This window comes from Hemiscyllium ocellatum, chromosome 13 (assembly GCF_020745735.1).
Source record: "Hemiscyllium ocellatum isolate sHemOce1 chromosome 13, sHemOce1.pat.X.cur, whole genome shotgun sequence".
NCBI lineage: Eukaryota > Metazoa > Chordata > Chondrichthyes > Orectolobiformes > Hemiscylliidae > Hemiscyllium > Hemiscyllium ocellatum.
Genome location: NC_083413.1, coordinates 73,366,254 through 73,438,342, shown reverse-complemented (window position 1 = coordinate 73,438,342; position 72,089 = coordinate 73,366,254). Strand labels below are relative to the sequence as shown.

General features: G+C 42.7%; 1 protein-coding gene across 2 annotated transcripts; it reads left to right on the top strand.

Moving 5' to 3' along the window:
• Nucleotides 1-12,905: 12,905 nt before the first annotated feature.
• On the top strand, nucleotides 12,906-64,350 carry LOC132821938 (nuclear body protein SP140-like protein). 2 transcript variants are annotated; one of them, XM_060834931.1, is made up of 17 exons: nucleotides 12,906-13,090; nucleotides 21,485-21,632; nucleotides 25,798-25,966; nucleotides 30,733-30,909; nucleotides 31,526-31,666; nucleotides 34,713-34,852; nucleotides 38,715-38,771; nucleotides 48,972-49,049; nucleotides 50,231-50,285; nucleotides 51,670-51,768; nucleotides 54,666-54,808; nucleotides 55,990-56,061; nucleotides 57,236-57,351; nucleotides 58,576-58,702; nucleotides 59,421-59,495; nucleotides 60,442-60,585; nucleotides 62,334-64,350. In XM_060834931.1, exons 2-17 carry the CDS (start codon nucleotides 21,486-21,488, stop codon nucleotides 62,433-62,435), a joined length of 1,842 nt encoding a protein of 613 aa, XP_060690914.1. In that variant the 5' UTR covers nucleotides 12,906-13,090; nucleotide 21,485; the 3' UTR covers nucleotides 62,436-64,350. The 2 variants fall into 2 exon arrangements, with proteins under 2 accessions (XP_060690914.1, XP_060690915.1); XM_060834932.1 differs by lacking the exon at nucleotides 21,485-21,632 and having other exon boundaries at nucleotides 12,914-13,090.
• The last annotated feature ends 7,739 nt before the right edge of the window (nucleotides 64,351-72,089 follow it).

The following is a 72,089-nucleotide window of genomic DNA, read 5'->3' as shown; positions in this document are numbered from 1 at the left end:
TGTTAGAATACAGTGATAGTTTCACTTCTTTCATGTGTAAATCACAAAACCTTTTTTTTAAAAGTTGCATTCTCGGGTTAGCTGTTAACAATGGTGATAGCTAGACAATATGTTGAAGGTGTTAGCTCCCTGTGTTCTCTGTCTATGATAACTGCATACATTCATGTAGAACTCTGAGCTCAAAAACTGCAAGAATCTATGTAAAACTCTGTTATCTCACTTTTTAGATTGGAATCAATCTAAACGTCAGGTCACAATCACCTGATGAAGGAGCGTCGCTCCGAAAGTTAGTGTGCTTCCAATTAAACCTGTTGGACTATAACCTGGTGTTGTGTGATTTTTAAGGAGAAAGTGAGGACTGCAGATGCTGGAGATCAGAGCTGAAAATGTGTTGCTGGAAAAGCGCAGCAGGTCAGGTAGCATCCAAGGAGCAGGAGAATCGACGTTTCCTGAAAACGGACTCATGCCCGAAACGTCAACTAGGGAATCACTAGTGTGTACAATCTATAAGATTCCCTGCAGTAACTCACCAAGGTGAGTACCTTTCAAACCTGGGACCTCTAGCTACCTAAAGGATCAGGCTAGCAGACATATGGAAACATCATCATAAGCAATTTCCCCTTAAAGCCACAGACCATCCTGATTTGGAACTATTGCCATTCCTCATCATAGGATCCCTACAGTGTGCAAACAGGCCATTTGGCTCAACAAGTCCACATCGACCCTCCAAAGAGTATCCCACCCAGACCTAGCCCTATTACTGTACATTTCCCCTGACTAATGCGCCTAGCCTAGCCATCCCTGAACACTGTGGGCGATTTAGCACGGCCAATTCACCTAACCTGCACATCTTTGGACTGTGGGAGGAAACCCACGCAGACACGGGGAGAACGTGCAAGCTCCACACAGGCAGTCGTCCAAAATGGGAGTCGGACCCAGGTTCCTGGTGCTGTGAGGAAGCAGTGCTAACCACTGAGCCATCATGCCACCATTCCTTCACCTCCTGTGTGTCAAAATCCTGCAACTCTATCCTTCGCACCACATGAATTTCAGTGGTTCAGAAGGTAATTCACCACAACCTTTAAATAAATTCATAGATTCATACAGCACAGAAAAAGCCCTTGGGCCCATAGAGTCTGCACTGACATAATCCCAATTTCCTGACAATCTCAAGATAATTGAGAAGGAGCAACATGTGTTGACTTTGCCAACATAGCTTATATACCAGAAACTGTCAGGATCATGAGGTATCTGGACCAAGATTGGGAGAAACAATCATTTCTGAAAGGATCAAGAATAAAGAGATGCAGATTTAAAGTAACAGACAAAATAAAAAAACATGCAATATGCAATTTTTCGTACAGCAAGTGGTTAGGGTCTGGAATGTACTGCCTGAAGGTGTAATGGAGGTGGTTTCAATTGAAGCATTTGAAAGAGCATCATCTTGTTATTTGAAAGGATGCAGGGTAACAGGGACAAGGCAGGTCAATTGCATAAAGTGAAATGCTCAGTCCGAGAGTCAGTGCAGATACGATGGGTTGAAGTCCTGGAGAAGGGTTATACCCAAAATATTGACTTCTCCACCTCCTATTTCTGCCTGGCTTGCTGTGTTCTTCCAGCCTTCTGCTTGTCTACTTTGAATTCCAGCATCTGCAGTTTTTTTTGCCTCTAAACAATGTGTTGAATGGCCTCCTTCTGCTTTGTAATAGATTTGTGATTTTGTGAAGCCCTACAAGCATAAAGGCAACCACGTCAATCTGTAACCTCCCCGATTCCTCAGCCACTCACACCCACCGTCAGACACACAGCCCCTCCCCATTGGTCAAAATTACCCTATCTCACAGCATCAAATCGCCTTTGCTGTTTGAATTCATGTATCGCTGGACATCGGAGTGCATCTGGGAAAATTAACAAACAGTGAAATTCACAACTAATCTTGGAGGAACTGTTGGGTGAAGTTCACAGCACAGAATCAGAGAAGTTAATTGTTGTTTTAAGTCTGTCCAAGAGAGAGGCTGTATTAGTGAGTACAGTGGGTTCTTTCCTGATGATATGTTTTTGGAGATAAGTCTCTTGATTAAGCTTAAAATATAAGCCATAGCTATGAATTTAACCTGGTGCAGTGTTTTGTAGAGGAATAAGACGGTGTTATTTTCTGGGTCTGTAGATTGTGAAGGAGCAAAAATGGCCTTTGCAGTGATATGTACTTCTTGTTAGATGTGGGAGTTTAAAGAGAGTTTAAGGGTTACTGTTGATTATATCTGCCATAAATGCTGTTGGATGCGAATCTTATCAGATCGAGTGGATCAGTTGGAGAGACAGGTAGAAGCGATGAGGAATTTGCAACAACAACATTATATGATGGATGGCAGTTATCGGAAGGGGGGAAGTCTCAGATACAGTCACATAGATGGGTTAACTCCAGGAAGGGTGAGAGAGGTCGGCAGCTAGGGCAGAAGTCTTTTGTGGATATACCCATTTCAAACAGGTATGCTGTTTTGGAAAATGTTGGGGTTGATGAATTCTCAGGGGAACGTAGCATGAACAGCCAAGTTTCTGGTATGGAGACTGGTTCTAATGCAACGAGGGGTATGTAGGCTTCCAAGAGATAAATTGTGTTCGGGGATTCTGTAGTCCGAGGTACAGACAGATGTTTCTGTGGCCAGCAGAGGAAAAAGCAGGTGTGTTGTTTCCCTGGTGCCAGGATCAAGGATGTCTCAGAGAGGGTGCCGAATGTTCTCACGTGGGAGAGGGGCCAGCAGGAGGTCATTGTCCACATTGGAACCAACAACATAAGAAGGGAAAAGGTTGAGATTCTGAAGGGAGATTACAGAGAGTTAGGCAGAAATTTAAAAAGGAGGTCCTCAAGAGTAGTAATATCTGGATTACTCGCAATGCTACAAGCTAGTGAGGGCAGGAATAGGAGGATAGAGCAGATGAATGCATGGCTGAGGAGCTGGTGTAAGGGGGAAGGATTCATATTTTGGATCATTGGAATCTCTTTTGGGGTAGAAGTGACCTGTACAAGAAGGACAGATTGCACCTAAATTGGAAGGGGACTAATATACTGGCAGGGAGATTTGCGAGAATTGCTTGGGAGGATTTAAACTAGTAAGGTGGGAGGGGGTGGGGACCCAGGGAGATAGTGAGGAAAGGGATCGATCTGAGACAGGTACAGCTGAGAACAGAGGTGAGTCAAGAAGTCAGGGCAGGCAGGGACAAGGTAGGACTAATAAATTAAATTGCATTTATTTCAATGTAAGGGGCCTAACAGGGAAGGCAGATGGACTCAGGGGATGGTTAGGAACATGGGACTGGGATATCATAGCAATTACAGAAACTTGGCTCGGGGATGGGCAGGACTGGCAGCAATGGAAAATATTTAAACAAGATACAGAACTGGCTCATAGGTAGAAGACAGAGGGTGGTGGCGGAGGGTTGTTTTTCAGACTGGAGGCCCGTAACCAGTGGAGTGCCACAAGGATCGGTGCTGGGTCCTCTACTTTTTGTCATTTACATAAACGATTTGGATGTAAGCATAAGAGATACAGTTAGTAAGTTTGCAGATGACACCAAAATTGGAAGCGTAGTGGACAGTGAAGAGGGTTTCCTCAGATTACAACAGGATCTGGATCAGATGGAACAATGGGCTGAGAAGTGGCAGATGGAGTTTAATTCAGATAAATGTGAGGTGCTACATTTTGGGAAATCAAATCTTAGCAGGATTTATACACTTAATGGTAATGTCCTAGGGAGTGTTGCTGAACAAAGAAATCTTGGAGTGCCAGTTCTTGGCTCCTTGAAAGTGGAGTCACAGGTAGATAGTGAAGAAGGCATGTGGTATGCTTTCCTTTATTGGTCAGAGTATTGAGTACAGGAGTTGGGAGGTCATGTAATGGCTGTATAGGACATTGGATAGGCCACTGTTGGAATATTGCATGCATTTCTGTTCTCCTTCCTATCAGAAAGATGTTGTGAAACTTGAAAGAGTTCAGAAAAGATTTACAAGAATGTTGCCAGGGTTGGAGGATTTGAGCTATGGGGAGAGGCTGAACAGGCTGGGACTGTTTTCTCTGGAGTTTTGGATGCTGAGGGGTGACCTTATCGAGGTTTACAAAATTATGAGGGACTCGGATAGGGTATATAGACAAAGTCTTTTCCCTGGGGTCGGGGAGTCCAGAACTAGAGAGCATAGGTTTAGGGTGAGAGGGGAAAGATATAAAAGAGACCTAAGGGACAACGTTTTCACACAGAGGGTGGTACGTGTATGGAATGAGCAGCCAGAGGATGTGGTGGAGACTGGTACAATTGCAACATTTAAGAGGCACTTGGATGGGTATATGAATAGGAAGGGTTTGGAGGGATATGGGCCAGGTGCTGGCAGGTGGGACTAGATTGGGTTGGGATATCTGGTCGGCATGGACAGGTTGGACTGAAGGGTCTGTTTCCATGCTGTACATCTCTATGACTCTATGACCCTATCACTGATATCTGTTTGAATTGGAACCTCACCAAATTACTGAGGTTTCCTTTCCCACATTGAGCACCCCATTTGAAAATGAAATTATTTTTGCCACAGCATCTATTAAATGGGTAAACTTATTTCTCCCCCAAATGATTTTTTGTATTGATTACAGATCAGTTTTTCACAACAGAGCTCAGAGAGACCAAGGTGCTCTGGGTTCTGAATATTGTCTGTTGCTAATATGTTAACTCATATCGTTAGGGGGAGAGGTAACCAATGTGGTACATACATCCGTAATACTCTCTCCTATCTCCAAATCAAATTAAACTCCTTTCCACACTGTTGGAAACTCCATCACTGAATCCTGACCCTGAGTCTGATTATCGAACCAAAATGTTTGCCATGTAGTCACAGCGACATCTGGTGGTAATGATGGTCTACAGCTTAAATTCAACCCAATAAAATTCATTTTACTTGTGTGCACTTAGGGGCAGACACAGCATGGATTAAATCCAAAGCAACGTTCTTTCCTTCTAACCTATCAAAGCCTCGTTGAAGTCAATTGTCCGCCAGGTGCCAATTTGTACTCTGGATGGTCCAATGTCATTTTTCGTTATCATCCTAAGTATCATGACATGATGACTGAAAACAAAAAATGCTGGAAATCAAAGCGGGTCAGGCCGTGGAGAGGAAGCAAGCTAACATTTCGAGTGTGGATGACTCTTCATCAGAGCTGGTGTGAAATGTGGAGGAGGCAGCATTTATGCTGTAGTTGGCAGGGGATAGAGTGCAGGGAGAGGAAGGATGTTGATAGTTCAGATTAAGTGATCAAACTATGACACTGGAAGAACAATGGTGTGTCTACCTGCCAGACTGGAAAGAACAGATAGTCCCCTGGAGTAGTTGGCAGGAGGGGGAGGAGAGAGAGGACATGGTGCCAGAGAATGTAACAAGTGAAGCTAAAAGAAAGGGAAGAAATGGGCATGAGTACACAATCTGAAGGGGGTTGAACTCCATGTTAAGTCCAGGAGGCTGTAAACTGCCTAATCTGAAGGTGAGATGTTGCTCCTCCAGTTCGCATTGTGATTCACTGGAAAACAGCAGAGTGCTGAGAACAGACAAGTGGGTATGCGAGCAGGACGCTGTTTTACAATGAGTGGCTCCATGGTGGTTGGGGTCATGCTGGAGAGTTCTGCAAAGTGGCCACCCAGGCTGTGTTTGGTTTCTTCAGTGTAGTGTATGCCACACTGGATGTAGTGAATTCAGTACACCGGATTGGAAAGGGGTGCAGGTGAAATGCTGCTTCACTTGGAAAGATGTTTAGGCACCTGGATGGGAGATGAAGGAGCAGGTATTGCACTTGTGCGGTTACATGGGAAGCCCCCATGGGATGGGGTGATGGCGTTGGTGGTTGAGGAATAGACTAGCATGTCCCAGAGGGAAGGAACACTGCGAAATGCAGACAGGGGGAGATGTGTTTGGTGGTGGCGCTCTGCTGAAATTGTCTGAAATAGTGGAGAATAATACTTTGAATACGGAAGCTGGGGGATGAAAAGTGAGGACAAGGGGAAGATGATCACGCTGTTGTGAATGATGCAATGGGGCAAGGGCAGAAGCATGGGTGATAGGTTGGATGGTTGAGGGCCCTGTCAACCACAATGAGTTGTATGGAAGAAGGAAGCAGTGCTGGTTTGGAAGATGGCATCATCTGACCAGATGCAATGTGGGTGAAGGAAGTGGGAGAATGGGATGGAGTTCTTGCAGGACATGGGGTATGAAGGTAGCTACGGGAGTCAGTGACTTTGTGGTGGATGGCAGTGGACAGTTTATTCCCTGAAATGGAGATGAAGAGGCCAAGGAAAGGAAGGGAAGTGTCAGAAATGGATGATGTGAAAGTTATAGAGGGGTGAAAATTGGAGGCAAGGTGAACAAATTTTGCAAGGTCCAGGCAGGAGCATGAAGTGGCACCAAAACAGTCATCGATGTACCAAGGAAAGAGTTGTGGGACTGGAATAAGGATTGTTCCGCATTCACCATAAAGAGGCAGGCATAACCGGGACCCAGGCAGATGCCAATCATCACTCCTTTGACTTGGCAGAAGTTAGATGAATTAAAGGAGAAATTGTTCAGTGAGAGAACAAGTTCAGCCAGGCAGAGGAGAGTGGTGTTGAGTGGGCACTGTTCAGGTCTCTGTTGAAGGAAGAAGCCGCGAGCTCTCAGACCATCCTGGTGGGGAATGTAATTATAGAGGGCTTGGGCATTCATGGCAGTTAGGGCTAGGGAACTGGAAATTGTCGATATGGTGGAGGGCATCAGAGGAATCGCAGATGTAGGTGGGCAGGGTCTGAACAAGTGGAGAGAGGATGGAGTCAAGGTAGGAGGAAATGCATTCTGGACAGGCTGATACGATGGGCCTACTAGGGCAATCTGGCTTGTGGATTTTGGGAAAGAGGTAGAAGCAGGCTGTGGAGGCTTGGGAGACTATAAGGTTGAAGGCAGTGGGAGGAGGATCTCTGGCGGGAATGTCATCAGTGGCAGTCCTGACAACAATGGGTTGATGCTCAGATATGGGGGAGATAGGAACAAGTGCCTGAGAGTTGACATTGTATTTTTGCAAGGTAAAGATCAGTGTGCCAGACTACAACAGCACCACCCTTGTCAGTGGGTTTGATGACACAATTAGAGTTGGACCTGAGACAGCAAAGTGTGGCAATTTCAGAAGGGGACAGATTAGAGTGGGTGAGAGGAGCAGGGAAATTTAGATGACCAATGTTACGCCAACAATGAAGAGATCTCAATTAAGAGATCGAAGAATGGTAAAAATGGCGGCGTGACATCTCAAATTCCCCGTTCCTCTCATCCACTCTAAACTGCCATTCTCATATTCCGATCATTTAATTTGCACTATCTACACCCTTTCTCCCCCAGCACTCCAACCCCCACCATTGCATTAATGCTGCCCTCTCCACACCACACCAGTGCTGATGAAGAGTCATCCAGACTCGAAACATTGGATGCTGCCTGATTCACTGTGATGTCCAGCATTTTTTGTTTTCAGTCCAGATTACAGCAGTAATTTGCTCCTACATCATGATATAAACATTCCCACATTATCACTCGATCCACTTGGCCTACCTCACTCCCTAAGAACCAGGTCTGGCAGTGCTGCTGTGGGAAATTCTCCTGTACACAAAATCTAGGAATGCTTGCCACTTGCTGCTCTTTACACTATTACTGTCCCAGTATATATTTGGGTAATTAAAGTCCCTTATAATAGCTATTCTATTCTATAATAGTTGCACCTATCTGTAATTTCCTTGTGGATTTGTACCTCTGTATCCTTCCACCAATGGGTGGCCTGTAGATTACACCAAGCAAACTAATTGCATATTTTTATTTGTTCTTTAACTGTAATCAAATCCATTCCATTTTTGAACCCTTTGAGACATCCTCCTTCTCCTTAACCAAAAATGTCCTATCCTCCATATGTCAAATGGCTCAATCTCTGCCTTCAAGGATGTTGGACATTTTGAGCTTGAAGATCTCAGGTTGAAGGCCGTGTACAATTGTAACAGAAATCCCAGTTCCTGTCATCATATCCTCTAGTCATGAAGGCCAACATACCCTTTGCCTTCTGCATCACTTGCTGCACCTCCAAGCTCACTTTCAGTGACTGGTGTACAATAACTCCCAGGTCTCATTACTCCGCTCCCTGTTCCAATCTATCAGCATTCAGCAAAAACAGCCTTCCTGTTTTTGCTACCAAAATGGATAACCTCATATTTGTTCACATTATACTTCATCTGCTATGCATTTATCCATTCAATCACATTGAAGCACCTTTGCTTCCGCCTCTCAGTTCACCCTTCCACCCAATTTTGTGTCATCTGCAAATCCGGAGATATTGTAGTTAGTTTCCTCAGCCAGATCATTGATGTATATTATGAATAGCTGGGGTTCAAGTATTGATCCCTGCAGTACCCTGCTGGTCTCTGGTTGCCAATCGGAAAACGACCCGTTTATTCCTAGTCTTTGTTTCCTGCCTGCCAACAGTTCTCCGTCCATGTTAGTATACTAACCCCAATCCCATATACTTTAATTTTACATTTTCTTCTGTACCTCACATTGCTTCCCATACTGAACAGTTAGTTCAAAACTTAAATGTTCTTAACTTAGGCTAGTGAAGGAGGCACTTGGTATTCTTTCTTTATTGCACAGAGCATTAAGTTTAGGAGTTGGGAGGTCATGGTGCAGCTGTACAGGACATTGGTTTGGCCACATTTGGAATATTGCATGTAAATCTGGTCTCCCTCCTATTGGAAGGATGGTGTGAAACTTGAAAGGGTTCAGAAAAGATCTATAAGGATATTGCCAGGATTGGAGGATTTGAGCTATTGGGAGAGGCTGGGGCTGTTTTCCCTGCAGCATTGGAGGCTGAGGAGTGACCGTATAGAGGTTAATAAAATCAAAGGTTCCCCATGGGAGACTGATTAGCAAGGTTAGATCTCATGGAATACAGGGAGAACTAGCCATTTGGATACAGAACTAGCTCAAAGGTAGAAGGTGGTGGTGGAGGGTTGTTTTTCAGACTGTAGGCCTGTGACTAGTGGAGTGCCACAGGGATCATTGCCAGGTCCACTACTTTTTGTCATATATATAATGAATTGGATGTAAGCATGAGAGGTACATTTAGTAAGTTTGCAGATTACACCAAAAGTGTAGGTGTAGTGGACAGCGAAGAGAGTTACCTCAGATTACAACAGGATCTGGACCAGATGGGCCAATGGGCTGAGAAGTGGCAGATGGAGTTTAATTCAGATAAATGCGAGGTGCTACATTTTGGGAAAGCAAATCTTAGCAGGACTTATACACTTAATGGTAAGGTCCTAGGGAGTGTTGCTGAACAAAGAGACCTTGGAATGCAGGTTCATAGCTCCTTGAAAGTGGAGTCGCAGGTAGATAGGATAGTGAAGAAGGCATTTGATATGCTTTCCTTTATCGGTCAGAGTATTGAGTACAGGAGTTGGGAGGTCATGTTGCGGCTGTACAGGACATTGGTTAGGCCACTGTTGGAATATTGCGTGCAATTCTGGTCTCCTTCCTATCGGAAAGATGTTGCGAAACTTAAAAGGGTTCAGAAAAGATTTACAAGGATGTTGCCAGGGTTGGAGGATCTGAGCTACAGGAAGAGTCTGAACAGTCTGGGGCTGTTTTCCCTGGAGCATCGGAGGCTGAGGGGTGACCTTATAGAGGTTTACAAAAATTATGAGGAGCATGGATAGGATAAATAGGCAAAGTCTTTTCCCAGGGATCGGGGATTCCAGAACTAGAGGGCATAGGTTTAGGGTGAAAGGGGAAAGATATAAAAAATACCTAAGGGGCAACTTTTTCAGGCAGGGGATGGTATGTGTATGGAATGAGCTGCCAGAGGATGTGGTGGAGACAGGTACAATTGCAACATTTAAGAGGCATTTGGATGGGTATATGAATAGGAAGGGTTTGGAGGGCTATGGGCCAGGTGCTGGCAAGTGGGACTAGATTGGGTTGGGATAGCTGGTCGGCACGGATGGGTTGGACCAAAGGGTCTGTTTCCATGCTGTACATCTCTATGACTCTATGAGGGCTTTGGATAGGATAAATCGTCAAGGTCTTTTTCCTGGGGTGGTGGAGTCCACAACTAGGGGGCATAGGTTTAGGGTGAGAGGGGAAAGATATAAAAGGGACATAAGGGGCAACTTTTTCAACCAGAGGGTGGTGTGCATGGAGGAAATGGTGGAGGCATTTAAAAAGCATCTGGATGGGTATATGAATAGGAAGGATTTAGAGGGATATGAGGGGGTGCTAGCAAATGGGACTAGATTAGGTTGAGACATCTGGTTGGCATGGACGAATTGGACTGAAGGGTCTGTTTCTATGCTGTACACCTCTATGACTCTATAACTTTAAGTTTTATATCACTTTATCAAGTAGCAACTCTTGAGAAGATTTGTAGCTCAGGTTGAGGTTCTAGATGTGCAAACTTACATCCAGAACTTTATCAAGTATGCCAACAATGACATTTTCACTAATTAATCCATTTTAAATCATTGGTAGCTGCACTGCTTGCAATAGTCTGTATAATGAGGAGGTGCAGGTGTTGGACTCAGGTGGACAAAGTTAAAAATCACACAACACCACGTTATAGTCTAACATGTTTATCTGGAAGTGCTAGCTTTTGGGGTGCTGTTCCTTCATTGGGTAGCTACTGAGGCAGGATCATAAGACATAGATTTTATAGCAGATCACAGTGGTATGCAACTGTTACAATATACTGAACAACCCTAGATTGCTTTCCTGATGAAGGGCTTATGCCCGAAACGTCGAATTTCCTATTCCTTGGATGCTGCCTGACCTGCTGTGCTTTAACCAGCAACACATTTTCAACCCTAGATTGCTGTTAAGTATTTCATCATTTAAAATGGGTTGCGTGTTTTGATTCATTAATATGTAAATCCCAGAACCTCTTTCTAGTCACATTCCTGAGATAACTTCCAGTTTTATAAAAAAAAAGGTGACATCTCAGCTCAGACAATGCATTAAAGGTCCAAGTGCCATTTTATAAATTCCTACTTTGGAAATAGAACCAGTCTGACTCAAGATTGAATGCCGACAGACTCTAACCTCACACCTTTAATGCATTGTCTGAGCTGAGATGTCACTTTGTTCAATATATCGTGTCAGTTGCATGACACTACGATCTCGTGCTATAAATTCTGTATCTTATAATCCTACCCTACTGGTTACCTGACCAAGGAGCAGTGCTCCGAAAACTAGTACTTCCAAATAAACCTGTTGGACTATAACCTGGTGTCGTGCAATTTTTAACTTAGTCTGTATAAGACTGCCTTCTGCCTTCTTTAATTGAAACTTGCCCATTCATTTTTATATTTTAAAGGCATCAAGGGTATGGAGACAAAGCAGGAATACGGGAATGAGATAAAGGATCAGGCATGATCACTTTGAATGGCAGAGCATCTCAGAGGGGCCAAATGGAGACTCCTTCCTCTCGCTTCACAGTCCAATTAACGTGAACATTAAAGCATTGCTCTACAGTTTCTCCATGGGGAAGGGGAACTGCAGACTCTGCTTAATTCATCCACGTTTCAGACAAACTGAGAGAGACTAACCATTATCCAAAAAAGGTCCCTGAGGGAAGGACAAAGTGAACCTAATCAGCGTACCTCCGCCTGGTGACAGAAGGTTTGCATGCAGCAACTTTATGCTCTCTTAGTTTACATTGGATCAAGTTTCCAATGACGCGATCATGATTTGTCTTGCTTCACTGAAGCAGTGTTCCATTTTGGATGTGGTAAAAACGGAATTTCCTTCAGCACTGATCAGTTTGAAGGGATTATTTAGAAATCATCAGGTTTAAATTTACAAATAAAAGCACTTTTCTGCGTGACTGAAGTGAAATATTTTTTAGCGGGCAATGTGCAGGAAAGCCCAATGTCGGGGATGTATCACACTCGGCACTCCGCCAATGCTTCAACTGTCCTTTCAGTCCAGGCTGTCATTAGGGATCACCACAAAAGCCTGCAATGATGTGAAGTGTAGAGGGCGCTGATTAAATTATACTTGTTCCTGAAGGTTGCACAGGGATGAGCCAGACTTTGGAAGAGCCATGTTCCTTCTGTCAGCTTCAAGTATCCCAGGCGAGGCATAGCTTTGAATAGTTTAATCCTACTGTATATTCCCAGGTCAGGATCAGGATCAGGTTCATGTAAAGGGGAGTGCTCCGACCAACACTATGCTGTCCTTCCACACAAACAACACTGCGAATGTCGAGTACATCACCCATATCTAAAAGCGTATAATGGAAAAAAAATCTAAATTTTAAAACTGTTTATTATATTTGAAAAATAAGAAACGATTTGATTGCAAATTTGAATGCACAGTCCTCATAAAGTAAAGCAGCTGGGTCATTGTGTCTTGCCCCAGTAAAGGATTCCCAATCTGAGTACATTTAGAGATAAATACCGAGTAAAGTGCCATCTACACTCACCCCTCATGCGTTTCAGATTGTATACAGTGTAGGTTAAATACAGATTAAAACATCCTCTCTACCCGCCCATCAAACAGTCTTAGAGCGAGCTTACCTCGATGTCGAAACGACACTGAAGCCCGTGAGGAAATGTTTGGGATAATACAGCTTATTCCCTGACTGATTCAGCACGGGTTGGGAAAACAAATGCTCTGTGAAACATTGCTAGCTTGGTTACAGTGCCCTGTCAAATACTCCCAATGCAGAGTGTTGGTAATGATATAAAAAAAAGTCCTGCTAAAAGGAATACTGGTTTGGGACGGGGCTGGGGGAGGTTTGCTAGGGTACTGTGATTTTTTTCTTTCAGGACAAGTAGAAAAAGGATGCCTTTGTGCTTTTGAGCCTGTGAAGCAACGGTCAGAACTTTAGCGACGCTCCCTTTGCAAATGACTGCTGCAACTGTGTACTGACTACGCCCCTTCAATCGAAACCAGGCAGTTCAAATACCAGAACCTTCTGATTTCACACAGCAAAGCTTCAGAGGTGGCTTCCGTCTTCAAATCCCATGTATCCACTGGTCCACCGAGACATTGATACACAAGGTAGGTGTCAAGGCTGTCTCAGTCTGTTCGCAGTTCTGAAGAGCAGACGGAGGTCTCATTTCTACAGCGTCCTTCCCGTTGTAATCTGATACTGGGTAACGCAAGGCTAAAGAAATAGTGGTCCAAAGTTACACCGAATACTGAAGCAAAGGACTGGATATGACTGGTTCTTGACAGGCAACTTGGTGGTGGTAGAGGGTTGCTTTTCAGACTGGAGGCCTATGACTAGTCGTGTGCCACAAGGATCGGTGCTGGGTCCACTGCTTTTTGCTTTTTATATACTGTAAATGATTTGGATGTGAACATAGGAGGTATAGTTAGTAAGTTTACATATGACACCAGAATTGGAGAATGTAACTTTTTAAAAACGTTTTGTAATTTACATATGCAAACTGAAACCAGCATGTTAATTCTAAACGTTGAGGAACTTAACAAACAATCCAGGTCTTTTTCAATATATAATTTCAGTTACATCACACTGTAAACTTTTGCTATAAATTCTGTGTCTTACAATCTTATTTTCCACAACCACCAATAAAGGAGCAACGCTCTGAAAGCTAGTACTTCCAATTACCCCCATAAGCCTGATGGCTAATAACCTGGTGTTGTATGATTTTTAACTTTGGAGATGGAGTGGACAACGAAGAAGATTACCTCAGAGTACAATAGGATCTTGATCAGATGGGCCAATAGGCTGAGGAGTGGCAGATGGAGTTTAATTTAGATAAATGTGAGGTGCTGCATTTTAGAAAGGCAAATCACTTAATGGTGAGGTCTGGGGAATGTTGCTGAACAAAGAGTCCTTGGAGTGCAGGTTCATAGTTCCTTGAAAGTAGAGTCACAGGTAGATAGGATAGTGAAGAAGGCATTTGGTATGCTTTCCTTTATTGGCCAGAGCATTGAGTACTTAGAATCCCTACAGTGTGGAAACAGGCCTTTCGGCCTAGCAAGTCCACAGCAACTCAATTGTGGGAGGAAACTGGAGCACCCGGAGGAAACCTGTGCAGACATGGGGAGAATGTGCAAACTCCACACAGACAGTTGCCCGAGGCTGAAATCGAACCGGGATCCCTAGCACTGTGAGGCAGCAGTGCTAACCACTGAGCCACCGTAATCGAGTTGGGTGATTGTGTTGTGGACTCATCCTTCAAGTACAGAGGGAAGATAGGGGCTGGAAACAACAGCAACATGTAAGTGACATGTCCAGTGTTACACTGCCTGATGGCATGGGCTTTTTTGGGGAGAGTGTTAAAACTGAGGGGAAGGAGTGTGTCACTGTCTACAGGTGGGTACCCATTGCCCAGCAGATGTTGGTAACCCTTTCCTTCCTGCCTGTACCGTAATATCCAACGGTCACCTCAAACCTCACCTTCAACATCCCATCCTGCCTAAAGTACCCCCCTCCTGATTCCTGAAGAAGGGCTCATGCCCGAAACGTCGACTCTCCTACTCCATTGGATGCTGCCTGACCTGCGCTTTTCCAGCAACACATTTTCAGCCCCCTCCAAATCAGCCCACTCCGGAATCCATTGAGCATCTTTTGTGAGCTGGTCTGCAGAGCTCAGGCATGGCCAGGATTGTAGAAGCCCCTGGAATGAGTGGCGGGTGTGCAAGACCACGAGCCTTTGAGCTAACCTGGCCACAGTGCGCTATGGGTATGGGATGGGTATCTTCCACATCTGTTTCTGGTTGATAACTTTTCTTTCAGTCGAATGAACCAACATTCAAGCCCTGCCTGTCCCCTCATAATATTTTGTCCAATGCTGTAATCGTTTGGTCACTCTGAGAGAATGGTGTGCTTTACACAGAGAACGTTTGTGACTGCACAGTGTTGAAGTAAAACATTTTTTAGCAGAGAAACTCTGACTCCTTCCTCTGGAGCAGAAAACATCAAGAAATAAAACGAGAGAAAATATCTCCGGGATACAGATTGCCCAAACCCAAGTGAACCACTGCTCTGAGATTGGAATGAAATTTGGTTATTTACACCCCACCGGTGAGCTGTGGGCACAGATCCTTGGTGGCAGCTTGCCAGTCTGGGAGGTTGGATGGGGGATTGGTGCAGCTGCGAATTCACTTGCTCCTACACAAAGCTGGATGGCAGCTTGCTGTTACGATGGGGGTGTGTGGTGGTCTGTCGTGGATGTTGAATGGGCCAGAATATTTATCAACTCGGGGGAAGCAGTCCCTTCCTTTCCTTATCTTCACATCAATCCATCTGCATATGATGATGGTACTGCAGCAAATCCATTGGGAATGGGACAGAGTATGCTGATGACTGAAGAGTCCAATCTGTAAGAGTCATTTGGAGATCCCAGTGTTGGACTGGGATGTACAGTTTTTTTTTGGAAATATTTTTATTGAAAAGAGAGGTTTTTGGGTTTGTTTTTACAAAATTACAAAACTAATACAAAATAGTGTAACCACTTTACAAAATAATACCAGCATTGATAAGAATTAAGAAGACTAGTTACTAATCTACTCTACAGACTACCAAAACTCAAAGTAAGATATAAAAAAGATTATATTTATATTTAAAAAAAACTACAACATAGTACGTAACTAACAATAAAAAAGAGAAACAAAGAAGGTAAATAAATAAATAATTAAGAGGTCAAAAGAAAAATTATTTGAAGTCATAACAAGACCCGTATTTATACGAATTCTTCCTCCCAGGGCCCCCGAACTGACAAACATCTTCCTCACGGCTAAACAAAGGCCCTAGACAGTATGGCCGATACAGCTGCATCGGTAGTTCAAGAAGGTCCGCCATGTTCTATAAACCAATTCTGTTTTTTGGTGCACCATATTGGTAAGGAAGTCCAGGGGAATATGTTCCATAACTATTTTATGCCTATTAGAATGTCCTGGGGGACTTTACAATACCCGGCTTGCTAAAGTATTTTTCCTCGCTCAAAAGGAGAGGATCATAAACAGTTTCTTCCCGTATGCATCTAGAGCAGGAAGATTTGGAAAGCTCAAGAGACACCGGGTCCAACCCGATCTCCGTTCCCAAATTCTTTTGCCAAGGCATTCACTACACTGTCCCAGTGTCTAAGAATCTTATGGCATGTTCACAAACAATGAGTGAGAGCACCACCTTCTATTTTACATTTAGGGCACATTGGGGACGCTCCTGCCTTAAACTTGGCAAGCTGCTCTGGTGCTACATGAGCCCAATGAAGTATCTTCAATTGAATAGCTTGAGTCTTCCTGGTATTTCCCCAGATATCCTCCCACATCTCTCTAAGGAGATTTCCATCCCTAATTCTTGAGTTGTTCTGTGCCCTTTGATACCTTATTACCTAGCAATTGGTAGAGAGTACTGAATGAGGGTGCACCCATTGGCCGAAGCACTCTCCTTTCCAAACCTGATTTGTCATCAATGTGGTCTTTTTTTGTATGAAGTCTTGAACTTGAAAATATCCAAAGAGGTCCTTGCTAGGCAACCCGAACTTCTGACGCAACTTTCGAAGGACATCATGACCTTCCCATTGAACAGATCTCCCAAGCAGGAGATGCCTCTGACTCCCAAATTTTAAATCCAGCATCTGTCAAGCCTGACTGAAATCCCAATGTTCCCACTATAGGGGTAAAAGGGAAGGTTTTTTGTAAATTACCCTCACCCTGTTGCATCATCCTCCAAACTTTGATTATGTTTAGTACAATCGGGTTTTTACAATGATCCATGATAATTCTCATCTTATCCATAAATAATAGATTGATACGAGGACATTTTGCTTGGGAAGCCTCAATGTCCAGCCAAATTGATTGTGGATCACAAGAGACCCAATCAATCAGCCACATATGATAGCAGGGTACTCAGTTGGTACTTCCTAAAATCCGGAAAATCTAGACCTTCCCTTACTTGTGGGAGCTGTAAGTTATCAAATTTAATAAGGCGCCGTGTATGTTTCCAAATAAAGGAGCCGAGCCAGCCATAAAGCTTACATAGCGCCTGTCTCAGCAACATCAAAGGAAGTATTCTCATGGGGTATAATCGGTGAGGGAGAATATTCACCTTGACCAAAGCTATTCTTCCTAATATCCAGGATATTAGGGGATATTTTCAATGTTGGAGGTCCTGCCTTATTTTCTCTAATAAATACATATAATTATTTTTTATATAACTGACCAAATGCAGGGGTAATAAAAACACTTCAATAGAGAAAACCTCCCAGGACCAACGAAAGGGGAAGCAGGATCCATCCGCAAAATTGGATATGCTAGTAAGACCTCCTAGCGGCATGGCTTCTGATTTCGTAAAATGAATTTTGTACACTGAGAACATACCAAATAAATTAACCACTTGAATTAAACGGGGCACAGATGTCGATGGATCATTAAGAAAAGAAGGACGTCACCCACAAAAAAGAGTAATTTTATGCTTGCCTGATCCTACCTCTGGGGGTGTTATATTAGGGTCAGTTCGGATAGCTCCTGCCAGCGGTTCACTAGTTTACCAGAGAGGCCATCGCCATCCTTGGTGACAACCTCTGCCAAAGCTAAAACTATCTGATTTTATATTGTTGGTAATCACCACTGCTTTCAGGTCGTTATGTAACACTGGGAACCATTTGGTAACAACTTCTCCAATGCCAGATTGCTCCATAGTATAAAAAAGGTACAGCCATTCCACCTGGTCAATGTTTTCTCTGCATCTAGGGAGACGACTAATCCCAGTATCACTCTTTGCTGGCAGACTTGTACCATATTTAACACTTCTCTGATATTATTAATAGATCTTGTTGTGGTTCTGTTCGCCGAGCTGGGAGTTTTTGTTGCAAACGTTTCGTCCCCTTTCTAGGTGACATCTTCAGTGCTTGGGAGCCTCCTGGGAAGCGCTTCTGTGCTGATTCCTCCGGCATTTATACTGGTTTGAATCTGCCGCTTCCGGTTGTCAGTTGCTGTCTGCTGCAGTGGCCGGTATATAGGGTCTAGTTCGATGTGTCTGTTGATAGAATTTGTGGATGAGTGCCATGCCTCTAGGAATTCCCTGGCTGTTCTTGGTTTGGCCTGTCCTATAATAGTGGTGTTGTTCCAATCGAATTCGTGTTGTTTGTCATCTGAGTGTATGGCTACTAGGAATAGCTGGTCATGTCATTTCGTGGCTAGTTGGTGTTCATGGATGCGGGTTGTTAGCTGTCTTCCTGTTTGTCCTATGTAGTGTTTTGTGCAGTCTTTGCATGGGATTTTGTACACTATTGTATGATCTCCATGATCCTTTACCTTTAGTCATTTTAGAATGTACCAAACTGCTCAAGTTTGGTGCAAAATGACTATAGCAGCTGGATAAAGCTTTTTTAATAGTTTTAAAAAGTGAGGGGAGTACAGAGCTCAGCAGACCCAGACCTACTGGGTCGCCGTCATCTTGAATCCCCTGGCTGGACAAATTTTAAAAATTACACACGGGCGGCACGGTGGCACAGTGGTTAGCACTGCTGTCTCACAGTGCCTGAGACCCGGGTTCAGTTCCCGACTCAGGCGAGTGACTGTGTGGAGTTTGCATGTTCTCCCCGTGACTGTGTGGGTTTCCTCTGGGTGCTCCGGTTTCCTCCCACAGTCCAAAGATGTGCGGGTCAGGTGAATTGGCCATGCTAAATTGCCTGTAGTGTTAGGCAAGGGGTAAATGTAGGGGTATGGGTGGGTTGCGCTTCAGCGGGTCGGTATGGGCTTGTTGGGCCGAAGGGCCTATTTCCACACCGTAAGTAATCTAATCTAACAATACCAGTTTATAGTCCAACAGGTTTATTTGGAAGCACTAGCTTTCAGAGTGCTGCTTCTTCATCAGGTGGTTCTGGAGTTTAAGATTGTAAGATAAAATATGATGTAACTGAAATTATATATTGGAAAAGACCTGGATAGTTTGTTAAGTCTCTTATCTTTTGAGAATGAACATGTTGGTTTCAGTTCTTTCATATGTAAATTGCAAACATTTTTAAAGTTACATTCTCAAGTGAACTTTAACAATTGATGTCATTCAGCCCAGATAACGCAGTTAAGGTGTGGGGTGCTCTGTGAGACTATCTGTGCCATGATGTTCAGACTGATTCTAATCTAAAAAACAGATTTGCAGAATCTTACGTGGATTTTTGAAGTTTTTGAGCAAAATAAAACATAATTCTGCAAATACAAATTCACCCCACAAATGTTTGTGTATTTGTGCATGGACTATGTGTGTATGTGGTGATGAGTGTGTGTGTGTGTGTGTGTGTGTGTGACGAAGTGGGATCTCCTGCAGTATGACATAGACCCAAGGTCCTGGTTGAGGCCATCCCCATAGGTACCGAACTTGGCTATCAGCCTCTGCTCGGCCTCTTTGCGTTGTTGCCTGTCCTGAAGATATCTTGGAGGACGGTCACCCTAAGGTCCGAGGTTGATGTCACAGACCGTTGAAGTGTTCGCCGACTGGGAGGGAACACTCCTGTCTGTTGATTGTTGTGATGTGTCCATTCATCTATTGCTGTAGCCTCTGCTCGGTCTCGCACTCCCACAGTCACACAGACACCCTCTCACAGACTTATACCCCTTTCCACTCACACACTCTCTCACAAACACTCATAACCCCTCCCCCAAACATAAACCCACATGCACAAACACACTTAAGCTTGTGGGTTGAAATTTTACTTGCAGAATTACATTTTATTTTGCTTAAAAACTGCATGAATCCATGTAAGATTCTGTAAATCCATTTGAATCAGTCTGAACATTGTGGCACAGATAGTCTCACACAGGGCACCTCACACCTTAAATGCATTAACTTGGCTGACAAGACACCAGTTGTTAAAGTCCACAACATCTGATGAAGGAGCAGTGCTCTGAAAGCTTGTGCTTCCAAAGAAACGAGTTGGACTATAACCTGGTGTTGTGTGATTTTTAAATCAGTAAGAGGCATGTTTTTGTTCTGAATGCAGCAGGCAACCTGATTGTCAAGTATTGTTTTCAGTGTTGACACCTGTTGCTAAGCAGCAGCAGCCACAGGCAATGTCAGCATTTCCCTCTGTAAGTGACTATTATCTCCCAGGATAAAACTTAATGATTATGACCTTCAATGACATGCTTCCAATCACTTGTGATGCAGGGATTTGGGCATCCTCCTTGTTCTCTACTTCTGGCTACACCATGATATGCACTATGGATGTAAATGGCATGGATGTGAATGCTAGCATACTCAAGAGATAGTGAGGACTGCCGATGCTGGAGAGTCAGAGTCGATAAAATGTGGAGCTGGAAGAAGCATAACAGGTCAAGCAGCACCAGAGGAGCAGGAGAGTCAATATTTTGGACAGGACCCTTCATTAGAACTGGGGAGGGGGAAGAGGGCTGATAAATAGAGGGAAGGGTAAAGGCTGTGTGAAGGGTAGAGATGGCAATAGGTAGATGCAGATAGGAGGTGATTGATATTGATCAGTGGGAAGGATGAAGCAGATAGGTGGGAAGGCCGATGGATAGGTTAAGTCAAGTCAAGGGAGCAGGGCAGAAGCAATTTGCTTATGGGAGGGCTGTTGAGTTCACGCTCTTGCCCTTCCTGGAGATGCTGAGAATGCACCACAAGCATTGGAGATGGAAATTGTTGAGTTGCCCATCTTAATCGCGACAAGTCATCCATTCCAAACCAAGCAACAAGATGCGCAGAACACAGGACCAGAAGCCAGGATCTTGTTCCTTTAAAGTCAACCCCTTCTCTTTGCCTTCCTTGGAGATAGGTTAGGCATCTACCTCCATCAGATTCAAGCTCTACAATCTGACCAGACTGCAAGTAAAGACAGAAATACAGTATGTCTTAATCAGGGAGCACCCCCCTCTTACTTAATTGCCTTCCTTCTCCTGGGTACATGAACATAACTCAGCCTTTATCTTAAGGCGGCCAGTCCTTGTTCTTTCAATGGTGACAGGTTTGATGTCTTTATGCCGAGTTATCACTAGGTAGAGTGTGCTGCTTACTCTTCTTATTTGTTGTTGGATTTCACATTTGTGGTCCTACAAGCAGTTCTGGACCTTGATTTGTTTATTTAATCACCATTCATTAAATGGTGATATTTACTCAGTCACTTTGGATAACAAAGGTTTGCCTGGATCTAGTGTTGCTTTTGCTTTACTTCTGATGCATGGCGGATCGGGATGCAAACTTTGGGAATCAAATGTTGAATTTTCAGCTGTGATTTACATCTGTAATCGCAATCCGGTTCTGAGGACTTCCCAGACAAAGCCTAAAATCATTGCCAATAAGTCTGTCTTTTTTATTTAAAAGTTAAACTCCTCTATCTTTTTCTCCCTTGATACACATTTGAATGATTTATAATTACAATTATATTGCCCAATTCAAAGAATTTGGCTGGTATGATATATACTGTGATGCCAATTGAGGAATATGTTCATTATCTTCTCCTACAGTATGTCTTTCCTTGGTTTTTTTACTGATGAAGAACTCAGGCAGAAGCTTTGCACCTATAAAGCAGACATTTCCTCTGCGATCGATAATTTATTCCCATTCGTCCATGGTCTTCGGGACAAGCTGGTAATCACCAATGAAAAATTCCAAGTGAGTAACGTCTCGGTGGGAAAACTTAGAGAAATGTTTGACCTTACTTAAAAGACTGAATGGAGCACCATGTTGTAGCAAGTGTACTAAATTTGCACTGTGGATTCATCAGCATGATTCCAGGCATGACAAAATACTGAGGAGTTGTGATGAAAACTAATAATATTCCCATTTGAGTTGTGGAAGATAAAAGGTTTATCATTAACATGGGAGATTGTATCCTTTCCTTGGGGAATTGGTGACTAAAGCTCATCAGAGATTTCAAAATAAGAGCAAGGGGGACGATGAGGAGAAATTGCCAGACAGTGGTTTGTTGGAAGTCATGGAATGTTGTCAGTGGGAGTAGATGAGGGAAAAGAAAGTTGTACTTTTTTTTAGGGGAGATTTGACAGATATTTGTAACCAAGGTAGAGATAAGGCTAGAAAAACAAACTCATTAGGCTGGGGTTTGAAATCTCCTGCTCCTTCGTCATGCTTCTTCCAGCTCCACATTTTATCGACTCTGACTTTCCAGCATCTGCAGTCCTCACTATCTTTTGAATATGCTAGCACTCACATACAGGCCATTTGCAACTTGGGGAGGCTAGAGGGACAAATTCATCAGGCTGGGCTGAATTGGTCCTCACCCTTGATAATTTGAATCCTCCCACTTCCTCCAGACCAAAGGGGGAGCCATGGACACCCACATGGGCTCCAGCTATGCCTGCCTCTTTGTCGATTACATGGAACAGTCCATCGTCTGGAGTTACACCAGCACCACTCCCCACCATTTCCTCTGCTACATTGATGACTATTGGCGCCATCTCATGCTCCCATGAGGTTGTGTCACCTGGACCATCACGGATACCTCCCTCCCCTTCCTGGACCTCTCTGTCTCCAACAACGGTGACCGACTCAACATGGACATCTTCTACAAACCCACTAACTCCCACAGCTACCTGGACTACACCTCCTGCAACCTGCCTCCTGTAAAAACCTTATTCCTAATTCCTCCACCTCCACTGCATCTGCTCCCAGGAGGACAAGTTCCACCACTGAACACACCAGATGGCCTTCTTCTTCAAAGACAACAATTTCCCCATCCATGTGATCGATGATGCCCTCCAGTGCGGCTCATCCACTTCCCACAACTCTACTCTCGAACCCCAACGCTACAGCCGCAACAAGGACAGAACACCCCTGGTCCTCACCTTCTACCCCACCAACCTCCGTATACATTGCATCATCCTCTGCCATTTCTGCCGCCTACAAACAGTTTTCCCTCCCCACCACATCCGCTTTCCATAAAGACCATTCCCTCCGCGACACTCATGCTATCCCCTCCCAGCACCTTCCCTTGCCACCACAGGAATTGCAAAACCTCCCCCCATCTCCATCCAAGGCCCCAAAGGAACCTTCCACATCAATCAGAATCTTACCTGCACTTCTACACATGTCATTTACTGTATCCGTTGCTCCCGATGCAGTCTTCTCTATATTGGGAAAACAGGACAACTACTTGCAGAATACTTCAGAGAACATCTCCAGGACATCCACACCAAACAACTCCACTGCCCCGTGGCCAAACACTTCAACTCTGCCAAGGCCATACAGGTCCTGGGCTGCCTCTGTCGCCAAACCCTAACCACCCGACACCTGGAGGAAGAATGCCTCATCTTCCACCCATGATCCCGTGTGGTTGGAGGGCCCCATGTGGATTTCACCAGTTTCCTCAATTCCCCTCCCCCCACCTTATCCCAGATCCCACCTTCCAACTCAACACCACCCTCATGATCTGTCCTACCTGTCCATCTTCCTTCCCACGGATCCACTCCACCCTCCTCTCCGGTCTATCACCATTACCCCCACCTTCATCTACCTATCACATTCCCAGCTACCTTTCCACCAGCCCAACCCCTCTCCCATTTATCTCTCCACCCCGTTGGCTCATAAGCGTCATTCTTGATGTAGTGCTTTTGCCCGAAACATCGATTCTCCTGCTCCTCAGATGCTTCCTGACCTGCTGTGTTTTTCTACCACCACATTCTTGATCTGATCTCCAGCATCTGCAGTCCTCATTTTCTCCTGAGGTTGGAAATTGTTTTAACAAAACTTTGGAACACATTCAGTAGGCCAAATGGCCTCCTTCTAGGTTCTAACCTTCTATGGATTTCCTGAAGCTTTCTCGATGTGCCAGATTTCTACACCATTGTTTTAGTAAATGCCATTCAACTTTGTCACAGTGGGTTTGTGTGATTCTTATTATTTTTAGAACCAAGTACTTAGACTTTCTTGAACTGGACCCACCAAAATACACTTGCTGCCTCACACCTGAATTAGACATTCCACTCCAGACAGTTTAGTTTTCACCTCACACCTTTCCTTTTCCATACACCTTCTTTCTCCTGTATTTGCATTCCTGGCTTTCTGCCGGGAAGATTTTCTTTTCCACACCCAAGGGTTACGCTGTAAATGAACAGTAGAGGCTGAAGGTTCACATTGGAGTTAAACTTTTGGAAAATGACCTGTTAGATATGAGAGGATAGAGCAATGAACACTAGTATGTTACTGAGGCAGCATGCCTGCTGGGGCATTCAGTTGAACATGAGGAATGGGAAGAGTGGCGCAATTCCGTTTGCAGTTTAACAAGCTCCAGCTAACTAACCAAGCAGTTAGAAGATTGGATATTCATTTTTAAAGGGGTGGGCAATGAACAGGAATGTCGTATGGTTTGCTCTTTACCAGTGATAGGATTATGGATTAGAAAGTCAAATTAACAGTAGAACAGGATATCGTTGAGCCCAGGATCCTTTGAAGAAGCATTGCCTTTTACTTCTGTCCTCCAATTAAAAAGACAACCACAAACTGACTCACATAGTGGCTCAATGGTTAGTTTACTGCTGCCTCAAAGCGCCAGGGATCTGGGTTCAATTCTAGCCTAGGGTGCCTGCATCGGTGAAGTTTGCACATTCTCTACATCCCCGTGTAGGTTTCTACTGGTTGCTCCAGCTTCCTCTGACAGACCAAAGATGTGCAAATTAAATGGATTGGCTTCACTAAATCTGGAGTTATGGAATAAGGTGGAGAGCAGGTTCTGGACACGATGCTGTTTGGAGACAATAGGAATTCTATTCGATGAAAAACCATTCCGTTGCTCTCAGTCTGAGGCTGAACCTGACTATAACCTTAGTTGCATATTTGACACAGATGCTAGCTTCTGACCATGTATCATTTCCTTCATCAGCGCTTCCGTTCACTTCTGTGATTGGCAGACTTGGGCTATTCCAGCAACTGATCAAAAACTTTGTCATTAACTTAGGTTTTAAGAAGCGTCTTAAGGATAATACAGAAAGGTTTATGGAGCAAACTGTGAGCTAATGACAACAAACATTTTTTTTTCTGGATGGATACATAAATGCAAAGGGTTTAGAGGGATTTGGGCCAAATGGTGGCAAATGGTACATCTGGTCAGCATGGATGAGTTGGACCAAAGGGTCTTTTTCCTTGTATACTAATCTATGACTTTAAAAGAGGGAACGTAGAAAGATAACCCATTGCTGTTGCAGGCATAACTTGTGTGATAAGTTGCATGTTAATGAAGCAACACTGTCATGATGTGTGCTATAGGTCAGAAGTAGTGCTTTTACCTCTTGGTCAGAATTCCTAGGTTTAAGTCCCAGAAATTGCTTCGCAAATATTGATTGGGTTGATTTATGTTTTAAAAATGCGAAACGCCAAAGTAGCAGTAGATTTAATTGATTACCAAAATCTGTCCTCTCCACACTTCTAATTTACAGTTACTTTAATTAACCTATTTGTCCATGTCATGATAACACTTCTGGGGAAGGTGGGACTTGAAGTGGGGATTGCTGGCCGAGAAGTAGGAATCTCTACACCACAAGATCCTTACCTCTAGTATACACATGCTTTAAGTTAAACTTAATTAAAACAACAGATGTCCCAAAATACACCCTCTGGTGGTTGGAGTAAATTGAAGATCCCATTGGCTTCCAAAGATTGGTGAACCATGAATCCTGATGGCTGAAAGTTACACAGATAGGAGGCCAGTGACTAGTGTTTAATTTACAGTGTTTGAGTTGTGATGTTTGGACTTGGTGAACTGGGTGGTTGTGATCCCAAAAGTATCGTGCTCTTCAGAGTATCAAAGTACATATTTCTCTTGTAGGAAATCGTGAAAGTTCGAAAACACATCAATAAGGCTGTGTACTCATTGCTGGAGTGCCTGGAATTGAGTGATCCCCCAAGCATTCGCAAGTTTTGGTGTAACTTGTTTCAGGAATATAACATGCAGAAGTATCCGAAGCTGTATCCCTTGCAGTGCAGCTTGGTTGAAGGTATGTAAGTGAAGGTATCTGGGTGGAGGCCAGGTATCTACTCCTGAGGTACAAGGCAGTCACTAATCCTGTTGTGAGTTTCCATCGATCCCAATGGAAAGTAGTGACCAGCACATAGTAGATGTTCCCTATCAGCATGTGACTGGATTTCAGAACTATTTTATTGGTTCTAAAGTCCGTTATAGCATCCTGAGGTTATGAAAAGTGTACTACAAATAAGTCTTTTTTTTTTGACTATACAGAGGTATTTGGTCGGGTTCGAGTACAACTTTTGACATATTTGAATGGATGCACTGATACCTCTATAGTAGGTATTCACTCTATTACTCCATGGCTTGATGCCACACTGCATTTTGGTGTAAGACAAACTGATCAAAGTGAAACCAAAGATAAGAATTGTCCTGAAACTTTGACTTCTTAGCAGTACGATTTATTGTATGTCTAGTCTAAATTCTGGTGTGCTTGCTAATTATAGATATACTAGACTTTAGTCTTATTGTTAAATAATTTAAAGTCCAATCTATCTGCATGTACTCATGACCATGTACTTTCATGACTCCCCCTAAAGAGTTTCTGGCTCCAACCACACAATGTTATTTATGCCAAGTGAGGAACAGCTCCGTGACATCATCACAAGGTTCTTCCACAAGTCCTTACACAATATCCACACTCCACCACACAGTTGCTTCACTATGTCAATAGCGATGTCCACGCAAATAACCCAACCTTTCACAAACAATGCATAGCAAGATGAGATAAATTTTAAATGAACTTTGAGGTTTACTGTTAAACACTGGCTGGAAAACTCTTCCCAACCTACAGGCATTACTTCATTGGTGATTGAAGTGTCTGCATAAGTTAGTTGATTTGGAAAATTAAAGAGCAAGGACAAGGCAATAGTGCAGGATAGGGATGCAGGCAATGATCAGGGTGTGATCAGATTGGCCAAAAAATATAAAAATGAAAGGGTGAAGCAGCAAGTTAGGTCAGGTTAGGGAAAAAACTTTGAACTAACAACATAAGAGAATTCAAGTAAAGGATGATTTAGAAATCCAGGAAAACAAGGTTAAGGCAATCGAGAAGACTATCGAAGTGGATAAAGACAGAGTATTTAGTGATGATAATGTGTTAGAGAGTAGGCCTGTGTGGAAAATAATACTTAAATAGATGGAATTAAAGGCTTGTCTTCTAAATGCATGGAGCATCCACAATAAAATAGATGAACTAATGACAAAAATTGGATAAATGGTTTTGATCTAACTGCTAGAAAGAGACATTGTTATAAGGTGACCAAGTCTGTGAGATGAATTGTCCAGAGTAAATTACACTTCAAAACTCAAAAGTATCATAATTTTAACTGACGATCAGGAGCAGCAAGGGTCAGAAGATATAGATATAAATAGTTTAAAAGGCCCTTAACAACACTTATAGAGTTGGAGAGAACATAAAACAATTAATGGAATGTGAAACAAAAGCAATATAATAATCGTGGGGGGGCTTTAATCTTCGATTTGACAATCAAATTGGCAAAGTTAGTCTGGAAGATAAGTTTGTAGAATAATTTTGTGACAGTCTCCTGGAAACATATGTTGCAGAACGAAGGTATTTTAAATCAAGTAGATAGGTGGGGATAATTAGTAATATCATGGTAAAAGATCCGCAGAGATGTAGAGGTCATAATACAATTTAGTTCCTTATCAAGTTTGTAAATGAAACACAGATGCTCCAGTCTCAAACCTGACACTCAAATTTAAAGAAATGAAATTACATAGGTATGAGTTGGCTGAGATTGATGGGATAAAAGACTAAATGTTATGGCAGTAAATAAATACTGATAATATTTAAATAAATTACTTGCTGTTGTGTCAAATTCCTTAACAGGGACCTCCTTAACAGTACTGGAATGCAACAGTTGATGAAAGTGGCTTTTCACCACCTTTTTTGGGGCAATTAGGGTTTGGCAGAAAATGTTGATGAAGACAATGAGACCTACCTCTCATAAAAAGATTAGACAACAGACCGTGACAACTCATGGTAGCACGGAAGATTAGTAATCTTTTAGGAACCAACTGCTAAAAAGCTAATGAAGAAGAAAATTGATTACAGAAGTAATATGCAAACAAAAAGCAAGAACTTCTACAGACAGCTAAAGCAAGTGTAGCACCTTTTTGGAGGATGAGACTAGAGGATTGATAACAGAGCAATTGCAGATAATGTAAACCAATAATTTATATTTTTCTTTACTGTAAACATTGCTAAGAGGGTAAAAGTTCTTATGTCTTAAGGGATAAAGAATTCGTCAAACTAATGAGACTAAAGGCAGGCTACTCACCAAGCCTAAATGGCCTGCATTCAAATGTTTAAAAGAAAGTGACTGCAGAGATTGTGGAGGCATTGCTGGAAATATTCCAGAATTCGGTGGATTCTGGCAGGATTGCAGTGGATCGGAAAACCGCTAATATGATGCCCCTCTTCAAGAAGGAAGGGAGAGAAAAGCTTTGAAACTATTGAATAATTGGCCAAAAATCAATTGTTAAGAAAATGCTAGAATCCTTTTACTAAGGAAGAAATAGCAGAAAATTTAGCAAAGCTTAACTCAGTCACACAGATTCAATATGATTTAGTGCAAATGAAGTCATGTTTGACATATTTCCCAGATTTTTTTTGAGTATGTAATAAGCAGAGCTGATGAAGAGGAATAAGTAGATGTAGTTTCTTTTTGAATTTAAGAAGGCATTCTGTAAAGTGCCACTTAAAAGGTTACTGCATAAGGTAGAAGTATTAGAGGCAATGTCTTCAAATGGATTGAGGATTGGTTAGTGCATTGAAGACAGATTCAAAATTAATTGGTTTGAGGGCTCTGGAATGATCATCAATGGGATTTAGAAGGATCAGGGGATCTGATTGAAACATACTGAATGACCTGGACAGAGTAGATGATGGGAAGATGTTTTCATTGGTAGGAGATACTAGGACCTGAGGGCATAGCCTTAGAGTAAAGGGAAGACCTTTTTAGAACAGAGATAAGGAGAAACGTATTTAGCCAGAGAGTGGTGAGTCTACGGAATTCACTGCCACAGAAGGCTGTGGAGACCAGGTCATTGAGTTTATTTAAGACGGTGATAGATTGGTTCTTGATTGTCAAAGCAGCAAGGATTACAGGGGAAAGTGCAAGAACGTGGTTAAGAAACATATCAGCCATGATTGAATGGCAGTGCAGGCTCGATGGGCTGAATGGCCTGATTTCTGCTCCTATGTCTTATGGTCTTTTTCAGGTCAGAAAGACTTAACTGGTAGAGTGCTACAAGCATTAATTCTAGGGACTCGATTATTTCTATGAATGACTTTCAGGAATAGGCAGATTGTAATCCATTCAAATTTACTGATGGTATTAAAAAATGTGTGATTTTTAGACTTCTGCAAGGGTATATAGAAAATTTGAGTAAGTGGTCTAAAACAGGTAGATGGGTTTAACGTAGGAAAGAGTGAGGTCATGCACTTTGTTGGGGAAGTCAAGCTACAAACTATTAATGGAGAAAGATTATAAAAATCTCATAGAGATGAGGTTTGAGCATTCGTATGCATGAAACACATGTTAGAATGCAAGTGCAGCAAGTAATTAAGAAAGCAAATGGAATTTTGGCCTTTATTGCTCAGGGTTGGTATAGGAGATGTTGGTTAGAGTTTTAAAAAAATAAGGAAGTCTTGTTACAAGGATGTTAGTGTGGCCACACCTGTGTATGTTGTAGTCCCCATATTTAAGCAAAGATATGTTGGCATTGGAGACAGTTAAAAAGAAAGTCACTAGGCTGATTTCTGGGATAAAGCGGTTGATTTATCAAGAATGACAAATCAATTAGAACTTCACTCATTAGCATTTGGAAGAATGAGGAATGATCTTATTGAAATATACAGTTTCTGAAAGTGCTTGATCGGGTAAATGTTGAGAAAATGTTTCCATTGGAAAGGTCAGCTACAAAAGGACGCAGGTTCAGAGTGAGAGGGGACAAGTTTAGGAGAGAAGTGCAGGGAAATGTTTCACACACAGAGTGGTGGCTGCCTGGAACACTTTGCCAGTGGGAATGGAGGATATAGGCACATTAGCAATGTTTAAGACATATCTAAATAGACACATGAACGGAGGGAGAAGAGAAAGATAGAAACCGCATACAAATAATAAGTGGTGGGCTTACCTAAGGATAAGGGAACAGCACAGGCTTGGTAGGCTGAAGGGCCTGTTCCTGCCCTGTGTTCTTCTAGGTTCTAATAACCTCGAATTAGGTGTGGTGAGCAGTGGTGTTATAGACTGGCAGGGCAAGCCTGAGGTCCTTACTGGCCACTCGCAGTCAATCAAACACACACACACACACACACACACACACACACACTCATTCACACACTCTCTGTCACACAACACATGCCCACACAAAGCCACACTTACAACATAAAAGTCTAGCTACTGATGGAACACTCCAGTAGTAAATTCTCAGTGGATCCACTCATTCTCATTTTGTGTCTTCACTCTTCCATTTGTGAAGACAGATAAATAGTGGAAAGATTTGCACAATAATGGACTGCCAGGAACTAATGAATTCTGATGGTTTCAACAATATTAAACTTTCTTCATTAAGCTAGTTAATGTAGGTGTAGTGATACCAAAGAATACATCTCACTTCCTTCACTCTTGTGTCTGACTAAAAGGAGGGAATTATTTTTCTTTGTTTCTTCCTATATACTGACTGCACCTTCCTCTGGCCTATCATTAGAACTGAATGAAGATAGAGGAAAGCGTGGTTTTGGAACCAATCCTGTTGGAAAGGGCAAGCAGAGTATCATGGGGAAGAGAAAGCATCCTGATGAAGAATGTGCATCTCACTCAGCCAATGGGAAAACTGAAAAGTGCAGCAAAGTTCAGAGCCCAGAATGCAGCAAAGATCCAAACCGTGAGCTGCCAGTCTTCTCATAACATTTGCTTAAGGCTTCACTACACACTCTCACACACTCGCTGGCTCGCACTCACCCGCACTCGATCGCACTCATGCACATTGGTATACACTCACAGACACTCGCGCGCACACACACACACATTCATACTCTCACAGATTCACATACACTCAGACATGCTGAGACACACGCACACACTCGCACACATTCACAAACACTCTCTCTCCGTCACACTCACTTATTCTTTCACATGCGCACGCACACGCACACACACACACACGTGCATGCACACAGTCTTACACTCACATAAACATGCATACACACCTAGAGACTCTCACACTCATGCCACAGCTATAGACACACACAAACACACACACCAACAGACGCAACGTCTCTCACTATTGTAGCTCTGGAGGTAATTTTTAGGTTGATATCAGAGTATAAATTTTACATTTCTATCATGGACTAAAAAAGATGTAAAAAGTATTCTGTCTGCCTCACATTCTCCTTCTCTCCCTTTCCCCATACATCTGTAATTTTCTCTTTCACACTATCTTTTTGTCTCTCTTTTTTTTTCTCAATTTTTATATCTCTGTTTTATTTTTTTTTGCTCAGGAAAAGAGAAACGCATCAAACCAAATGTTAGAACCAACAGGTCTTGTTCTCCCCCAAAGGAAGGGTACTTTGACTCCAATGAACTGCCTGTCAACTGTGGTGACATTACTGGAATATTGGACAAGAAAAGACTAGCACATGGTAACTGACCCATCTTTGGGTGTTTTTTAACTACTTTATGTTCAGTTGTTCCAACTCCTGTATTATCCATCACTCCTGTTTTGAACATCACTCCTAAAGTGAGCTCCCAAATCCTTGAACATTCAAAAATAGTTTATCCAAACCATGAGATCTAAAAAGTTTTTATAAATGTAACCAAAAAATAAAAGCATATCAAATGTAGCAATTATTTTTACATCTTCATATGAGCTTTTGCCTTTGTTTTTGTCAAAATAGCATAGCATTACATCAAGAGCAAAATAATTTTTATTTAAAACACATTTCATATCAGCTGAGATACCAAAGAAATTGATTGCACCTGCATTATAATCATTGTTCTATAGGCATAGTGCTGCAGTTATCTGTCTCATATTAATAGTGGTGAGAAAAATGACCAGCTGTTCTCTAGTTTCTGAGTGGTATTGGATGAGAGAGATTGCCAAAGGGACAGATGTGTTGCCAAATGTTTTTCTTTGTAGTCATCAGGACAAATGCAAGAATGGCAAATTTCAAACAATTACCACTGTTTAAATGGAGGAGAAAAGGGTAGTGATCAGTCAATATAGCTTGGCTGAGGCATTGGCATAAAGAAATACATAGGAAAGATCAGATTCCAAGCTCCTAGATGTTTCATAGAAGGAACAAGACCAGATGGTCAGAATGAAAGGACTGGTTTGTGAGACAGATCTTCCAGTTTTGGACCAGCTGCTAAGCAGAGCCAGGCCTGCCATTGAGTATGCAATGGTTTTGTTCCTTTATGACTTTTGGAAGTGTTTTGGTTAAAGTAAGTGGCTTGCTTGGCTATTTCAGCAGATAGCTAAGAGTTCGAACTAACATATAGAATCCTGAGAATCATAGAATCTCTATAGTGTGGAAACAGGCCCTTCAGCCCAACAAATCTACACTTGGCCAGACCAGGTAAGCACAGCAAATTTTCTTCCGTAAAAGACGTTGGTGAACCAGATGGATATTTGGTAACAGTTGATAGAAGCTTCATGTCACCATTATATAATCAAAATTTCAACAGTCCAGGTTTTGTTTTATTAATTGGTGGGATTTCAACTCCTTATCCCCAGGACATTAGTTTAGGCCTTTGGATTATTAGTCAAGTGACATTACCACCAAACCAACATTTCACTCTAGGTGTTGTACAACATTTCTGTGTATATAGAGTCATAGAGATGTACAGCATGGAAACAGACGCTTCGGTCCAACCCGTCCATGCTGACCAGCTATCCCAACCCAATCTAGTCCCACCTGCCAGCACCTGGCCCATATCCTTCCAAACCCTTTCTATTCATATACCCATCCAAATGCCTCTTAAATGCTGCAATTGTACCAGCCTCCACCACATCCTCTGGCAGCTCATTCCATACACGTACCACCCTCTGCATGAAAAGTTGCCCCTTAAGTCTCTTTTATATCTTTCCCCTCTCACCCTAAACCTATGCCCTCTAGTTCTGGACTCCCCAACCCCAGGAAAAAGACTTTGCCTATTTATCTTATCCATGCCCCTCATAATTTTGTAAACCTCTATAAGGTCACCCCTCAGCCTCCGACACTCCCAGGGAAAACAGCCCCAGCCTGTTCAGCCTCTCCCTATACTCAGATCCTCCAACCCTGGCAACATCCTTGTCAATCTTTTCTGAACCATTTCAAGTTTCACAACATCTTTCTGATAGGAAGGAGACCAGAAATGCATGCAATATTCCAACAGTGGCCTATCCAATGTCCTGTTCAACCGCAACATGACCTCCCAACTCCTGTACTCAATACTCTGACCAATAAAGGAAAGCATACCAAACGCCTTCTTCACTATCCTATCTACCTGCGACTCCACTTTCAAGGAGCAATGAACCTGCACTCCAAGGTCTCTTTGTTCAGCAACACTCCCTTGGACCTTACCATTAAGCGTATAAATTCTGCTAAGATTTGCTTTCCCAAAATGCAGCACCTCGTATTTATCTGAATTAAACTCCATCTGCCACTTCTCAGCCCATTGGCCCATCTGGTCAAGATCCTGTTGTAATCTGAGGTAACCCTCTTCGCTGTCCACTACACCTCCAATTGTGGTGTCATCTGCAAACTTACTAACTGTACCTCTTATGCCCACATCCAAATCATTTATGTAAATGACAAAAAGTAGAGGGCCCAGCACCGAACATTGTGGCACTTCACTGGTCACAGGCCTCCAGTCTGAAAAACAACCCTCCACCACCACCCTCTGTCTTCTACCTTTTGAGCCAGTTCTGTATCCAAATGGCGATTTTTTTCTCCCTGTATTTCATGAGATCTAACCTTGCTAATCAGTCTCCCATGGGGAACCTTGTCGAATGCCTTACTGAAGTCCATATACATCATATCTACTGCTCTGCCCTCATCAATCTTCTTTGTTACTTCATCAAATCAAGTTTGTGAGACATGATTTCCCACGCACAAAGCCATGTTGACTATCCCGAATCAGTCCTTGCCTTTCCAAATACATGTACATCCTGTCCCTCAGGATTCCCTCCAACAACTTGCCCACCACTGAGGTCAGGCTCACTGGTGTATAGTTCCCTAGCTTGTCCTTACCACCCTTTTTAAACAGTGGCACCACGTTTGCCAACCTCCAGTCTTCCGGCACCTCACCTGTGACTATCGATGATACAAATATCTCAGCAAGAGGCCCAGCAATCACTTCTCTAGCTTCCCACAGAGTTCTCAGGTACACCTGATCAGGTCCTGGGGATTTATTAAGACATCCAGCACTTCCTCCTCTGTAATCTGGACATTTTGCAAGATGTCACCATCTATTTCCCTACAGTCTATATCTTCCATATCCTTTTCCACAATAAATACTGATGCAAAATATTCATTTAGTATCTCCCCCATTTTCTGTGGCTCCAAACAAAGGCCGCCTTTATTACTGTCTCACATAAAGTTTCTGTCCCGTGTAATTCGATTTATAGCAATTGTCTGCTTGACTCTGTTGTTGTACTTTATTGTTTTCCTGACCTCACTTGTTCCTCCTGATCTCTTTATTTAGGAAGTACGACCCCATGTATAAAGTACAACAACGAATGGTGTACACCACAACAATTTGAAGTGAATGGTGGCAGAGGCAGAAGCAAGAATTGGAAACTCAGTATTCGTTGCAAAGGCTATCCGCTGTCCAAGTTGTTAGAGGTACATTCCATGTTGCATTTCTCAACAGCAGAGTCCTACTCTGAAATAGTTCCATGGGATCTTCACCATCATATTGATAGTCTAATTTGAATAGTTTCATTTCTGCCATTCTCAAATGGTCATAACATCCTCTAAAGACCTGCTAAAACATGCAGTAAAGCAGATGTGCATGTGATATAACATTCTACAGTAAAAAGGAAGCTCAATCATAAGGAGCGATTATACAAAGTGTGGTACAAAGAGAGAGGTCTGTGACATTCTTAGTGTCTCTTAGCCTTTATCCTTGTGCTTTCTTTAAACCTCTGTTTTTCTGAGGAGTAGGGAACTTTATATTGACCCTGTTCCTCAATCTGCGCACTCCCCCATGGGAAACATAAAGCAGCCAATAGAAGGAAACTAACAAATAAAATGCTTCCAATAAATTATGACCGGTAGAATAGAATAGCCCTTATTGTCCTGTGAACTCAACTGAGTGCAGTGAAAAGTTTGTAATGCCACCTCTCCACACCATCTTAGATACAGAGTAGCCAGGTACAGATACTTTAAGTGTTGTCGCAGAGTAAAAAAAATAGGTTAGCATGGGAATAGAGTTTAATCAGTCCAGAATGATGATAAAGAGTGACTATGAAGTACTTAGGTTCTAGTCCTTTTCCAACATGAGTCTCTGCCCACTAGGCTTCAGAACAGAAGCCCCCTGTCTTCACCTGGGGGCTTCCATCCAGGATTCTCCCTCCTGCCACTCCAGCTCTGGCCTGTGCTCACTCTGCTCCCCGCTCCAGGACTCAGTCCGTGAATCAGCCCATGCTCGCTCTGCTGTCTCTCCAGGACATGGCCCAAGACTCCGACTGTGATTAAACAGTTCGAACTGAGCACCGATTCTGCAGTTCTGCTGCTAGATTGGCTGAGACTCAATGAAGAGCTTGGATTAAAACAAAGAAACTTCCTGCCCACAAGTCTGAAACAAACAGAAACAAGACACCAAAAGAACTGAGCATGGGTCTGCTTTATTCACAATGCACATATGCTTAAAAACTGGAATAGAGGGAGCAAATTTCCAAGTGTAAGCATTCCTTTCATATCTTACTCTCTAACTGGAAAGCACACATTCCTGTGGGAAGGCACAGTGCTCTGGGATTAGTCATGCCTCTTTGCAAGCAAAAGTATTAGTTTATTTTATGTTATTAACCATCCATTCTGTTTAATGTCAAATCAATTTGATCTGTTGATGGATCTTAATGCTTTTAAAAAAAGGTTGTGAAATTGGACTCAGGAATCAGGATTAAAGGCATTTTTGCAAACTATTTCAAAATGGACAAAAATGTAGGACACTTTGGCACATCTGACCTTCCCTCCCACAAACATTAACTGGTCTTATAGTTCCCTGAACATGTGTTTTTCTCCTTTTTACATATGTTAAAAACATTGACAGCCCACAAGCCCTGTGGGTTTGTTCCTTTTCTAATGAATTGTTACATTTGTTACAGAGCCCCTAATGTTGTTTCATTCATTTCAATATATTCTGCGTTGGGTCAGTTCATGTGTTACCAATTTGATGTCTTAATTTTTAAAACACTCTTCATCTAATGTTATGACTATATTGTTAATCTTCCTGGTTAATATTGATGCAATGTAATTGTGTTCAATATGTTGGTCATTACCTGTGAGATTTTCTTGAGCACCTTTTTGGTGGAACTGTTCTGAGTCTGATTTTATTTTGCAGTTTCTGTGTTTGAAATATTCAGTGATAATTAGATTTTGTACTTTCTCTCTTTGCTTTCCTTATTGTTTTCACTTTATCCTAACCTCTTTGTATTCCCTCTTGTCATCCTTCATTTTATTGCCTATGTAGTTAATGTGTGCCTTTTTCTTTACTTTCAATCTTACCCTCAGCTATTTAATCATCCATGGTGTTTCATTATTAGTTAGCTTGCTCTTGTATTTTTATCAGAATGTTTCTCCTGAATTATACGTCCATTTCAACTATTTCTTCCTGCTGGTATCTTTTTGTCTACCTTTTTTTCCCCCAGTTTTGGTCCTATACCAAACCATCATTATCAATAACCTTTCTAACATCATAAGATCAGAAATGGGGATACTCACTGATGATCACATTATTCAAAAACATTTGCAATTCTCAGACACTGAGGTAGCCCATTACCAAATGAAAGGTCTGGAATGTTTGTCTGGCCCTTGTATGGCTGGGATGTCACTTGCCACTTGTCAGCTGAATATTCATCTCCAACAAGAGAGAATCTAACCATCACTCTTTTAAAAAGTCAATGGCATTACCACCACTGAATCCCCACGATCAACATTAACGAGAAACTGGACAGGACTAGCCACCTAAATGCTGTGGCTGCAACAACACGTCAGAGACTAGGAATTCTGTAGTGAGTAACTCACTTCCTGACTCCCGAAGTCTGGTCATGAAGGCACATCGATTAACACCAACCCCACTCCCTGATACCTGGATGATTCCAGCTCAATGATAATTAAGAAGCTTGACCCTATTCAGGACAAAGCAGCTGCTTGATTGGCACCACATAGACAAACATTCACTCCCTACACCAAGTCAAATGTACCAGCTCCAAATGCACTGCAGAAATTCAACATGAGAACATAGAACATTACAGCACAGAAACAGGACCTTAGGCCCAACATGTTTGTGCCGACCATGATATCATTATAAATTAATCCCATCTGCTTGCCCATGGTCTGGATCCCTCTATACCCTGCCTGTTCATGTGTCTGTCTAAATGCATCGTAAGTGTGTTATCACCAAAGCTCTTCAGACACCACCTTCCAATTTCAAGGCCAGTTCTCTTTGGAAAGATGAGGGCAGCAGATGGATGGGAATACCAGACTTACCAGGGCAGCTCCAAGCCACAGCATTTTAACATGGTAATATGAGTGTTCCTGGGCTCAAAACTCTGAGAGGTTGAGTAGGTTAGGTTTATTTTCACTAGAAAAAAGAAGATTGAGGGGGGACCTGATTGAGGTTTACAAAATCATGAAGGGTATAGACACGGTGGATAGAGACAAGCTTTTCCCAGGGTGAAGGATTCAATAAGCAGGGATCATGCTTTCAAGGTGAGAGGTGGAAAGTTTAAGGGGGATACACGCGGCCAAGTACTTCACACAGAGGGTGGTGGACATTTGGAACGTGTTGCCAGCAGAGGTGGTAGAGGCAGGCACGGTAGATTCATTTAAGCCGCGTCTGGACAGATGCATGAGTAGGTGGAGAGCAGAGGGATACATATGCTTAGGAATTGACCGACAGGTTTAGACAGTACATTTGGATCGGCTCAGGCTTGGAGGGCTGAAGGGCCTGTTCTTGGGTGTAAATTTTCTTTGTTCTTTGGAACTGCCTTCCTGCCAGCACTATGAGCGCACCGACACGACATGACAGCAGTGGTTCAAGAAGGCAATTCACTGCCACCTTTTCATGATCAACTCGGGGTGAGCAATAAATCCTGGCCCCAGCCAGCAAAGCTGACTTCCCATGACTGAATAAAAGCAAAAAGAGACCATCATTCTGTATCTAGCAATACTGCAGCTTACCTGAGAGGGTTTGGCTGCAACAGTGTAGAAAGAGCTTTATTCTTTAGCTAACCTAAGCTGTAGCTGATCCAGGATTTCAGTGTGTGAGGAATGAATGCAACATAATTATTCATGTCAGTTTTATTATTGTTCCTTTTCAGAGCTGAAAATGTGTTACTGGAAAAGCGCAGCAGGTCAGGCAGCATCCAAGGAGCAACACATTTTCAGCTCTGATCTCCAGCATCTGCAGTCCTCACTTTCTCCATTGTTTCTTTTCAGTTGAGCAGCTAGAAATGTGTTGACCTGGTTCTTTTACTTGCAGAACAATTATTTGGTATGTCCAAATGGCAAGAGGAAGTTTAAAACAGTCCGCCCTACGGTAAGGATCAGACCCTGAATTCAATATTTACTTTGGGATCAGGGGAGGTTGTAGCTGCTCGGCATATAGTGGAGCCAAACAAACCGGTTGTGTGCTACAGAATTATATTCAGAGGGTTTTGAGGGTCTTAATGCATCAGAAAAGTTGTCCCAAACCTATTTCATTCGGACTCTGGCCCGAAACGTCGAATTTCCTGTTCCTTGGATGCTGCCTGACCTGCTGTGCTTTAACCAGCAACGCATTTTCAGCTCTGATCTCCAGCATCTGCAGACCTCACTTTTTACCCAAACCTATTTCATGCATAGGTACCAGTCAATGTGAAATTGAAAATCTTGCATTGCTGTAAGTTTAAAAACAACAGTTTTTAGATCAGAGTGGTGCTGGAAAAGCACAGCATGTCAGGCAGCATCTGAGGAGCAGGAAAATCAATGTTTCAGGCAAAAGCCCTTCATCAGGAATCTCTGGTTTCCAGCACCTGCAGTCCTTACTTTTGCCTGGTTAAAAATAACACACTACTCAACATGAGGGTGATGTCAAAAGATTTGAGAGGGGCAAATCTTATATCCTCTTTCAAGAAAAATGTTTTAGTAATGACAGGCTTGTGGCTAAAGTTTCAGAAACAATAATTAGGGAAGTATGCACTCTGAGAAGACCATAAGACATAGGAGCAGAATTGGGTCATTCAGTTCATTGAGTCTGTTTTGTCATTCAATCATGGCCAATATGTTTCTTAACCCCATTCTCTTGCCTTCTCCCCTAACCCTTGATCCCTTACTAGTGTGAGATATTGTGTTTTGAGATGTTGTGTTATAGGTTATCTTTATTAACTCATTCACCAGCTCACTATGTTTTATGGCATTTCCACACCTTATCAGCCCTTTGCTACTAGCAGTGTTTACCTTTGAATACATGTAGCTTACAGAACAATACCATCCCCAACGAGTCTCCACGAAACATTGTAGTATTAATCAGCCCTTACCAACCTGGACCTGAATAGATTAAGTACCTGTTAAATACTTTTTAACTGGGCCATTTTCCCTTCAAGAACCCCACTGACAAAGCACTTCCATGAAATTGCATGAATGAATTAATCTCATTCTGGCAAATTTAAATAAATCTCACAGCCCAGCTGCAGTAATCAGTTTAATATCCTTTTATTCTTTCACTAAATATAGGTATAACTTTTAACTTATTTAGAGCATATAGTTCTAGCGTTTCTACTAACAGTTATTAACTTAAAAGACAAAAGGACTAACATCTTCTAATTATGCAAGCAGACCAGACAGATGTCCCATCAGAAGTAGTAAACAGCACTTAGCAAATGTTTTAACCTGTCTCCCAGGAGAGAAACCCCTCAAACCTTTGTGTACTAGAGATAAAAGATGTAACACCATAATAATGGAATTAATATATGTAAGAACTGTGTATAAAGGGACTCTTGTAAGAACTGTATTTCGGGATTCTATTGCTGCCTTGAATTTGTGCTGTGATTGCTGAATAAAAGAGGCTATTTTTGCCACTCATAGATTTATTTTGTTATTTGAAACGATCGCACAACTTGGCGTAGTTGGGCAGGATCCCTGGGGATACCATCTAAACTGACCGGCCACCTATCATTCTTCAAGGGTAAGAAGCTTCCTGCGTATAGACCTCGGATCGGCTGACATAATCTCTGGCAGGGAATTAACCATGGCAGGAAATTGACCACAACCCGTGAATTAGGGTGATCATGACTGACTCCGGGAAACTGCCTACAAGGTCTCAAGGCGAGCTAGCCCCTCCTAACATAACTGAGGAAGAAATGTTGCTGCAGTTGCAGAACAGCTTGGGGTACGTTAGGGAAGGCCCTAACCAAAATCGGGCTGAAGTATAATATACCCCAAGGACAGTGGACCCTCGATGACGAGATGGGTCTGGGGAAAAACCACCCGACAGAAAAATAAAGACTGAATTAAATGGTTATTTGTATTAGTGGGACAAATTCACCAGAGAAATGATGTCATGACCCGATGAACTCGCAACCATGAAGTAAGCCAACTTAAAGTGATTAAAAGCAGCTGCAGAAAGAAACATCCAACCAGGAAACCGCTCACCTTAAAAATCAGGAGCTTGAGAAAGAGAACAACAAACTGAAGAATGAGATAATGGTCCTGTCAGTTTTCCCTCCAGTTCCCAAGCCCACACAGAATTTGTGCCTGACCACCCGAGACATCCAGGAAGGGATTCAGAAAAACAAAGCTATTGCCCTTGGGAAACAGAGGGACTCTAGCAGTGAAAGCAATGAGGACTGTATATTCCCAGGAGCATTTTAATGATCTCTAAAAACCAGGAAAGCAAAGATTGAAAAAAATGGTCAGCAGTGAGGTGGATGTTCTGGTACCAAGGACTAAAATGGACATCTGCAACCCTTGAGAATATAGACAAGTGGTCTAAAGAAATACCTCGCCCAAAGAAGAGGCCAATGAAGACATGGGAAAGACTAAACTGGTTAAGGGGGATATATGTGCTCCATCCATACAAATTCTGAACATTATTGTAACTAAAAGAGAAGGTCACTGTCTCCATGAGGCAGTCAGAGGTGCTCTTGGAGAGTACGAGCAGGGGCTGCAAGCTGGCCGGACAGCAATAAAACATTGGTTACAGGGGTATAGTCCGCATCAGACCAATTGGACATAAGTCACAGCTTGCAGTCAAAAACCCACAGGAGAAATCCCAGAATATGAGCAAATGTTTAGGACCACCTGGAAAGAATATGCAGGCATCCCAAATGTGCAGGATGTCCAGGATTTTGAAGGTTGTGATTATGGCCCGCTGAAATCTGCTTTTGTGGCCGGACTTAAAACCTGAGCTCCCCAAAATGTTGAAGCTGACCAAAGCGGACTGGGACCAGAGGGGACTAATTACTATGACTTGATGGACTGAGCCCTCCATCTCAACCGAGATATGGGTACCGAATTGCGAGTCCTTTAGGCAGGATGAATGAAACAGACCCCCAGTAACCCTGGGAAGACCCAAGACAATACCCAGGGAAGTGTCACTTCTGTGGGAAGGAAAGCCACTGGGCCAGCTGGCAAAAAGGAGAGGTCGCTGAACAAGCAATGAGGAAGAGGAGACCCCGAAAGCTGAGAGTAAGACCAATCTCCCAGAACTGTTTAAAAAAACTAACCATCCAACAGCAGCATGAGCTGCTGAAGTTGGCCAAAACCTGGAAGAGCCCTCTCCGTACCCCTCTACACTCCTCCTGGCTTTATGTCAGCAGAGGGGAGACGGACTGTATGCAGGCGACCTGGACATTGAGTGCCTTTTGGATACAGGAGCAGAATTGACATGCCTATCCCAGAGATATGAGACCATCTACTAGACAGGACAGTGAGGACACCTTATGGAGCAGGTGCTGACAGGATTGAAATCGATCAGACCAACCCCATACACCTTAAATTTGGCCCCTAAGAGCTAGTAACCTTTTATATAGGTAGTGTGGTGCTGGAAAAGCACAGGTCAGGCAGCATCTGAGGAGCAGGGGAATCAACGTTTCAGGCATGTGCCCTTCATCAGGAATCATGGGTAGGACCTGTAGCCCAGCCGCTCCTCAGAATGGGTATCCTCACCCAGCTGAATTCCTCTTTACATTTTGGTAATGGACAGGTAACGTGGACCATCAGAACCCTACCAAGGGAAGACCACTCCATCTGGGGTAAAAACAAGGATGACAGCGGGTTTCTGAAAATGGAACCTTCCACTTTTAGAGGAAGGCTCCACCTTGTACCAAACAGTATCCCATCGGCTGGACGACTATTGCAGGGATCCTCTCGAAAATACAGAAGTTAGAGGAAAAAGGGATCCTGGTAAAAACCCACAGCACCTCTGATTACCTGGTGTAGTCCGTGTGAAAGGCAAGTGGGGAATGGAGATTAACTATAGATTACAGGAAAGCTAACCAACATGTTGATCAAATGGCCCCACCAGTAGCCAACTCCTCGACTATAATGAGTACCCTAACACCAGACCACAAGTGGTTTTCAGTCATAGATATATCGAACGGCCTCTGGTCAGTACCCCTAGCACCTGAAGTATAGTCATGGTTTGCCTTTACTGTACATCAACAACAGCACACATGGACCTGACTACCACAGGGCTTCCACAACAGCCTGACTGTATACCACATGGCCTTACAAATCCACCTCTGCGAAATGCCGCCAACCCAGTCAGTTATCGTTCAGTACATGGATGCTATACTGATACCTTCAGAAAAAGAAAAACAAATTTAAAATCGACCTGCTAAACCACCTGCAACAAAAAGGTCATAAGGCCAGTATGGAGAAGGTTAAGATTGCCCCAGTAAGAGGTCAACTATCTCTGATGGAAAGTCTCCCACAGGAAAAGGGCAATCACCCAAAGCTGGCCTGCAGCCAATCAGCCCTCGACAATCCGAGAACTGTGGGCTTTCCTGGGTCTGTGTAACTTTAATCGATGCTGCGTTGATTCATACACCCAAATAGCCCAGCCTTTGACAGACATCTTGAAAGGGAAACTGGACTCAAAAGAACAGATTGTACTGACAAGGGAACAGGATGAAGCCTTCCAGGACCTAAAAGATGCACCTTGTTCTGCGCCAGCATTAGGAATCCCCAATATCGGAGAACACTTTACCTTGCTTGTACATGAGAGGGAGGGCTTTCTGAGAGTGGTGCTGGCCCAGGAACGTGGGGACAGCCTGACACCGGTTGGACATAACTCTTGGAAATTGGACAGTGTAGCCCTCAGATGGGGGAGCTGTTTGAGAGCAGTATAAGCTATGTGCATGGCAATGGAAGTTACTGCAAGTCTGGTGTTGGATCAGAAATTCCTAGATAAATGCCTGCATGCTGTACACATTTTGCTCTCCATGAATAGAGTATCCCGGTAAACCTGTCCTAGAAGCCCCTAATCTACATAGTTTGTGCAAGCCCAGTCAACCCAGCCTCACTATTACCAGTGCCTGCAGAAGGAGGTGGAGATGATCATAATTGTGCTAGGATCCTGCAGGAATAAGAGGAAAGCAACCATATGGTAAATGAGACCTTGCCAAACCCAAACCTCATCATTTATAAAAACGGATCCTCTTTCATGGAGAAGTGCATAAGGAAAGCCAGATGTGCTGTCACCACAGTCCACATCGTCATGGCATCAGGAAGCCTATCCCCGGAGAATTGGCACAGCAAGCAGAATTCCAGACTCTGACTGAAGCCTGCAGAATGGCAGAGGATCAGTCTGCCAACATTTATATGGAGTTGAGAGTGTGGTACTGGAAAAGCACAGCAGGTCAGGCAGCATCTGAGGAGCAGGAAGATTGACGTTTCGGGCATAAGCCCTTCATCGAGAATGTGTTTTCGCCTGATGAAGGGCACACGCCTGAAATGTTGATCCTCCTGCTTGACTCTGATCTCCAGCATCTGCAATCCTCACTTTCGCCAACATTTGTATGGATCCAGCTATGCTTTTGGGGTTGCCCATGACTTTGGCCAACAATGGAGACAGTGCGGATTCGTAATGGCTGCAGGAACCCCCATCAGAAATGGAAAGGAAGTCTAGGAGTTGCTGGAAATGGAAGCTCTCCAGCTGCCCAGGGGGAAAGGATGAATCAGATCCTGAAACAGCAACTTGCTGAACACCATCATGAGGGAATACCCTGGCCCCAGGTTCTACTGATGGCTCTGTGTAGCATCAGGGCTACCTCCAACAGAACGACCAGTCTGAGTCCATTTGAAATAGTGACAGACAGGCCAATGTCCCTCCTCGGAACAATAGTCCCGGGGAAGTCATCTTATGAGTGATGCCCTATTATCCTATTGTCAAGCACTGACCGATGCTGTAAGTTCTGTTTCATCACAGATATTGGCTGCCGTGAAAGATGGGCTGGAGGAAGGTCACAACACTGTACCAGCCGAATTGGTTTTTTGTGAAAAAGACCCACAAGGAACCCTGAGGCACGAGGTGGGAAGGACCATACCAGCGCTGTCAAGGTCTGGGAAAAGGAGACCTGGATTCAAGCCTCCCACATCAATAGGCATGTCACAATACAGCGGGACCAGAGACTGACTCACCACCATGATGTTTGCTACTGTTATTTCAATTTTGCTTTTTGTAAAGTGTAGTTGCCAAGCTGTTAAAATTCTGTAAGCTCGAATAAGAATTGTGATTCTCTTCAAAAGGTCTCAGTGGAATCAAAAGGGAGGACTGTGGGACATATTGTGTTATGAAATGTTGTGTTATAGGTTATCTTTATTAACTCACTTAGCAGCTCGCTATATTTTACTGCATTTCCACACCTTATCGGCCCTTGCTACTAGCAGTGTTTACCTCTGAATAAGTGTAGTTTACAGAACAATACCATCCCCAACTAAGTCTCCACGAATCATTATAATATTAATCTGTCCTTACCAACCATCTCCTGGACCTGAATAGATTAAATATCTATTAAATACTTTTTAACTGGACCATTATCCCTTGAAGAAACTAAGTGACAAAACAGCACTTCTATGAAATTGTATAATGAATGAAACCCAGCTGCAGTAATCAGTTTAATATCCTTTATTCTTTTATTAAGTATAGATACATCTTCTAACTTATTTGGAGAATATAGGCCTAGCATTTCTATTAACCATTACTAACTTAAAAGACAAAAGGGCTAAAATCTCCCAATTATGTAAGCAGAGGTTGTTTGTACTTGAATTTTGTTAAGGCACTTTGACAACATTTAAAAGGTATCTGGATGGATATATGAATAGGAAGGGTTTAGAGGGATATGGGCCCAGTGTTGGCAAATGGGACTGGATTAGGTTAGGATATCTGGTCGGCATGGACAAGTTGGACCAAGGGTCTGTTTCTGTGCTGTACATCTCTGACCCTCTGACTCTGACTGGACAGACGTCCTGTCAGAAGTAGCAGACAACATTTCGCATATGTTTTCATCCATCTCCTGTCTCCTAGGACAGAAGCCCCTCAAACCTTTCTGCACTAAGGATAAAAGATGTAACACTAGAGTAACGGCATTTTAATATATGTAAGAATTGTGTATAAAGGAGCTCTTGTAAGAATTGTATTTCGGGATTCTATTGCTGCCCCAAACTTGTGCTGTGATTGCTGAATAAAAGAGGCAATTTTCACCACTCACCAATTCCAGTCATTATTTAACATGATCCCACACTAACAAAGAAACTATCTGTCTGCATTAAATACACTCAATGACTTGGCCTCCACAGCCCTCTGCTGCAGTGAGTTCCACATAGCCACCACTCTCTGGCTGAAGAAATTCCTCCTCATTTTGTTTTTATTCATTCACCAGGTGAGATTGTCACTGGCTAGGTCAGCATTTCGTGCCCATCATTAATTGCAGAGGGCAATTAAGAGTCAAGCACATTGCTGTGGGTCTGGAATCACATGTAGGCCAGACCGGGGAATGGATGGCAGCTGCCCTCCTGAAAGGGCATTAGTGAGCCAGATGGCAATCAATTGGCAATCTTCATTAGACTATTAATTCCAGATTTTCATTGAATTTAAATTCCATCTTCTGTCGAGGTGGGATTTGAACTTGGTTCCCTGGGATATTACCTGGGTCTCCAGGTTAACAGTCCAGCAATGATATCGCTGGTCACAATTGCCCAACTCACTTCGAAAGGGTCGTCCATTCACTCTGAGGCTGTTCCCTCAGAATCTAGTCTCTCCTACTTGTGAAAAACTCCACTCTATCCCATGCCACTCAGTATTCTGTAAGTTTCTGTGAGAAATCCCAACTTTATAAAAAAAAGCCCGCAGCAAATTCTTTAGGGTTAAGACCACGATATGGTGTATTCATGCATTTAAATCTGTGGAGTATTGCCATGACTTTTACCCACATAACAATATAAAGAAAAAATGGAGAGGAAATAGATAACCGTGAAAAATTAATTTTTATACTTCTGCATGTCCAAAATATTAGTATTCTTGATGGTTCCTTTTCATCAGAGTTTGTATTCAGCTGAGTACAAATCTAACAAAGGCACAGCAGGATGGTATTAATGTATGGACTTTGTCCTTTTTATTTGTTGAAACTAAGGTTTCTTTTTGAGACTGGCTTTTGAAGGAGATTTAGACCACAGACCATCTTAGCTAAACTTGGAGTATGACAGTGGTATCACCAGTTAGATTCTTATCAGATTGATGTTAACAATAACTAGACTTTACTGGATGAAGAAGTTTAAATAGAATGTACAATTATAGCTTTATCTCACAGACCAGGAGTGTCAGTCATGTGATGAGTTTCTTGGATGAATCTGTTTCAACTAAATGTGGTCAAATATATGTAACAATTGATTTCTGTCTCTCTGACTAGGATCATTGTTCACTTGGTGGCAAAGGTTATAAGAAATAGGACTTACAAGCATCTAGAGAGTTGATTAGGGATAGTCAACACGGTTTTGTGAAGGGTAGGTTGTGACTCACCAACCATGTTGAGTTCTTTGAGGTGGTGACCAAACAGGTGGTTGAGGGTAAAGTGGTTGGTGTGCTGTATTTGGATTTCAGTAAGATGTTTGATAAGGTTCCCAACAGTAGGCTATTGCGCAAAACAAAGAGGTATGGGATTGAAGGTGATTTAGCGGTTTGGATCAGAAGTTCGCTAGCTGAAAGAAGACAGAAGGTAGTGGTTGATGGGAAATATTCATCCTGGAGTTCAGTTACTAGTCGTGTATCGCAATGATCTGATTTGGAGCCACTGCTGTTTGTCATTTTTATAAAATGACCTAGATGAGTGCACAGAAAGATGGATTAGTAAATTTGCAGATGACACTAAGGTTGGTAGAGTTGTGAATGCAGAAGAGCCTTGATTATCTGAATGAGATGGGCAGGCACTATTAAGTTTGGAGAATTGATTATTCAGTTAATTGATTCACTGTCTCTCCTCTGGGGCTCGGAGTTATATGTAGTTGCCTTTTTCCTTGCTCTGCCTGCTTTGCTCCCTCTCTCTGTTTCGGGGTTGTTTCTGAGCAGAAATGCACATGCGTGTAAGGGACCTGCAGCATTGCTGAAGCCCACCTCCCCCGCCCCCAATCAGTTCAATGGGATTGACACAGCAAGCACTTGCTAAATCCGCTCCCCATTCAGGAGACAAGGCAGCCGCACACTGCGCGCAAGTTTTGGAGAAGATTCAGAGGAAGTTTACTTGGATGTTGTTGGTATGGAGGGAAAGGCTGAGAGACTTGAGGCTGTTTTCATTGGAGAGAAGAAGGTTGAGAGGTGACTTAATTGAAACATATAAGATAATCAGAGGGTTAGATAGGGTGGACAGTGAGAGCCTTTTTCCTCAGATAGTGATGATTAGCACGAGGGGACATAGCTTTAAATTGAGGCGTAATAGATATAGATGTCAGAGGTACTTTACTCAGTAGTAGGGGCATGGAATGCACTGCCTGGAACAGTAGAAGACTTGTGAACTTTAAGGGCATTGAAATGCTCGTTGGATTGACATATGGATGAAAATGAAGTAGTGTAGGATACATGGGCTTCAAATTGGTTCCACAGGTCCAACAATGAGGGCTGAAGGGTCTGTACTGCACTGTATGTTTTATGTTGTACCTGTTTGAGAACAGTGGTGAACCATTAGTGCCACTTGAAGTGTAATGAATTTCAGTAGCTCCCTTTTGCTCTGAACTGAACAGGGATATCAGACCTTCTGGTCTTTTTCTACTTCTGTTCTGCAGGGATCTGCATAATAAAAGGATGTACTATTCCAGGAGAATTATGTCTGAGCTGTGTCCCAGGAACTGATGATTAGGGTCCTTCCAAAAATTGTAGTCCATTTGCAACGTTAACAGCAGCCATGTTTTAAGCAGCAAAGTTCATTAAAATTAACAGAAAAGCTTTGAAAACAATTTATGATCTCTGTTCATGTCTCGTGGATATGAAATTTGAAAAGATACTCTCAGAAGTCTGACTAGATAGAGTAGCTGATGTCTATTTTCTATAATCACACTTAGTACACAAACGATAATTGAATCTAGAATGATTTCAATGTACAGGTTATGGTTGAAGGGATGGTAATGACCACTTTATAGGTTATGGTGAGGGTGGGCACTAATGCTGGTGTACAGGTTATGATTGAATCTGGTGAAGCTGGCTTGAAAGTTATGCCAGAGTCTCCATCGATGCTGGTGTTGTAACAGTTTCCCATATTTTCGATTGCAGAAGCACAACATCGAATCTAACAGTGACACCAGCACTGATTCTACATCCTCTGAAAGTGAATCCAGATCCGAAGTAGGGGTAAGGAATGTGTTAAAATGGATGCATTTCTTTGAGCTGTCTTTCCTTCCACCTACAGAGCAACCGCGATTATCCAAATGATGATTATCTGAATTTCGGATTATCTGAACAAGATCTCAAGGTCCCGATGCTTGGCTAAACACCCCGCCCCATGTCGTTTGGATAATTGAGGTTGCCATATATTCATTCCATGTAAAAGATATTTCTCATTAGGTTATTTTACTGCTTCCTTTCCAAGCATCTATTATCAATCCCATTCCAAAATGTTTATTTTTAGTTGTTCTATCCATACAAAATGCCACCCCATCTCTAACCTCTCTCAAAATGTGTTGTCACCTCCCAAATCCCTCTATGGATCTCTCCACTCTCCATCCTTGACACAGCACTGGAACAGTCCAAATCAAATCACGTCCTCAATGACTGTAACCGTGCTGCATATTGATGTGGGAAAAATTTCATGAGTAATGAACGGTGAATGGAAAGTTATCCAGGAGTGCTTTGGGACAATCAAGCCTGAATATGTCATTAGCATCGATGGTTGACCACTCCCCACCCCACCCCACCCCCACCCCACACTCCATTGTAAAGATAAGTGGAGTTGCTGAGTTCATTATGGCAATGTAACTACAAGATGCAGAGTGACACCATGGCCTCGTGATAGTATCCTGTTAATCTGTTAGGACTATTAATCCAGAAACCCAGGTAATGTCCTGGACCTAGATTTGAATCCCACCATGGTCAAGTTTGATTCCAGTAAAAATCTGAAACTAAGAGTTTAATGATGACCATGAATCCAATGCAAATGTTGGAAGAACCCATCCGGTTCACTAATATCCTTTCAGGAAGGAAACTGCCATCCTTACCTGGTCTGGCCTATACTTAGCTCCAGACCCACAGCAATGTGGCTGACTCTTAACCGCCCTCTGGGCAATTAGGGATGGGCAATAAGTGCTGACCTAGCCAAGTGATGCCCTCATCCCATTAGTGAATTAAACAAAAAGATACCTCAAGAAACAAATTTGTGAGAATTGGGTTGGGACCTGCTCTGAAGGTGAAACAGACAGGTCACGAATATGAATCATTTTGAGCCTGGATGTTGGGGGTGAAGTCCATATAATAGTGATCTGGCCCTGCTTTTTAAGAAGACATGCAATGTAAAATGGGATGTGTTGCTGTTTCAGAGCTACATTGGGTTGGTGAGGAAATCTACCATCCACCATGAAGCTGAGTTATCAGGTGAGCACAGACAAAAATTGGAAGTGGATCATTAAATTCTGTTTAATAAGAAATAAGTGAGTGAAATAAGAAGGCTTATTTCAGGTCCAGTATTAAAAAGACAATAGTAAATGAAACACTATGAATATAAGAAATAGAACCATGAGCAAGCATCATGGGCCATTGAGCCAGGTATCATATTCAAGTACATCATGGTTAATCTCTCTTGGCCTCCACTCCATAGTCCTGACTGTTCCCAATAACCCTTGATTCCCCATCACTTCAAAAATGTCTGTCACGGGCTTGTATATACTCAATTACTCGACTTTCAGAGCTGTCTGGTGTAGGAATTTCCAAAGTTTTAGAACCATTTGAGTGAAGAAATTCTTCCTGGTCACCATATTAAATGGGAGATTGTTTATTCTGAAATAGTGTCCTTACGGTCTTTGAGGAGAAGCATCCTGTTGGCAGCCAGCCTGTCAGCCACCTTAGATTCTAATATGTCCCAATAAGGTCCTCCCTCTTCAAAACTCCAATGAGTAGAGGTCCAACCCTCTCAACATTTACTCATAAGGCAATCCTTTCATCACCTGGAAACAGCCTCATGAACATTTTCAGAACTATTGGGACCAAAACTACTTTGTTCCAACAAAGAGTGCACAGAGTCAAAAATAAATCTTCAAAAGATGGAGGTGTATATCGGACTTGAAACATTAACTCTGCCCTCAGAAGCTGCCAGACCTGGTGAGTTTCTCCAGCATTCTTCATGTCTGTTACAGATTTCCAGCATCTGCAGCGTTTGATGTTTATTTGAGTGAAATTTTCAGTTGTCTTTAGGTATACCAATGGGGGGAATGTGTGCACTTGGCTATTATTTATGTTTCAAATAACATCACAAAAATGACGGTGATGATTTTTTCTATGACAATATAGACTACACTTCTAAAACACTTCATTGGCTGTCATGCCCTTTAAAACGCCTGTTGCTGCTAAAGTCTGAATGTTATTCGAAATCCTTTGAATGCTCTTCAAGAGATCATTATTCATCCCACAAGTTGCAACTGTTTCCATTCCTGCAGACAATTATTTCTGAAAAAAATGCCCCAGTCCATCATCAGTCCATAAGATGGCACTTCTCACTGAGGATTTAACAATTTAAGGGAAAGATAACCTAGATCACATGGCTCGAGAATTTGGATTTGTACACAGGCATTGAGCTGATGTTGTCCTGAGACGAAGTGGGAAATAATCAGATATTACATTGCACTCCACTCAATCTGCGGAATGCACACACATCCACATTGCACTAATGCAACATACACTGCCTCCCTCCAAAACACATGACATTGTCTTTGCACACAACAAGCCTCCCTGTTCTGTATAACCATTTTGTTGTAATGTGCAGAGCCTAAGAACACCGAACAGGATGATTTCTCCTCAAACAAGCTCCCAGTTACATGTGGTTCCTTGAAAGCATTCCTGTACAAAAACAGGTTTACAACAGGTATGGATTCAATAGTTTTTGCTAATGTGTGCATGTAAGATTGTGTGCAATCATTATCAATTATGTGTGTACTTCTGTTTTTTAGTGCATACATTAATGAAAATGATTGCACATTGATGCTACTTGCTGGCTCGAGAAAAAAATTTCCCTCGTGAAGATCTGAAGAACTCCAGCTCATTATTTGCAACTCTGGCCATCCAGCCTGGAACCAAAATCTCAGAGCACACTGTATGTCACACACACCCCGTGTTCATATCATTGGCATCTGACGTGCACCAGCCTCACCACATCATTGTGGTGCATCTCTAATCCACTTATAAAATGGTTCTGTGCTTTAATGCTACCCTCTGTATGAGACCAGCACCTCTCTTGCAATGCCGCTGCAAAGATCACTTAGTACACAGGCTCAGGGTTCCAGCTTATGTCCTGGACCATGCTCTCTTCATGCCCACTCACTCTGCCTTTTCTTGTCTTTCCTTGCCTTTTTATATATTGCTCCCTTAGACATAGCTTTAAGGCTGACTTGCCTTGCTATTCAGTCAGACACAAAACAAAGCAGCTTGTACTGGTTGTCAGCTGTCATCAGTCAGGAGAGTGGATATGCTGCTGTATGGCACTGTCCCATCTTCATCTTACACCCACACCATATGCCAGCAGTTTGCATGGTAAATGTATTGTATGTGCATTAATCAAAGGGCCATAAAGTGGAAGGGGAATTGTCCTCCGTCAAGTCAAGGCTGTTGTGTGTCAGTGGGTTAGTCCATTTTACCACTTGGCTAGCCACCCAGTTAGTCTGTTGACCTGATCCTACAGTCTATAGCTTTAATTCTCAGCAACCATTAACACATTATTTTTAAACTTTTATAATTGTCATTTATGTGCAAGTGTAAATCATTCATATAAGCGACAAACAGTCTGTGAAGCAAGCAAATATTCATTCAGATTCTTGCCTATGTCTTCCAACTCCACAGAGAAGAACACCAAATGACTTCTTCACTATCCTATCTACCTGCGACTCCACTTTAAAGGAGCTATGAACCTGCACTCCGAGGTCTCTTTGTTCAGCAAGTTCCCTAGGACCTTACCATTAAGGTGTATAAGTCCTGCTAAGATTTTCTTTCCCAAAATGCAGCACCTCACATTTATTTGAATTAAACTCCATCTGCCACTTCACAGCCCATTGGCCCACTTGATTAAGATCCCTTTGTAATCTGAGGTAACCTTAATCGCTGTCCACTACACCTCCAATTTTGGTGTCATCTGCAAACTTACTAACTGTACCTCTTATGCTCACATCCAAATCATTTATATAAATGACGAAAAGTAGAGGGCCCAGCACTGATCGTTGTGGCACTCCACTGGTCACAGGCCTCCAGTCTGAAAAACAACCCTCCATCACCACCGTCTGTCTTCTACCTTTGAGCCAGTTCTGTATCTTTTTAAAATATTTTCCGTTGCTAAGCTATAGATGTAATTGTCAATTTTTTCTTCCGTGTAATCTGGTAAACTTTGTAAATTTTGCAGTAATTGGACTTTATTTACCAAACCGATTATCTTCTTCAGTATTCTCTTTCCTGACTGTGGCAGGTTTGTAACAATGCTTGCCCTAATACCAACTTACTCTGACTCGGTCCTTGTTGGAGTAGCAATGTATTGATCATACTATTAAGAAATCAGTGCCTTGCTAGGCCATTGAAGTTGCTACATAATTTGAGCAGATTGTGGCCCGAACACCACTTGCTTTCCTATCTCCCACAATTCTTGACAGTGAAATTTCTATAAAACCCAACTTGAACATATTCAGTAAACCAACATCCACAGCTTTCTGCAGAAGAACATTCCAAAATCTAATGTTCTTCTGAGAAAACAAGTTCCTCCTTATTTCCGTTTTAAATAGTAAACTTGGCTGCAGAGTGAGAGAGTCTGACAGCACAAAAAGAGATCAACCAGCCCATGGTACGTACCAGTAATCAAGAACCTACTTACCATAGTCCCATTTTCTAGGATTTGGCCCATAGCCTTGTATGTTATGGCACTTCAAGCAATCATCTAAATACTTGTTAAATGTTGTGATGGTTATGGCTTATACCATCCTTTCAGACAGTGAGTTCCAAATAACCAACACTCTCTGGATGAAAGTACTTCCCCTTAAGTCACCTGTAAACCTCTCTTTTTTTATTTTAGATCTACACCCTCTGGTTATTGATCCCTCTACTAATTGAAACAGTTCTTGCCGTGAATCCTGTGTATGCACCTCATAATTTTATACATTTCAATCAGGTCCCCCCTCAGCCTTCTCTGCTCTAAGGAAAGCAGTCACAGTCTATTTAGTCTCTTTTTATTGTCCCAGTATCTTTGTAAGTCTCCTCTGCACCCTGTCTAGAGCAACCATCCTATAGTCCTTCCTATAGTATGCTGACCAGAATTGCACACAGATCTCCAGCCGTGCACTGAGGGCTGTTTATGCTTAATCAATGCATATATGCCCTTAGAGGTCTGATAGATTTTTGGAAACTAAGGGATGTGTGGAAGGCTAGAATGGTATGGTTGACTTGAGTTTAGTTATAATCAAGCTGGAGAGTTTTTGTTCCCTTCTGTACCTTTTTGTAAGGTGCTTATGTTTTAGCTATCAATGGAGATTACCCTTCCTCTGTCTTGATTAATTTGTTACCGTCTTGGTCTGCCTGACTCTTTTCAATCCTTCTCATTCCTGGCACACCTCTGCTGGCTTACCTATGTGATCTCTTGAGAGTGGACTCTTGTTTTTCCTTTTCTAATGGTCAAGATGTACCCTTCTCCTTGGCATGAAATGGATGTGATTTGCCTCAGCTAGTGGTGTTTTCCTTTCAGTTCTACTGAATATATCTATCTCATTCTTTCCATTTCTTTACTTTAAGGAGTAAGTGGAAAATGTATTCGAACGAACAATAAATGGCTGACTCCATCAGAGTTTGAAAGTATGAGTGACATCAGCCAACATCTTCGATATTGGAAGAGAAACATCCACTGTAAATCAAAGACTCTGGGCCAACTGATTCAGGTCTGTTCCACTAAATCCACTGTCTGGTGAGATGTTGCTCATGGGGTGCTTTAAGCCTGCATCTTTATCCGAAGGCAACATTTCCAGTGCTCTCATTTCATCACAACAGGCTATCAGCAGTGAACTCCACTCATAAGACTCCACAAGGTGCTACCAGATGGCAGTCTATGAAAACGCTTTGTGTATAAAAATTGGTCTGAGAGGGTGTGAAAGGGAAATCACACTGACAAATTTACACAAGTCACCCTTACTCAATCCACATGTGAGTCTGGGGCACTATTAAATATGGCCCATAATTCAGACATTCCAGCTGGCCACATAAAACAAGCCTATGACCTACGATCCCTACATCTGTTTAATGAGGTATCATGCCTATTAAAGAAGCCTTCTGGATCACTTCATCTTAGAGATTTAGTGATTGCAGCTCACCCTGTTCTAGATTCTGAAACAGCTGTCAAAGATGTAGAGTAAATAAATTCTCCACAGTATTTCGCTGTGATCCCTTTTGCCAATGACATCTCCTATCCACATTGTTCCAGAACCATCCATCAGGTTTCTGCCTTTATCTTTTAATCTTACCAAATGTCTGAACCCTAACTGAAACCAGCATCACAGAAGTAGGCCCAGCCATATTCCCACCCAAGTGTCTTACACATTAGATGAAGATCAACAAAAATAATTGCTAAAAATTAACCATAAACAAAATCAAATGGGAAGTTTCTGAACATGCAGTTGTGGATAGTTAATTGAAAATTGCCTATTCATTTATTGTTCTTCTGTTATTTGAGTAAAGTAACTATGCATCACCTAACTTGCACACTGCATTGTTAACATGAGCTCCCTTTCATTTCCTTATGTAGCAGCGTACGTGTCACCAGCTATATCATCAACACACGTCAACTTCCGATCATATCCACATTGCCCTACTTTCAGTTTCAGTCACTGTCACTCACTTTGACCTATTTCCTTGCCCTTCACAGAATCTACATTATATTCCGTTCAATTCAATTCATTTCATTCCACTGTCAGTATCTGTCTGTCCCCTGTCCCATTTCTTCCTCTGTCCCAGGGTTTTGTGCTCTCTGACATCTTGTCACACCTTGGAATACATCTACAAGTTTAGTATCCATGTGATTTAATTTTTCTTCCTCTGATCCTTTCTATAAATTCTATTTTTCCAGAAAGGCTACCTGAAACTTCACAAGCTTGATTGCATTTGTGATAAGTGCACATCTCCCGATTTTGAATCTCAGGTAAATAAAACTTTGTTCTTGGTGGTGTGGTAGTGGTGGTTTGAGTGAAAGAGGAGAATTAACAGATTCACAATCCTTTGAGTGAATACATATATCATTCTCAACCTGAAACTTGGTGAAAGCATCTCTCAATATCCAATCTGTTCAGCCATCTTAGAGTTTTACCCTTCTAAATTTCTCATTCTTTGAAATTCCAGAGACCATCGTTATTTCAGAGCAGCTGGATCCCAACACAATTCTGATTTATGATACAATTACAGAAATACAAAAGAGAAGAGGAAAAAGAGACAATTGTGCACACACAGATCAAGAGACAGTCAAATAATGATAATCAGACAGAGATAGAGAGTTACCAAATGAGAAAGAGAGATTGGTATATCTAAAGATTCACAAGAGAAAGCAGATGAGCATTTGAAAAAAGATAGAGAGATGCACACAGCTGGAATATTGGTGATAGTAATGGAGAAAAGGAGATTTGGAGCAGAGATGTTCCTGTGTTTGCCTTGAGGTTTTGTGATGGCTAGAATTTTCTCTTCCCTGAAGCTGATGAGAGAGGCTGTAAGGATTGGACGAGTTTGCGATGGAGTAGAATTCAAATTAGGTTTGATTGTTATGTGTACTGAAGTACAAGGATACAGGAATACAATGAAAGGTGTACAACGTCACCATTCCAGACACCATCTGAGGTACAAAATCTACCTAATTCACTTCTTCCTGGCACCCCCACAATAATGCTGGGCTGAAAGGCCTGTGGGTGACTTCCCCCACTTGTCAGGGGTGGGATGTGGTGGTCAGGTCTTTTGGAAGCCTGGACAGTGGGTAAGGGCCACTGAAAACCTAGCCCTTTCTTCCAATCTCTCCCGTACCCCTTTGCCTGTGGCATCTATCTCAGGACAAGAATATAAAGACTTACTTTCACCACATGGTGTCAACAAGCAGTCTTTAGACTCAGCCTCTGATTGTCTAACAGCTTCTGAAAACCTGGACAGGCAGTGTCAAGGCACTCGAGAGGATGAGGAACTCACCTACATGCTGCCTATCAACTCTGAATGAAGTGATAGACAGGCAAAAGGACTGGTAAAGACCACATTTAAGCAAAGTCTACATTGTTGTTTGCAACAAAGATTTCAGTATCACTCAGCCATATGTATAACTTGCTGTTTTAAATTAATAGGAGAATGATGATGAATGTTCAGCATGTAACGATGGAGGGGATTTAATCTGCTGTGATGAATGTCCCAGAGCTTTTCACGATCTCTGCCACGTCCCCTTGCTCAGTCCAAATTTAAGGTTTGTATGTTGGATTCAATACATCATTGTGCCATATTAGGAGAGTTAGGGGACTGAAGTGTTAGAAATAGTTCAATAATAGAATTGTGGAATATTGCAACACAAGAATATGTCTTTCATGCAATCATAGGGAAAGAAATCTTTTGTGTGAGCATGATGTGTCTGAGCAAAGGCAGTGCAGACCAAACCCAGTTGTGTATAAAATATTACTTAACTGCTGCAGAGCTATTTGCATTCCAACATATTCAATACCAACTTGCTCTTCTGAGCAGATGGGAAAATCTCTCACCTTAAAAAAAACTGGCAAGGACATGTAAGTAGATGTTGGCATACATGTGACATTTGATGCCTCCAACGATCATTCCAAAGAATGGTTGACCCACACATCAAGGAGGAAATATGAACCACCAGTGTCAGTGTAGGCGGTTACCATTTTGAAGCCTGAAAACAAAATTAATTGCGGTAACTCATTTTGAATTAATGTGGCATGGTTTGTTCAATAGATCAATTGTACAATGGTTCCATTAATCACAATGCAAGTTTAAAGTCCATCATGAAATGTCAATTTTCCTACTAATGCTACAGGCGCTAACATCTAGGAACATACAAGGTATTCAACTTATTGATAAGAACTACTTACCAGGATAGCAGAGTGTATATAGATATCTGTAACCTATCAGTCTGAGACAATGGAAAGGAACTTGTTTGTATATTTTGGAGAAGTTCATATCTGTCACATTGGAGTAGTTCTGCTTCAGATGTGCCAGCAGCAGTCCAAGTTAAACAGGATGTAACTCCCACACCAAATGAAGAAGGAAATTTCTGAAACAATTTGTTAGCTTTGATTGACAGCATGGGGTAATCCAAATCTTAAGGCAAATTTGAGTAAGTGATCAAAATTCAAGTATTTAACTAAATATTGAGTAGTGCAAATATTCTGCATATCTTAAGAGGCAGAGATATTGCAAGAATATCTACTGGAGACATGAAATTTGTAACAACTTCAATGGGAGATTTCAGGTACTCAAGTGATAAGTGAGCTGATGTACAAAAAGCAATGGATTTTGCTGGGTACATCAGTGTGATGGAGAGAGAAGTCTAGTTTTGTATTTTGAGGTGTAATGAAGTTTGAGCAAATGAAGGATCTCGTCTTCGCATGATGTTTCCTACTGAACTGTACCTTACTGAAAGATTTCAATTAAGAATGTCAATGTTGTTAATTAGTTACAGTGAGAGTTTCATCTGCACCTTCTGCAAAATGGACAGACTATCAGCAAATAAGATCAGGGCAAAGGTCTCCAACAGTGAATTTGATGTATATCGATCAAATATGACTCCAGAATACAGTCTGGTAAGTCTTTGTGATAACGATGTCTAATTCCATCTAGACAATTTACACTCTGCTAAGGAGCTAATGATGCAATAATGTGAGGACCTATTTTTCATACTGTGTGAGCAGTGAACCCAGTGTTGTGAATGTCCTTTCTTCATTCAGTGAGATGTGAAGCTCAGGACAATAGAGGGAAGGCGAGTTCTTCATTTAACACATTCCATTCCCAAACGCCAATAGCTCCTTTTGATTTTTTGTTATGCTTGGATCTAATTCTCACCCAGTTCCAATGTCTAGCAGATTGGAAGAACCAATGTGCAATTAAATGCATGCATTAAACCATCCTGTTTTGCTGTTGGATATTTGTATACATGCCAGCTTTTTAAGACCCTCAAAGAGGAGGAAAAGTTTAATCTTACTTAATGTTCCAACTAATATACTGAGCTGGATAAAATATGGTGGTTTGATTGAGCTGATCTCAGCTGCCTCACCCATTTAACTTTAACACTGTCAAGTTTGGGAGGAGAAGAATCACCCTGGGTTTGTCTTCCTGATCGCCCAGCTGAAAATCTGACTGAATATTGGGCATGTGCACGCAATGCATATGGATTTTTCCTTTGACCAAATAGCCACTGATGTTGTCACAATTCAGGATGGTGTTTAGATAATCTAAATAACTCAATTACATATTAAAGAAAACATTAATTACTTGTTTTTAATTGAGAGTTTTAAATTACAGAAATGTGAATATATTTTACTCCGACTGTGTTGCGAACCAGACGCCCTAGAGTTTGAAAAAAACCCCTGTGACATTGTAAGTATTTGCCATGAGTCACCACTCCTTCACAGTTGGTTACGTAAATGCCAGTTGCAACAAGCAGAAGCGCTGAGTCTGTGTCTCTCTCTGACCCAGCATGCATGCTAAACATTGTGAGTAAAAAGATGAGTCAAGTGTTAGCTCTCTTAACATACTGTGCTAGAACTGGTGCATGCATTAATTGTGTACTACACCGACTCTGCAAACCCACTGTCATGTGGGTGAAATAGAACTCACTCATATTTGCTAACCATGTATTAAACCATGTATATTTATGAGGAACTTTAGTTACCTGTCTCATGGGCTGACGTTGCTGTTCCAGCCTGAACCTGCCTTGGCAAAAATAAACAAATGGTTACTAGTCTTCCCATTCCCAATATGTGATTCCTTGTACAGTTCCATATATTCATAGGTGTTTATCTTCACTAACCATTTATCTCTCAACCATCACCAGCCAGCTAGCCTTTGGGTGCAGTATTTACAGATAACTTATAGTGTGGAAACAGGTGCACACCGACCCTCCAAAGAGCAACCTACCCAGACCCATTCCCCTACATTTACCCCTTCATCTAACACTACATTTTTTTTTGGACTGTGGGAGGAAACTGGAGCAAACCCACACAGACGGTTGCCTGAGGCGGGAATTGAACCCAGGTCTCTAGCACTGTGAGGCAGCAGTGCTAGCCACCATGCGCCCATTATTGAAGTGAGCAAAACTCTTACTCCATATTGATGTTAAAATCTGTGACTTCTCAGATATGCTTGGAGTGTCCACACACAATCATTCTTTCTCTCCCTACTCCAGCAGGCTTCATGTGGTGTTCTATTCATGTTTGATTATTGGCGTGTCCTTACGCAGTAACAATCTGTGTTTTTTTTTCACATAGACTGAATTGGGATTTCCCTGTACGTTCCTGCTTATTGCCAGTCTGCATTTTCACAGGTTCCAAATTACGGTGATATAATTGAAAACCCCATGTGGTTCTGCAAGGTGAAGATAAAGCTGGCCACTAACAGATACCGCACAGTGGGTGGTTTCATCGATGACATCAGGCTAATCTTCCATAACTGTGCCAGATTCAACCAGGTAATAAACAAAGCGGTATGGCTTCAACAGCACAGACTCTCTCGGTTGTGGTGATGACCCCTAAAGAAGGTTGCACATTAATTGCTGTTGGCATGGCTGTGTCATTAAAGATCCCCAGTGGAAATTTTGGGACAGTATCTCCTTCACTTCCTTCTTTTTCCTCTTTCATTCATTTTATGGTCACCGTATTTAGGGAAGGATATAGAGGCAGTTCACAGAATGTCCCCTAGACTAATACCTGGAATTGGCAGGTTGTCTTTTCAAAGGTTGGACAGACGAGGCTCGTATCCACTGGAGTTGAGAAAGGTAAGAGGCGACTCAGTTGAAACATGTAAAAACCCAAGGGGTCGTCATGGAGTAGATGTGGAAGAGAAAATAAAAACTGAAAGAACTACAGATGCTGTAAATCAGAAACAAACACAGAAATTGCTGGAAAAGCTCAGCAGGTCTTGCAACATCTGTGGAAAGAAATCAAAGTTAACATTTTGTGTCTGGTAACCCGTCCTCAGGACTGATTGTAGCTAGGGAAATAGCGCTTTTTTGTACAGAAGATAGGAAGGGGGAGAGGGTAAGGAGTAAATGATAGTTGGGGATAGAGCCCAAAGAAAGAGAAGAACAGTTGGACAGACAAAGGAGTGGATAACAATCTGGCAAAGAGGGTATAGCTGTTAAAGAAGACAGTTATTGGCTAACCGTGGGTTGTGTGTAAAAGTAGACTGTGAGATAACAAGACCAGGTGTATGTTCCCTGGCCAATATCTCTGTCACAGGTTTGCTGCAGTGCTCCTGTAAAGCTCAGCATAAGCTGGAAGAAGAGCACTTCATTTTCCACTTGGGGACTCTGCAGCCTTCTGAGTTCAATAAATTTAGGACTTGAGCTCTCATGTTGTAGCCCTCACCCCACATGCCAGGCCTCTGCCTGAATGCAGGCCATTGCAATAGATTTCAAATTCACAGCATCCATTTCCTTTTGTAAGCTAGGGGATGTCCGGGGTAAGTGGATTTGAGAATTTGAACAACAAGCTAGTGAAAGGGCTCCCACTCTTGATTTGGGATTGAGAAATTGAGAGACAGACAGATAGATTAGGATATGCATGAGGATAGGGAGCTAAAGAAGCAGAGAGGATGACCAAAAAAGCATTGGGCGAATAAGAAGGACTAGGCAAGAGAGGGAGGGTTTAGGGAAGTGAGAGTGCGAGCAATGGGCTGAAGGGAGGAAGAAGGTGAGAGGGGTTGGGGGAAAAGTGTGAAGGAGAGGCTGGGGAAGGACCTGTGTGAGGATTTAGGAAGGAAGAGAGAGAGGCGCTGGCAGGAAAGTGTGAGGGAGGGAAGGGAGAGCTTGGGGGGTGGGGCTGGAAGTTGTGAAAGAAGGTGAGAAAGAGAGAGACAGGCTGGGCAGAAATATGTGAGAGAGAGTTTGGAGGATAAGAGCATAAAAGAGGGGCTGAGAGGAGGATATGAGAGAGGGTATGAGGAGAATGTGAGGGAGAGGCTGAAGGAAAGGATTCAGAGAGGGTCCGCAGGGAGGAGGTTGTGATAGAAGGGACTGGAGAGGAGAAGCGATTGAGAGAGGGGCTGAATGGTAGGGGAGGGAGAGAGAGAGAGAGACATGTGCTGGGGAAAGGAGAAAGTGAGAGATGGGTGAGCTTTTGTTGAAATGAGAAGAGAGTGAGCTATATTACGTTTTTATAACTGAAGTAGGTTACAGTTCCTGGACAATTTACTGATGGCTTCTCTTCTTGTTACTAGGGAAATGAACTTGAAGTCATTGGAAGAAAATTTAGTGATGAATTTGAAGAGGTCATGGTGGAGACATTTGATATCGGCAACAATGATCTTAATATCCCATAAGTGGATAAATGTAACTAAATGAAGAACTACAATGTGTTAATGTACCAGAATCTTACCAGATTATTAACTGTATTTTTGAACTCAACATTTAAATATAGATATATGTATATTTTCTGTATCTTTTATAATAAAATAGAAAATTGATGATTGAATACAACATTATTTATAAGAACATGTATGCTTGTAGCTATTTGTGCATGGTGTATACCTGTACATGGTTGTATAAGTATATAGCATGCAGAATTCAGGTATTATTGGGTTGAATCTTACGAGCAGAGGTTGCATTGACTTGATTGGAGGAATACCCACCATGGGGACTAGCAAGTTATTTTACCATATCTTACCAAACTCACCTCATGAACTACCAGACTTCCCTATGGTATTCCTCATGTCTGATTCGATTCCCATCTTATCATGCATGACTCCCAGAAGAACTTGCTATTCAGCATTTTTCTGCTGAAAGAGTGGCATGCCTGTGCCATCTTTAAAAAGCCAATGTGTACCCTGACAAGTGTTGCCAATCTGGCATTGCCCCTCCTCAGCAATAGTTTGACACAGCAGTTATGAAGCTATGTTGCTTACAGCACACAGCCAGCATGGCTGATGCTCATTTGCATATACCTTCACATTCTCTCACCCTAATCTCTGCTTACTCATTAGGCCAGTGAGCAGGTCTGTAGCTACATCCCGACTAAATACCCTCACTAAGTCAGTGTTACTCACAGACATATCATGTAGCTAACTATGTGTGCATTTGTCCATACAGTGGGATATGCTGCTCCCAGGTAATGAGGGCCATGTCTCCAACATTAATCCAACTTCAGCCTCTGCAACTTGGTGAAGGTGATGCGCTGGCTGACTGACCAGGGACTCGCTGTACAAAGATCTGGGCAACGGGGGAAAAAATACACCCAATGCCATCCTCACTCTGATGGCCACCTTTGTGTGTGGCTGCATCAAGCTGTGCGTGGATCCCCAGTATGCAAATACCAAGTGTCACTACGTACTGAGATTCTACCTGTCCCCGGTGTTGTGAAGGATAGGCCTGGCCTCGCTGCGGAACGCTCCGAGTAGTTGGACCATTCCGTATCACCTGTCCTTTGTGGAGAAGATTATGAAGAAAAACACCTTTGACCACAAGTCCATCAGGAAGTGGTCAGCACGTAGTGTCCTCGAGACCCTTCGGGAAAAGGAGAGGGTGGATCCTATCGAGCTGTTCCCTGAGCAGACTGTCAAAGCCATTTGGCAGAATGCTTCATCGCCAGAACTGTCCAACAAGCACCAAGACATGGCTTGGCTGGTGGTGAGAAGGGCTCTACCTGTGAGATCCTTTATGCAGGCCCAGACTCTCAGCCACACCGCACGCTGCCCTCGAAGCAGCTGCGGGGGGGGAAGAGACTGTCACACACCTCCTTCTGGAACGTGCCTATGCAGAGGAAGTCTGGAGAGGAATGCAGCGGTGTTTGTCGAGGTTCGTCCCGAGCAGCGCCGTGACGCGGGACTCCGTGCTCTATGGCCTGTTCCCCGGGACGCACACTGAGACGAACATCAACTGTGCCTGGAGGATCATCTACTCAGTGAAGGACGCTCTTTGGGTGGTCCGAAACCTGTTGATCTTCCAGCTGAAGGAGTTGACCCCGACTGAGTCTTGCAGACTGGCACATTCCAAGGTCCAGGACTACGTGTTGAGGGACGCGCTGAAGCTTGGGGCAGCTGCCGCCAAGGCGCGGTGGGGAAAGACCACCGTGTAACATCTGCCTGCCTAAGAAGAACAGGGGGCCCATGCAGTCATTTGGGCTCTGCTGACACCTCAGCATATATCGGCATATGAGTGAAAAATGCACAGACCTGTATATAACAATGATAGTTTCTGATCTGTGTATGTAAATGTTGACATATGTATGGCATGACCAAATGTACAGACCATCAAATTATTTTATGATTATTTTACGAATAAAGTATATTTTTGAAATAAAAAAAAGACTGACCAGCACATTACATCAAAAAGGGAATGTATGCAGAACTCCAAAGTGCTTCCCATCCAAAACCCCCATCAATCATTTCAACTCCTCATAACGTTCAGTGCCGACCATTCTTAAACCGACATGACAGATGATGAAGCAGTGACCTTAATGAGGCAAGTCAAGTCATCAAAAAGGCAATTTACAAGCAATGAATCCCCCCATTAATTGGCACTTGCTTCTGCCTTGTGAGACCCTTATCTTACCATTTGGCAAAAAGCATTAAAAAAAAGAGTGAGGGCTTTTGTGGCACAGTGCAACAGTCACGACCTCAGGACCAGAACATGCAGATTAAAGTCCCATCTGCTCCAGAGGTGTGTGATAGCAACTCTGAACAGGTTGATTAGAAAATAAAGGAGGTAGTGACACATTTCCAACATCAAGACATGCCTTGCTGGATGTCTCATCTGATTCCATCACAAAGCTCACCATACCCCATGTTGTTTAAACCCCAAAAGGTTTCACCCACTGTGTGTGAATGTGCAGGTATATATGTGGTGTGCGCGCGCGCGCGCACGTGTGTGTGTGTGTGTGTGTGTGTGCGGTGTTCATATACATGCAAACATAAGAACTAGGAGCAGGTGTAGGCTGTCTGGCCCTTCGAGCCTGCTCCGCCATTCAATAAGATCATGGCTGACCTTTTTGAGCACTTAGCTCCACCAACCCACCCTCTCACAATATTCCTTAATTCCGTTATTGTTCAAAACAAATCTATCTTAGCTTTAAAAATGTTTACTGAAGTAGTGACAACTGCTTCACTGGGCGGGGAATTCCATAAATTTACAAACCTCTGGGTGAAGAAGTCCCTTCTCAATTCAGTCCTAAATCTGCTCCTTCTAATCTTGAGGCTTTACTCTCTTGTCCTAGTTTCACCTGATGAAGGGCTTTTGCCCGAAACCTCGATTCTCCTGCTACTCGAATGCTGCCTGACCTGCTGTGCTTTTCCAGCACCACACCCTCGACTCTGATTTCCAGCAGCTGCAGTACTCACTTTTGCCAAGTGTCACCTGCCAGAGGAAACATCCTCTCTGCTTCTATCTGATCTATTCCCTTCATAACTTTATTTGTTTCTATAAGATCCCCCCTTCATTTTTCTAAATTCCAATAAATATAATCCCAGTCTACTCAGTCTCTCCTCATAAGTCAACCCCCTCAATTCTAGAATCAACTTTGTGAACCTTCTCTGTACTCCCCCTAGTGTCTGTACATCTTTCTCAAGTAAGGAGACCAAATTTGTTTGCAATACTCCTGGTGTGGCCTCACCAGCACCTTGTACAGTTGCAACATAATCTCCCTGTTTTTAAACTGAACAATGAAGGACAAAATTCCATTTGCCTTTCTAATTACGTGTTGTACCTGCAGACCAATCCTCTGTGATTCATGCACAAGGACACCCAGATCCCCCTGCAGAGTAGCATGCTGCAACATTTTACCATTCAAGTAAAGATCCTTTTTACTGTTACTCCTACCAAAATGGATGACTTCACATTTATTAACATTGTATTCCATCTGCCAGACCTTTGCCCACTCATTTAAAGTTTCACAGTCCTCTGCACACTTTGCTCTGCCACTCATCTGTCACCTGCAAACTTATAATGTATACATGGTCACCAATTCCAAATCATCTATATAAATTGTGAATAATTGTGGTCCCAACACCGATCCCTGAGGTAAACCACGAGTTACTTTTTGCAGACCAGAATAGCACTCATTTATCCTCACAATTTGCTTCCTGTTAGTCAACCAATCTTCTATCCATGCTGATACTTTACTCCTAAAGCCATGAATCTTTATGCAGCAGTCTCTAGTGCGGCACCTTGTCGAAAGCCATTTGGAAATCTAGGTACGCCACATCCACTGGGTCTGCGTTGTCCAACTTGCTCATAATGTCTTCATAGAATTCCAAAAGATTAGTTAAGCATGACCTGCCCTTCATGAACCCGTGCAGTATCTGCCCAGCAGGACAATTTATATCGAGATGCCTCGCTGTTTCTTCCTTTATAATAGATTCAAGCATCTTCCCCACTACAGAAGTGACGCTGTACCGGTCTATAAAAGTCCCTCTTTTGTCTACCTCCCTTTTTAAACAATAGCTTCTTATTTGCTGTTTTCCAATCTGCTGCTACTGCCCCAGAGTCCAGTGAATTTTGGAGACATGTGAGACATTTCTGTATAAAGAGAAAAAGATTTTCATGTATGTAGTATAGTTCATGAACTCTGTCTTCCCAAAGCATGTTACAGTGAGGTACTTTTGGAATGTGGGATACACAGCAGGTGACTGCACACCCAAACTATGGCAGCAGTGACATGCTGATGTCCAAATCATCTGTTTTGGATTTGGATGAAAGGACCAAGGGCTCAACTTGTTGATGGACGCAAAGATGAGAAGGAAAGTGAGTTATGAAGAAGAGCCTACAAAGGGATATAAAGAGGCTAAGTGAGTGAGCAGGCATCTGACAAATGAAGCACAAAGAGGGTAAATATGAAATTGTCCATTTTGGTAGAAAGAATAAAATAAAAACATATTATATAAATGATAAGAAGTTGCAGAGATCCGAGATGCAGCAAGATCTGGGTACCCTAAGAGATTAATAACAGAAAGTTAGTGTGCAGGTAATCAGGAAATTTGACAATGTTAAGTTTTATTGTGAAGAGAACTGAATGCAGGAGTAGCAAAGTTATGTTTCAGTTATACAAGGCATTGGTGAGATTGCATCTGGAGTACTGTGTACACCACTGGTCACCATACGTGTGGAAGAATGTTAGTGCATTGGACATAGTTTAGAGAAAGCTTACTAGGCTAATACCTGAAATGAAAGGGTTGCCTTATGAGGAATAGCTAGCCTGGCAAGGCCAGTAACCTCTGGCATTTAGAAGAGTCAGAAGTGACTTATTTGAAGTATAAAAGATCCTGAGGGGACTTGAGCAGGTGGACATCATAAGTGTGTTTTCTCTTGTGGGAAAATCTAGGACTAGAAGTCATAATTTAAAAATTAAGGGGTGCAAATTTGTAAGGAGATGAAGAAACATTCTTGTTCTCTCAGAGGATTGCGACACTTCGGAATTCCCTTTCTCAAAAAGCAGTGGATGCAGAATCTTTAAATGTTTCGAGACAAAGGTAAATCGATTCTTAATGATTGAAGGAATGAAAGATTAGTGGAGAGATTCAGGAATGTAGAATTAAGGTTAAAATCAGATCCGCCATGTCCTTATTGAACGGTGGAACAGGTTCAAAGGGTCAAGTATTGCTTGTTTGTATATTCACTTGTTTTTGGGAGGTTGAATGAGAGATCAATGTTGGCCAGAAAGCAAATATTTCAACTGGTCTTTGAAATTATCATGGGATACTTTACATGCAGCATGTCTCAATGACTATTGCCCAGTGGCCCTAACTTCAGTGGTCGTAAAGTGCTTTGAAAGGCCGGTCATGGCATTCATCAACTCAAGCCTCCCCACTACTCTTGACCCACTCCAATTTGCCTATCGGACCAACAGATCCACGTCAGATGCCATATCACTTGCCCTTCACTCCTCCCTAACACATCTTGACACCAAGAACAGCTATGTAAGAATTCTACTCATTGACTACAGTTCAGTCTTCAGTACAGAGATTGATTACTAAACTTAGTGGTCTCAGACTAAGCCCCATTCTCTGCAATTGGATCCTCAGTTTCCTGACCCACAGTTCACAATCAGTGAAGACTGGGAACAATATTCCATCCACATTAACATTCAACACTGGAGCCCCCCAAACATGTGTACTCAGCCCCCTACTGTACTCACTGTATACCCACGATTATGTCGCCAAAAACCAGACTAATGCCATTTACAAGTTCGCTGATGACACCACCATAGTCAGTCGAATCTCAGATGGTGATGAAACAGATTACAAATGGGAGGTGGAAGACCTGGAAAAATGGTGCACCGAGAACAACCTAGCTCTCAATGCCGGCAAAACCAAGGAACTCATTATTGACTTTTGGCGTGATGTTACTCATGTCCCCTTACACATTAACAGCACAGAGGCAGAATGAGTGGAGTATGTCAAGATCCTGGGAGTGGTCATCAAAGCAAGCTTTCTTAGACTCCTCACGTGGATGGACGCACTGGTTACAAAGGCTGAACAATGTCTCTTCTTCCTCAGGCAGCTGAGGAAATTGGTGAATACCCTTGTCAACTTTTATCGATGCACTATCGAGAACATTCCATCTGGATGCACCACTACCAGGTATGGCAACTGTACTATTCAAGATCGGAGACGGTTACAGAGAATGGTGAACTCAGCCCAGACAGTCACAAAGGCCAACCTCCCATCTGTAGAAGCCACCTATCAGGCCCAATGTCAAGGAAAGGCTGCCAGCATTCTCAGAGATCCATCCCATCCTGGCAATGTTTTTTGACAACCTCTACCATCGGGGAGAAGGTACAGAAGCCTGAACACATGCACCAGCCAGTTTCCAAACAGTTTATACCGTACTGATGTTAGAATACTGAATGGACTCACAAACTCTTAACATTCACCAGAACCTGTGTTTTTGATTTTGCTGCTGTTGCATATTATTTACTTATCAATGTATTTAACAATGTCACCTGTCTGCATTGCTTGCAAGACAAAGCTTTTCACTGTGCCTCGGTACACATGACAATAAATCCAATTCAATTCAATTCAATTCAATTCAATTCACTTGAGAGAGGGAAGATGTGGCCTTGGTTTAATCTTGATCCCAAAGATAACACCTCTGACAGTGTTTCACTTCCTCAGTACTGTCCTGAAACATCAGTCAAGCTTTTTATGCTCAATTCACTGGAGCGGGACTCGAACACAGAGTTCAGGACTACCCACTGAACAAGAGCTGACACAAAGCATAGCATGTGGTTCTCTTTGAGATTATTTCATGCACTGGGACTACTTCTGAGTGCAGACTGCACACGAAGGTGCAAAAAAAGGGAAAATTGTTGGGAGGCATCCAATTAATTGCCACATTTGCATTTATGTTCATTTAAATGGAGGAGGGAGCCTAGGTTGTCAGGAGCCTTTCCAATGGAGGCTAGTAGCACCCACTGTGACAGTAGCAGGAACACCGCTGAAGCAGGAACATTGCATTGGCTTCTGTGCAGCAGACACAAGGTTCACTGCATGTGTCTCTGGGAGGCATCAATCTCCTCAAGTTCATCATTCAGTGGCAATGCAAGATGGGTAAACATTTGGTGCTCTTAAATAGCCTGAAATATAACCAGGCTCCAACTTCCCAGTGTACAACCTTCTCCTCTCACGTTCCAGCTGCTCCAACACACGTGAAATTCCCATGGAGTCTTGAAACAGGGATTAATTGTTCAATTAGGCACCATTCACAACTCTTCATTTGGCTCCACAGATTTGTATCAATAATAGAAAGTATTATTATCACCTCTTGATGTTTAATGGCATTACCCTTTTGAAGTGCCCCAGTATCAACATTCAAGGGGTTACAATTGAAACTGAACTAGACCAAACATGTAAGTATTGTGGGATAAGAGCAGGTCAGACCAGGTTTAGTGAATAGTTCATCCTCTAACTTTCCAGATCTTGTCTACTTTCTATAAATTGTAAATCAGGAGTGTAATGTACTCTCCATTTGCTTGGACGAGTGTAGCTTCAACAACACTTGAGGAGCTCAACACTGTCTAGACAAAGCCATTAGTTTGATTAGCACCCTATTCATCATTTTCAACATTCACCTCCTCCTCTGATAGCACCTTCTGAATCCATGGCCTCTAGCAATAGCAGGACAAGGGCAGCAAATAAGGGAATACCACAAAGTCCCCCTCCAAGCCACTCACCATCCTGACTTGGAAATATACCGCTGTTCCTTCACTGTCAGTGTATCAAAGATACCCATTTAAACTAACTCCGTGGGGGCATGGGAACCAGGACTGTAGCTTTAGGGTTCAGGACCTTGAGTGTAGGGAGGTTAGGAATAATGCAGTGATCTCTAAGGAGGGTGCCTGTAACCAGAAGGGTGGATTGAAGTGTGTATACTTCAATGCCAGAAGTATAAGGAATAAGGTAGGTGAACTTGCAGCGTGGGTTGGTACCTGGGACTTCGATGTTGTGGCCATTACAGAGACGTGGGTAGAACAGGGACAAGAATGGCTGTTGCACGTTCCAGGGTTCAAATGTTTTAGTAGGATCAGACATGGGGGTAAAAAAGGGGGAGGCGTGGCATTACTTGTCAAAGATAGTATCACAGCAGTGGAATGGACGATGGAAGAGGACTTGCCATCTGAGGTAGTTTGGGCCGAGGTTAGAAATAGGAAAGGTGAGGTCACCCTGTTAGGTGTTTTCTACAGGCCTCCTAATAGTCCTAGAGAAGTAGAGGATAATATTGCGAGGATGATTCAGGAAAAGAGTGAAGGTAGCAGGGTGGTTGTTATGGGGGACTTTAACTTCCCAGATATTGACTGGGAGAGCTATAGCTCGAGTTCATTAGATGGGTCGGTGTTTGTACAATGTGTGCAGGAGGGTTTCCTGACACAATATGTCGACAGGCCAACAAGAGGGGAGGCTATATTGGATTTGGTTCTAGGTAATGAACCAGGCCAGGTGTTAGACTTGGAGGTAGGTGAGCACTTCGGGGACAGTGACCACAACTCGGTGACTTTTACTTTAGTGATGGAGAGGGATAATCGTGCGCCGCAGGGCAAGAGTTATAGCTGGGGGCAGGGAAATTATGATGCAGTGAGGCATGACTTAGGATGTGTGGATTGGAAAAACAGGCTTCAAGAGAAGAACACTAATGAGATGTGGGGATTGTTCAAGGAGCAGCTACTGCGTGTCCTCGATAGGTATGTACCAGTCAGGCATGGTGTAAAGGGCCTTGTGAGGCAGCCGTGGTTTAGTAAGGAATTGGAGTCCCTTGTGAAAGGGAAGAAGGCGGCATATGTAAAGATGAGGCGTGAAGGTTCAGTAGGGGCGATTGAGAGTTATAAGGTAGCCAGGAAGGAGCTAAAGAGGGAGCTAAGAGAAGCGAGAAGGGGACATGAAAAGTCTTTAGCTGGTAGGATTAGGGAAAACCCAAAGGCTTTCTATAGGTATGTCAAGAATAAAAGGATGACTAGGGTAGGTATCGGTCCAGTCAAGGATAGTAGTGGGAAGTTGTGTGTGGAGGCGGAGGAGATTGGAGAGACATTAAATCAGTACTTTTCATCAGTATTCACTCAGGAACAGGACACTGTTGCTGATGTGAATATGGAATCACAAATAATTAGAATGGATGCCCTGGAAATATGCAGGGAAGAGGTTTTGGGAATATTGGAAAGGATGAATATAGATAAGTCTCCTGGGCCTGATGGCATTTACCCCAGGATCCTATGGGAAGCTAGGGAGGAGATAGCAGAGCCATTGGCCTGGATTTTTATGTCGTCATTGTCAACGGGAATAGTACCAGAGGACTGGAGGATAGCGAATGTGGTCCCATTGTTCAAGAAAGGGAGTAGGGATAGCCCTAGTAACTATAGGCCAGTGAGTCTGACTTCAGTGGTGGGCAAAGTCTTAGAGAGAATGGTAAGGGATAAGATTTATGAACATCTGGGTAGGAATAACGTGATCAGGGATAGCCAGCATGGTTTTGTGAAGGGCAGGTCGTGCCTCACA

Coding starts and splice junctions, on each gene's coding strand:
- LOC132821938 (XM_060834931.1), top strand. CDS start 21,486: ATGTCTTTCCTTGGTTTTTTTACTGATGAAGAACTCAGGCAGAAGCTT. Junction 25,967..30,732: donor GCAGTGCAGCTTGGTTGAAG/GTATGTAAGTGA, acceptor GCCTATCATTAG/AACTGAATGAAGATAGAGGA. Junction 31,667..34,712: donor CAAGAAAAGACTAGCACATG/GTAACTGACCCA, acceptor CTCTTTATTTAG/GAAGTACGACCCCATGTATA.